At 33.4% G+C, this 72,089-nt stretch overlaps 2 protein-coding genes across 2 annotated transcripts in view; both read right to left on the bottom strand.

Annotated features, from left to right (window-relative positions):
• LOC139862603 (long chain acyl-CoA synthetase 4-like) overlaps window positions 1–2,222 on the bottom strand; it is a 6,063-nt gene extending 3,841 nt beyond the window's left edge. The window contains exons 1-9 of the mRNA XM_071851220.1: window positions 2,071–2,222; window positions 1,510–1,573; window positions 1,277–1,366; window positions 818–874; window positions 700–748; window positions 465–541; window positions 339–378; window positions 175–269; window positions 1–78 (exon numbers count right to left, since the gene is read on the bottom strand). The exon at window positions 1–78 is cut by the window's left edge and continues 90 nt beyond it. Coding sequence (XP_071707321.1) covers window positions 1–78; window positions 175–269; window positions 339–378; window positions 465–541; window positions 700–748; window positions 818–874; window positions 1,277–1,366; window positions 1,510–1,573; window positions 2,071–2,222 — 702 coding nt within the window. The remainder of the gene's footprint in view (window positions 79–174; window positions 270–338; window positions 379–464; window positions 542–699; window positions 749–817; window positions 875–1,276; window positions 1,367–1,509; window positions 1,574–2,070) is intronic.
• Window positions 2,223–31,960: 29,738 nt separating this feature from the next.
• Window positions 31,961–35,876, bottom strand: LOC139862582 (putative RING-H2 finger protein ATL21A). Its single transcript, XM_071851202.1, has 3 exons — window positions 35,564–35,876; window positions 34,772–35,174; window positions 31,961–32,578 (listed from the first exon to the last, which is right to left on the bottom strand). Exons 1-3 carry the CDS (start codon window positions 35,831–35,833, stop codon window positions 32,118–32,120), a joined length of 1,134 nt encoding a protein of 377 aa, XP_071707303.1. The 5' UTR covers window positions 35,834–35,876; the 3' UTR covers window positions 31,961–32,117.
• Window positions 35,877–72,089: the final 36,213 nt, after the last annotated feature.

The raw sequence follows: 72,089 nt of genomic DNA, 5'->3' as shown, positions 1-72,089 counted from the left end.
TGTGGTCCCACTTGTGTACATGATAGTACAGATGTCGGTTTTCTTCTTCACTGGCAGATCAAATTGTTTGTCGTTGCTCTGAAGTTGATCGAAAGATACGGATTGTGAAAGTCAAAAGAGTCAAATGGAACATATCAAGAAGGTCAAAGATGACTTGACTAGGATGAAGCTTACCAATAGCAAAAAGTCGTCCCATGCGTATATAGCCGATCCAAAGCTCTTAACTTGTTCCTTTTGTTCAGGTGTAACTTGTCCAAAGCTAACAATTGCTACATAAAGTTTGGTTTTAAGTAAATGTGGTGATTATTTAATGAATATATAGTGATAAAGTAACTTACTTTTTAGATATTCTCCAGCTTTAGGAAATGTTTTTAGCAACTGAACACCAGAAACAAATCATTTATATAAATTCTAATGAATGAAAAATATAATAAAAAGATAGATAAATAAAAAGTACTAATTACCTCAGGGATCTTTTTCACTTCTACAAAAGCAATTGAAACCTCAGTATGGCCTATAATAAACTCTACTGCACCGGCACCTATAAAAAACAAATTATAATCAGTATAACACATATATGTAATAAACTCTACATAATGTATAGATAATAAAACCAAATATACAGCTAGAACTATTTTGAGATTAATTGTCCACAAGAATTAAGAAGAACCAATAAGCTTAAAACGACCAAGTACTTACCTAAGGTATCATACAATGGTATGCAGTACAAGCCATGGGCATTACATGCCTGCATCAAAATATATTAGTATTAGAAACTATTTGAAATATAAGAATCAAAAGTAATTATAGTTTATACCTCCATGCTCATTATCCATTCTGCGCAGTTGATACCATATATACCGCACTTTCCTCCCTAAAATCATCAGTAAAAGTTTGTTAATAATCATATTTAGCTAAGTAAATACAAAAAAAAAAAAAAAAAAAAAAAAAAAAATGACTAATTGTAATAAAAGGTAATCAACTTTGGACTAATTTCTGTTTTATGCAATCATCTTTTTGTGAGCAGAATATAAGGCACACATCAGAAGAAAAAAAACGTTACAACATCGTCAAAAAGTTGTTTGACACATCAGCTGCCACATCATCATTTTGAGCGCTATCGGTTCAGATTACTAAATAAAAAAAATTTGAAGGTTGGTTATCCTTAATGAAAATTGTGAAACTGCTATGTTTTTTTGCTGGCCGAATAAATATAAAATATAGTAAATAGGAAGAAAAAATTTCGGGGCATAATTTTAACATGAAGATCACTTACGGGCTCAACTCCACAAGCACGGATCGCATTCCCCAACTGTATGACTTTGTGGTATACTTCTTTATAAGTCATCCACACATACTTACCATGCTGCAACAAATAGAAATACATGTAAACAATAACATAAACATTAAACATACAATAGTAAAACAAAACACATAAACATATTTTCCAAACAAAGATAAAGCATATTAATTATCAAGCATATTGCATAGCAAGCATCATTATAATACCTTTCCGTCAACAAACTCACGAGTTCCAAGCATGTTGTTATCAGGATACTTCTCTGCTGATAAGCTGTAATTGCATGAACACGCATTTTAAAACACATACACAACATCATTATTTAATTAAGACATACAAAACAACAACCGCTGGTTTAGGATTGTAGTTATGCCGCTTGTTTGGCTAGGTTTAGATTTCCTTTTTTAACGATTGTACTTGTCGATCTTCGGATCCATATAAATGTTATTACGTTTTTTCGCAAAAAAAAAAAAAAAAAAAAAATGGCCCAAATTCATTAAAAAAGTGACTCAAACCATTGTACATTATATTCAAACATTTTGGAGCATATGATGACAACAGCTAGGTACGTAATATGATCCAAAATCGATCACTCAGATATACGAATATAAAACGACGATCATAAATACACTATCACATTGATCTGTTGAATACAAACGAAACGATAACTACTTATAACAGATAAATTTTTTGACAAATAAAGTACAAAATAATTAAAAAAAAAAAAAAAGTTAACACAAAAACAATTAAATGTAGAAGAAAAGGGTTACCGAAAAATGTCCCAGCATGAATCTAAACCATCAATGGGTGATGGAAAACCGTCTTTCGCAAAGACGCTACGATAAACGGGTCCCATTGAAGGTCGTCCATCTTTGGCTTCGATGGCCGGTTCAACTTCTACTATAAAATTCTTTTGATCCATTTATATTTATATTATTAATTCAGATTTTAATTAAAAGATATAGATATACATGTACATGTACGATGATTAGTGGTGGCGGATAAAGTTAATGCAGGGTGGTTGTAGGCGGCGCCTGGTGGTGATGGAGAAGGAGAAATTTTCTCATCATATTTAACTTTTTCCTCCGATAAAGTTTGATTATGTAACAAATTCATGACACTTGTTAAAATTTCCGATAATTTTTTTACGTAAATCAGTTCCTCGAAAACTAAATTTATTTATAAATTAATTATAATTATTAAGTATACTTAATATTTACTCCCTAATCCCAATTACATTGTTCCTATTCTTTTTTAAATCTTACAGAAGTAAAAAAATTACAACTTGAACCCATGACCTGTCAATGTCAAAGGGCATATGCATTATTAAATGAGTATGTTTTTGGTATCTTTGGTTTTGGATGTATGCATGCTTGCTTGGTTGTTTGTACGTATGCACGTAGGTTCTTGTATGTTTGTATGTATGTATGCATGCATGCTTGAATGCATGCATGTATGTAGGTTTTGTAATGAAGGTGTGATGCAGTTACACACATTTTTGTATGTTAGTTTGTTTTTTATGTATGTATATTTGTAGGTAGGTATGTATGTATGCTTGTTTTTACTTGTCTGTAGGTGTGGTATATTCACTCATGTATGTATGTTTTGCTAATAGGTTTATGTAGGACTTGGTGTTTATGCTATGTATGTATGGTTGTATGTGTGGCTTTATGCATGTATGTATGTACGTAGGTATGTTTCATGCTTGTACGTAGGTATGTCTCATGTATATACGTAGGTATGTCTGGTGTATGGTTGTATGTAGGTTTAGGTATGTGTGTATGTATGTACGTATGTATGCATGTATGTATGATCAGGTGATTCGCATCGCTCGGTGCATCTTGGGACCATTATGGCTGAGGACGACTTCCCTTGCTCTAGAGCTTGGTTGGTTCCTTTTAGTTGGGTGGTTTCGGGGGTGTCTACTGTAGTGACCCGAACTTTTCCATGTTTATATATATTAATTGAGATTGATATTTACATGATTAAATGTTTCCAACATGTTAAGCAATCAAACTTGTTAAGACTTGATTAATTGAAATATGTTTCATATAGACAATTGACCACCCAAGTTGACCGGTGATTCACGAACGTTAAAACTTGTAAAAACTATATGATGACATATATATGGATATATATATAGTTAACATGATACTATGATAAGTAAACATATCATTAAGTATATTAACAATGAACTACATATGTAAAAACAAGACTACTAACTTAATGATTTTTAAACGAGACATATATGTAACGATTATCGTTGTAAAGACATTTAATGTATATATATCATATTAAGAGATATTCATACATGATAATATCATGATAATATAATAATTTAAAATCTCATTTGATATTATAAACATTGGGTTAACAACATTTAACAAGATCGTTAACCTAAAGGTTTCAAAACAACACTTACATGTAACAACTAACGATGACTTAACGACTCAGTTAAAATGTATATACATGTAGTGTTTTAATATGTATTTATACACTTTAGAAAGACTTCAATACACTTATCAAAATACTTCTACTTAACAAAAATGCTTACAATTACATCCTCGTTCAGTTTCATCAACAATTCTACTCGTATGCACCCGTATTCGTACTCGTACAATACACAGCTTTTAGATGTATGTACTATTGGTATATACACTCCAATGATCAGCTCTTAGCAGCCCATGTGAGTCACCTAACACATGTGGGAACCATCATTTGGCAACTAGCATGAAATATCTCATAAAATTACAAAAATATGAGTAATCATTCATGACTTATTTACATGAAAACAAAATTACATATCCTTTATATCTAATCCATACACCAACGACCAAAAACACCTACAAACACTTTCATTCTTCAATTTTCTTCATCTAATTGATCTCTCTCAAGTTCTATCTTCAAGTTCTAAGTGTTCTTCATAAATTCCAAAAGTTCTAGTTTCATAAAATCAAGAATACTTTCAAGTTTGCTAGCTCACTTCCAATCTTGTAAGGTGATCATCCAACCTCAAGAAATCTTTGTTTCTTACAGTAGGTTATCATTCTAATACAAGGTAATAATCATATTCAAACTTTGGTTCAATTTCTATAACTATAACAATCTTATTTCAAGTGATGATCTTACTTGAACTTGTTTTCGTGTCATGATTCTGCTTCAAGAACTTCGAGCCATCCAAGGATCCATTGAAGCTAGATCCATTTTTCTCTTTTCCAGTAGGTTTATCCAAGGAACTTAAGGTAGTAATGATGTTCATAACATCATTCGATTCATACATATAAAGCTATCTTATTCGAAGGTTTAAACTTGTAATCACTAGAACATAGTTTAGTTAATTCTAAACTTGTTCGCAAACAAAAGTTAATCCTTCTAACTTGACTTTTAAAATCAACTAAACACATGTTCTATATCTATATGATATGCTAACTTAATGATTTAAAAACTGGAAACACGAAAAACACCGTAAAACCGGATTTACGCCGTCGTAGTAACACCGCGGGCTGTTTTGGGTTAGTTAATTAAAAACTATGATAAACTTTGATTTAAAAGTTGTTATTCTGAGAAAATGATTTTTATTATGAACATGAAACTATATCCAAAAATTATGGTTAAACTCAAAGTGGAAGTATGTTTTCTAAAATGGTCATCTAGACGTCGTTCTTTCGACTGAAATGACTACCTTTACAAAAACGACTTGTAACTTACTTTTCCGACTATAAACCTATACTTTTCTGTTTAGATTCATAAAATAGAGTTCAATATGAAACCATAGCAATTTGATTCACTCAAAACGGATTTAAAATGAAGAAGTTATGGGTAAAACAAGATTGGATAATTTTTCTCATTTTAGCTACGTGAAAATTGGTAACAAATCTATTCCAACCATAACTTAATCAACTTGTATTATATATTATGTAATCTTGAGATACCATAGACACGTATACAATGTTTCGACCTATCATGTCGACACATCTATATATATTTCGGAACAACCATAGACACTCTATATGTGAATGTTGGAGTTAGCTATACAGGGTTGAGGTTGATTCCAAAATATATATAGTTTGAGTTGTGATCAATACTGAGATACGTATACACTGGGTCGTGGATTGATTCAAGATAATATTTATCGATTTATTTCTGTACATCTAACTGTGGACAACTAGTTGTAGGTTACTAACGAGGACAACTGACTTAATAAACTTAAAACATCAAAATATATTAAAAGTGTTGTAAATATATTTTTGAACATACTTTGATATATATGTATATATTGTTATAGGTTCGTGAATCAACCAGTGGCCAAGTCTTACTTCCCGACGAAGTAAAAATCTGTGAAAGTGAGTTATAGTCCCACTTTTAAAATCTAATATTTTTGGGATGAGAATACATGCATGTTTTATAAATGATTTACAAAATAGACACAAGTACGTGAAACTACATTCTATGGTTGAATTATCGAAATTGAATATGCCCCTTTTTATTAAGTCTAGTAATCTAAGAATTAGGGAACAGACACCCTAATTGACGCGAATCCTAAAGATAGATCTATTGGGCCTAACAAACCCCATCCAAAGTACCGGATGCTTTAGTACTTCGAAATTTATATCATATCCGAAGGGTGTCCCGGAATGATGGGGATATTCTTATATATGCATCTTGTTATTGTCGGTTACCAGGTGTTCACCATATGAATGATTTTTATCTCTATGTATGGGATGTGTATTGAAATATGAAATCTTGTGGTCTATTGTTACGATTTGATATATATAGGTTAAACCTATAACTCACCAACATTTTTGTTGACGTTTAAAGCATGTTTATTCTCAGGTGAATATTAAGAGCTTCCGCTGTTGCATACTAAAATAAGGACAAGATTTGGAGTCCATGTTTGTATGATATTGTGTAAAAACTGCATTCAAGAAACTGAATTCGATGTAACATATTTGTATTGTAAACCATTATGTAATGGTCGTGTGTAAACAGGATATTTTAGATTATCATTATTTGATAATCTACGTAAAGCTTTTTAAACCTTTATTTATGAAATAAAGGTTATGGTTTGTTTTAAAAATGAATGCAGTCTTTGAAAAACGTCTCATATAGAGGTCAAAACCTCGCAACGAAATCAATTAATATGGAACGTTTTTAATCAATAAGAACGGGACATTTCAGTTGGTATCCGAGCGTTGGTCTTAGAGAACCAGAAAATTTGCATTAGTGTGTCTTATCGAGTTTGTTAGGATGCATTAGTAAGTCTGGACTTCGACCGTGTTTTCTTTAAAAATGATTGCTTAACATTTTTGTTGGAAACTATATATTTTTAACATATGAATATTATGTGATATATTAATCTCTTAACGTGTTTGATATTATGTGATAGATGTCTACCTCTAGAACAAGTCCCATTGACTCACCTAATAATAATGAAGAGTCAAATGTAAATTGGAATGATTTGTGGACTGATTCACAAGTTCCCGAAGAGGAACCGGAAGAAGAGTCGGAACCGGAAGAAGAATCGGAACCGGAAGAAGAATCGGAACCGGATGAAGAAATAGAACCGGTGGGGGAAATAATAAAACGGTTAAGTAAAAGAAAAATCCTCAACCAACCGACCAAAGTTAATTATGGTCAATGGTGTTTCCGCCAAGGAAGCAAAATATTGGGAGGATTACCAATTCTCCGATGAATCGGATTCCGACGAGAATTCCGATGATGTTATAGAAATTACCCCAACTGAATTTAAAAAGGCAAAAGAAAATAATAAGGGAAAGGGCATAAAAATAGAGAAATCTAATTCCAACCCCGATGAACTTTATATGTATCGTCAACCCCCGAAGTCCTTAAGTTGTAACAATGACCCGGGAACCTCTAAACCACCAGGTTTTTCTAAACCAATGTGGACAACGACGGCTCGTATTAGGGGAACATCATATATCCCTAGAAACTTGGCAAAACGAACCAAAACCGAAGAAGAAGAAACGAGCGAGTCGGAATAAGATAGTTGTATTCGTGTGGTGTAATATATGTAATATAGTGTTCTTATGCTTTATGATATATGTAAAAATTGCTTGTATTAATAAGTATTTTTTTTATGAAACTAACTCTTGTCTATTTTACAGTTTAAAAACACAAAATGGATAGACAACCCAATATTTTAAGTGACCTACCCGGAGACATGATTGATGAAATCTTGTCTAGAGTCGGCCAGAATTCTTCGGCACAACTATTTAAGGCGAGATCAGTTTGTAAGACATTCGAAGAACGTTCCAAGAATGTCTTGGTTTATAAGAGACTTTCGTTTGAAAGATGGGGGATATCACATTGGGAAACCCATAAGTTACGATGTGTTTACTTTGACGCATATATTGCGAGAAACCCAAATGCTATTTTACGCAACGGGTTAAGAAATTATTTTGACTCAATATATCCGAATATTGGACTTCGTGATTTAGAAAAAGCGGCTAACATGCAACATAAAGAAGCATGTTATGCTTACGGATTAGTAATGTTCGCTTCTCACCAAAGTGAGAACAAGAACATCGGGCTACAACTATTAAACAAAACGTTTCCACAAGTGACGGAGTCGGTAATTAGGGTAAGAAATGAGGTTTTTAGATTATTACGGGACTGTTGGACATTACGTAACCCTCGTCCCTTTGATGACATTACAACACGCTGTCTTATCAATGGCCATAACGGTTATGTTGCACAAGACCAAGGATGGGAAGTAGTCCTAGTAAAACCAGAATGCATGACTTGTTTCTGGACGTATGAATTACGTGTCTTTATTGCCTTTGCTGAACGACTTGTGTACTAGCTAGAATTGTCTTCACAACTATCTTGTATCAAAGTTATTGTGTGCTATATTTCATGCTTTATGTAAAATAAGCGGTATTGTAAGTTTGTAAAATATTGTATAAAAGTTTGAACGCGAAATATTATTACAATCAGTTTTTCATATAGAATTGTAGTAGTTGAATTGTATATTAGCTACTAAGTATGAACTTAACGGGTAGGTACTACCCGAATTTAAACTTATAAAACGCTAATATGAAGAAAGAGCTTTTATAAATGAGTTCATATTATGCTACGAAATACTATTAACTACTCTTAATATTCTGTATGATTAACTTGTTCCATTTAACTATTTTAAAGGAAATGGCACCGACTACTCGACACACCGTGAATATGAATGAAGAGGAATTCCGTACTTTTCTAGCTTCAAACATAGCCGCAGTACAGGCTGCGCTACATACCAACAATAACCTTGGATCTAGCAGTACAGGAAATCGTGTAGGATGCACCTACAAAGAATTCACTGCCTGCAAACCTTTGGAATTTGATGGAACCGAAGGACCGATCGGATTGAAACGGTGGACCGAGAAGGTTGAATCGGTGTTTGCCATAAGTAAGTGTACTGAAGAGGACAAAGTGAAGTACGCTACGCATACCTTCACAGGTTCTGCGTTAACATGGTGGAATACCTATCTAGAGCAAGTGGGACAAGATGATGCGTACGCACTACCGTGGTCAGCATTCAAGCACTTGATGAACGAGAAGTACCGTCCCAGAACCGAGGTCAATAAGCTCAAGACAGAACTTAGAGGGTTACGAACCCAAGGATTTGATATTACCACGTACGAAAGACGATTCACAGAATTGTGCCTATTGTGTCCGGGAGCATTCGAAGATGAGGAAGAGAAGATCGACGCGTTTGTGAAAGGATTACCGGAAAGAATCCAAGAAGATATAAGTTCACACGAGCCTGCCTCCATACAACAGGCATGTAGAATGGCTCACAAACTAGTGAACCAGATTGAAGAAAGAATTAAAGAACAGACTGCTGAAGAGGCCAATGTGAAGCAAGTCAAAAGAAAGTGGGAGGAAAACGGTGATAAGAATCACCAATACAACAACAACAGCAATTACAACAATAATCGCAACAATTATCCCAACAATCGCAACATCAATCGCAACTACAACAAACGGCCCAACAACAACAACAACAACAACAGCAACTACAAAAATCATCCCAACAACAATAATAACCGCAACAACAACAACAATCAGAAGCAGCTATGCCAAAGGTGTGAAAAGAATCACTCGGGGTTCTGCACCAAATTTTGCAACAAGTGTAAAAGAAATGGTCATAGCGCGGCGAAGTGTGAGGTCTACGGACCAGGGGTTAATAGAACGAAAGGAACAAATGGTGTCGGAACGAGTAATGGCGGAGCAAGTAGTGTCAGAGCAAGTTATGCCAATGTAGTTTGTTATAAATGTGGAAAACCAGGCCACATTATTAGAAATTGCCCGAACCAGGAGAACACGAATGGACAAGGCCGTGGAAGAGTTTTCAATATTAATGCGGTAGAGGCACAGGAAGACCCGGAGCTTGTTACGGGTACGTTTCTTATTGACAATAAATCTGCTTACGTTTTATTTGATTCGGGTGCGGATAGAAGCTATATGAGTAGAGATTTTTGTGCTAAATTAAGTTGTCCATTGACGCCTTTGGATAGTAAATTTTTACTCGAATTAGCAAATGGTAAATTAATTTCAGCAGATAATATATGTCGGAATCGAGAAATTAAACTGGTTAGCGAAACATTTAAGATTGATTTGATACCAGTAGAGTTAGGGAGTTTTGATGTGATAATCGGTATGGACTGGTTGAAAGAAGTGAAAGCGGAGATCGTTTGTTACAAAAATGCAATTCGCATTATACGAGAAAAAGGAAAACCCTTAATGGTGTACGGAGAAAAGGGCAACACGAAGCTACATCTTATTAGTAATTTGAAGGCACAAAAACTAATAAGAAAAGGTTGCTATGCTGTTCTAGCACACGTCGAGAAAGTACAAACTGAAGAAAAGAGCATCAATGATGTTCCCATTGCAAAAGAATTTCCCGATGTATTTCCGAAAGAATTACCGGGATTACCCCCACATCGATCCGTTGAATTTCAAATAGATCTTGTACCAGGAGCTGCACCAATAGCTCGTGCTCCTTACAGACTCGCACCCAGCGAGATGAAAGAACTGCAAAGCCAATTACAAGAACTTTTAGAGCGTGGTTTCATTCGACCAAGCACATCACCGTGGGGAGCTCCTGTTTTGTTTGTCAAGAAGAAAGATGGTACATTCAGGTTGTGTATCGACTACCGAGAGTTGAACAAACTTACCATCAAGAACCGCTACCCACTACCGAGAATCGACGACTTATTTGATCAACTACAAGGCTCGTCTGTTTATTCAAAGATTGACTTACGTTCCGGGTATCATCAAATGCGGGTGAAAGAAGATGATATTCCAAAGACTGCTTTCAGAACACGTTACGGTCATTACGAGTTTATGGTCATGCCGTTTGGTTTAACTAATGCACCAGCTGTGTTCATGGACCTTATGAACCGAGTGTGTGGACCATACCTTGACAAGTTTGTCATTGTTTTCATTGATGACATACTTATTTACTCAAAGAATGACCAAGAACACGGTGAACATTTGAGAAAGGTGTTAGAAGTATTGAGGAAGGAAGAATTGTACGCTAAGTTTTCAAAGTGTGCATTTTGGTTGGAAGAAGTTCAATTCCTCGGTCACATAGTGAACAAATAAGGTATTAAGGTGGATCCGGCAAAGATAGAAACTGTTGAAAAGTGGGAAACCCCGAAAACTCCGAAACACATACGCCAGTTTTTAGGACTAGCTGGTTACTACAGAAGGTTCATCCAAGACTTTTCCAGAATAGCAAAACCCTTGACTGCATTAACGCATAAAGGGAAGAAATTTGAATGGAATGATGAACAAGAGAAAGCGTTTCAGTTATTGAAGAAAAAGCTAACTACGGCACCTATATTGTCATTGCCTGAAGGGAATGATGATTTTGTGATTTATTGTGATGCATCAAAGCAAGGTCTCGGTTGTGTATTAATGCAACGAACGAAGGTGATTGCTTATGCGTCTAGACAATTGAAGATTCACGAACAAAATTATACGACGCATGATTTGGAATTAGGCGCGGTTGTTTTTGCATTAAAGACTTGGAGGCACTACTTATATGGGGTCAAAAGTATTATATATACCGACCACAAAAGTCTTCAACACATATTTAATCAGAAACAACTGAATATGAGGCAGCGTAGGTGAATTGAATTATTGAATGATTACGACTTTGAGATTCGTTACCACCCGGGGAAGGCAAATGTGGTAGCCGATGCCTTGAGCAGGAAGGACAGAGAACCCATTCGAGTAAAATCTATGAATATAATGATTCATAATAACATTACTACTCAAATAAAGGAGGCGCAACAAGGAGTTTTAAAAGAGGGAAATTTAAAGGATGAAATACCCAAAGGATCGGAGAAGCATCTTAATATTCGGGAAGACGGAACCCGGTATAGGGCTGAAAGGATTTGGGTACCAAAATTTGGAGATATGAGAGAAATGGTACTTAGAGAAGCTCATAAAACCAGATACTCAATACATCCTGGAACGGGAAAGATGTACAAGGATCTCAAGAAACATTTTTGGTGGCCGGGTATGAAAGCCGATGTTGCTAAATACGTAGGAGAATGTTTGACGTGTTCTAAGGTCAAAGCTGAGCATCAGAAACCATCAGGTCTACTTCAACAACCCGAAATCCCTGAATGGAAATGGGAAAACATTACCATGGATTTCATCACTAAATTGCCAAGGACTGCAAGTGGTTTTGATACTATTTGGGTAATAGTTGATCGTCTCACCAAATCAGCACACTTCCTACCAATAAGAGAAGATGACAAGATGGAGAAGTTAGCACGACTGTATTTGAAGGAAGTCATCTCCAGACATGGAATACCAATCTCTATTATCTCTGATAGGGATGGCAGATTTATTTCAAGATTCTGGCAGACATTACAGCAAGCATTAGGAACTCGTCTAGACATGAGTACTGCCTATCATCCACAAACTGATGGGCAGAGCGAAAGGACGATACAAACGCTTGAAGACATGCTACGAGCATGTGTTATTGATTTCGGAAACAGTTGGGATCGACATCTACCGTTAGCAGAATTTTCCTACAACAACAGCTACCATTCAAGCATTGAGATGGCGCCGTTTGAAGCACTTTATGGTAGAAAGTGCAGGTCTCCGATTTGTTGGAGTGAAGTGGGGGATAGACAGATTACGGGTCCGGAGATTATACAAGAAACTACCGAGAAGATCATCCAAATTCAACAACGGTTGAAAACCGCCCAAAGTCGACAAAAGAGCTACGCTGACATTAAAAGAAAAGATATAGAATTTGAAATTGGAGAGATGGTCATGCTTAAAGTTGCACCTTGGAAAGGCGTTGTTCGATTTGGTAAACGAGGGAAATTAAATCCAAGGTATATTGGACCATTCAAGATTATTGATCGTGTCGGACCAGTAGCTTACCGACTAGAGTTACCTCAACAACTCGCGGCTGTACATAACACTTTCCACGTCTCGAATTTAAAGAAATGTTTTGCTAAAGAAGATCTCACTATTCCGTTAGATGAAATCCAAATCAACGAAAAACTTCAATTCATTGAAGAACCCGTCGAAATAATGGATCGTGAGGTTAAAAGACTTAAGCAAAACAAGATACCAATTGTTAAGGTTCGATGGAATGCTCGTAGAGGACCCGAGTTCACCTGGGAGCGTGAAGATCAGATGAAGAAGAAATACCCGCATCTATTTCCAGAAGATTCGTCAACACCTTCAACAGCTTAAAATTTCGGGACGAAATTTATTTAACGGGTAGGTACTGTAGTGACCCGAACTTTTCCATGTTTATATATATTAATTGAGATTGATATTTACATGATTAAATGTTTCCAACATGTTAAGCAATCAAACTTGTTAAGACTTGATTAATTGAAATATGTTTCATATAGACAATTGACCACCCAAGTTGACCGGTGATTCACGAACGTTAAAACTTGTAAAAACTATATGATGACATATATATGGATATATATATATATAGTTAACATGATACTATGATAAGTAAACATATCATTAAGTATATTAACTGTAACGACCCTGAAATTTCCGACCAAATTTAAACTCTAAACTTTATATGATTCCGACACGGTAAGCAAAATTCGTACGGTTGAGTCTTGAAAAGTTTGAAATCTATATTCATATAATTAATCACCTTTGACCATGCCCGACGATTCACGAACAGTTGCGTAATTATATAAATATATACAAATTCTATACACAAGTAATATTATATATATTGTAATTATTAGATATTAAAGATTCAATATATATTATAGTTAGTAAATACGATATAATCAAAAAAAAAAAAAAAAAATTATTATGGTAGTTATATTAAAATTAGTATCATTATTTTCATAATTTTTATTCGACTCTTATTATTTATTATTTACGTATCAAGTCTAATATAAGATATATATTTATAAATTTAATATGTATAAGATATTATATTACTAATATCATTAACAATATCAAAATTATTATCATAACTAATATTATTATTAATATCATTTGTAAGATTATTATTATCAATTTTATTATTTTTTTTTAAAAATCTATTAAAAACTATTATTATGATCAATATTAAAACTATCACATTATCGTTCATTATTAAACTCTTTATCAATAATATTATTGTTAAAAATAAAAATTACCATTATTGCTAATAATGATAATATAATTATACTAGTTAATTATAAAAGTTAAGAATTTGATATTTAAATAAAAATATATATATATATATATATATATATATATATATATATATATATATATATATATATATATATAATATATAAATTCAGTTATATAGATATAAATATGTATATATAATACCGTTATCAATATATATATACAAATACTGATTAATACACACGCATATATATATAAATACGTATTGATGTTTTTTTTTTTAAAAAAAAAAATCCAAAATCTGTTTCATTATGGAACTGTTTTAGATTGGCATCCACTGCTCCAAATTGTTGAATTTTGAGAATCAAAACAAACGAGTCTAGCTATCAATCAGATCAAAACTTTTGATTATTTGTTTTATATATTTATCTCTGTTATCTCAAGAATAAACCTGTAGAAGTCTTTATCGAGAATCTGATATAAATCAAACTGATACCGCATCACTCCCTCAGACACATATTAAATTTATTAAACACTGGAAGTCGAATAAAAAAAAAAAATATATAAAACGAAACCTATTAGGCTCTGTTCGTGTAACTTTTTAATCAAACCACAAATTTGTATAAATTTTTGAAATGTATAAATGTGGAAGTGTTAGAAATCCCGCATTTAATCTTTCTGCAAAGTTGTAAGTCTCAATTCTTTATATTGTATTCGAATTTAAGAGTTGAAGTTTAAAAATCAAAAAGTCATACTAAGTGTTCATCGCGAAATTCGATTTCCAGTGGATGTTTTAAGTTTAATTGTGGGTACAGACTGTTTTTAAAGGGGTTAATCTATCTAATTCGTGTTTTAATCATTGTCTAAAAATAACTGGAAATCAAAGTTTGGTATTGAGGTTCATACGTTCGTTTTTTTTTTTACAGTCTCTTTATTATTTTTTTTTTTTCGTTTATGATATATTTAATAAAAACCGACTATACATGTCAATTAAGTATAATTTACAAGACATAATTAGAATATGAGATACACTGGAAAAACGTATTACTTGATTCTGGGCCAAATACCCTGCGAGGAAGAAGAAGGCTAAGAGGGAAAAACAGAAAATACGGTTTACATATATTATAAGTGGGTTTAAAAACAGAAAAGTGAAACTGGTGGAATGGTTAGGGGATTGTTTGGTGTTCGAGAGGTCACGGGTTCGAGTCCCGGCAGTGGCATTCTTTTTATGACTAACTTTACAAGGTAGCTATTCTAATTATTTTTTTTAGTTATTAGTAAGATTAAAACTATTATAATCATAAATATAATAAATATTATTATTATTAATATTAAGAAAATAATAAAACTCATTAATAAAATTATTAGTATTAATAATATTGACGTAAGTATTATTAATATTAGCACTTACGTTAAAATCATTATCAAGTACTATTATTGCTAAAAATTTATATAATTATTAATAAAAGTATCATTTCTTTAAATCTATATAAAAACTATTATTAATACTATTATTAATACCATAAAAATCATTATTATTATCAGTATAATTAATTTAATGTTATTATAACTACTAATTTGTAAACAAAATTGTAATTATATAAAAATATATTTAATACATATATTTTAACTATATTAATATGTTAAATAATGATATATATATATATATATAAGTTGTTAATATAAAATTTTATCACTAATAATAATAATATATTTACTTGATTACAATTATATATATTAATGAATATACAAATGATATAGGTTCGTGAATCCGAGGCCAACCCTACACTTGTTCAATGATGTTATATGTATTTTTACTACAAAATACAGTATGGTGAGTATATAGTCCCTTTTAAACTCTAAATATTTCGGGATGAGAATACATGTATTTTATGTTTTACGTTATGGACACAAGTAACTGAAAAATATATTCTACGTTGAGTTGTACCACTGGCATACTTCCCTGTAGCTTGGTAACTAATATTTACAGCAGTATTGTAAACGCGAATCCTGTTGATAGATCTATCGGGCCTGACAACCCCAACCGGACTGGACGACCAGTATTCAACGGTTGCACAGTACTTCGTTTCGTGACTACACTTGGTACGGTGTAGTAAGATTTCATAATAAAGGGAATATGCGACGTGATTAAATGTTAAGTATGGTTACCAAGTGCTCAACCACTTAGAACATTTTTATTAAAATGTTTACATATGAAATCTTGTGGTCCATAGTTATAACGCTGCTAGCATCAAACCTATATATCTCACCAACTTTATGTTGACGTTTTAAAACATGTTTATTCTCAGGTACGAATTAAGTCTTCCGCTGTGCATAAACACATGTTAAGAACATTACTTGGAGTCGATCAACGCGATGGGATCAACTGTTAAAGATTCCGTCCGGGAGGATTAGGTCGAGGTCTTTACAGGTGGTATCAGAGCGGTGGTCTTAGTGAACCAGGCCTTGCAATAGTGTGTCTGACTAGTAGTTGTTAGGATACATTAGTGAGTCTGGACTTTGACCGTGCCTACATGTCAAAATGTTTTGCTTATCATTCCTAGTCGGAAACGATCTGCTTATCATCTTTAGGGAATTGCCTGCTTATAAGTCTAGACACGTCTTACTGCAGTTACTGCATCGATAGTGTATAGACAAAATTCATATCTTAGCGCATCTGTAGACTTGCCTGACATATGCTGTAGGTACCTTTGTAGTCTACGAAACCTTTAGTATTATATATATAGATATTCTATATAGCTAGAATATCATCCGATATCCGAAAATCATTTCACGTCGAAGATCTCTTCCATCCACCTAATTGCCCTTTTCAACCTGAAGCGCTTACTGGCGAACTTGTTCGAGAAACCATTTTCTCTCCCCTTTTTCCGAATATCCCATCACGATTACATATTATCCCATAGTTCGAATTCATTCACTCGCTTCAACCGTCAATCATTCCGTAGTACTAGAAGAAGTTAACGAACTACGCGCTCGTGTGACGACTTTGGAGAACCTGGTGCGAAGGTTACGAATACCAGCAGCAGTACCAGCAGCATAATCAGTACCACCATCATCGACGTCGACAATACCCTTATCATCCCTAAACCATAACCGCGCCGTAACCCTCAACATCATAATCTGTGCCTCGGATATCAACATCACACGTTTCAATATCACCATCTATATCTCAAGTATGATCTTCGTTCTACCTATCGTTCTACATCGATTAATTTTGTTCTACGTATTGTTCTATCTCATTTACCTTCGTCCGGCATGGCAATTATGTAATCTCTAAAGTTTTAGAGACCATGTAATCCAGTATTAACGATAAAACAAATGAGTTTAATATCTTATTGACTCATTAAATCCATGATTTCATCCGATGAAAATATATATGCAAGTATATTTTCATAAAGATTGTAATTAAAAATTCTATTGTACAAACTGTTAATGATGAAAATATTTTAACGGGTGGGTAGTACCCGAGGAATATTTAGAATTCACATTAATAGGTTACACTGTACATTCTCTGAATCTGAATCACGGTCATTTGTTATCCTACTTACAATCACCGATATACGTATCCGTTCACCCCAGATTAACCATTTTCATCTGAATTTCATATTTGGATTTTGACCTATCAGAATCCAACAAGTGGCATAATGAAGAAAACATTGGACGAAAATAAAAAGTGTTAGAAACAAACGAATTAATTAATTGAAATTGTGATAGGAATCCACGCTAACTGTTCCGGCTAACTGTTCCCAGCTAACTGATTAACATTTAATTTATCGCAATTTACATTCTCGCAATTTTATTTATCGTCATTTAAATTCTGTTATTTACTTTTATGCATTTTAAGTCGGGACACATGTACGCAATACGTCGGATTAATTCTGAGACAACACGGTGCATGGGTCATGATATATATTTATTTATTTTACGCACTTTAATTAACGGGACACGTATACAAGGTTTCGATTTATCATATCGACCCATCTATATATATATTTCGGAACAACCATAGACACTCTATATGTGAAGGTGGGAGTTGACTATACAGGGTCGGAGTTGATTCCAAAATATAGATATAGTTTGAGTTGTGATCGACACTGAGACCGGTACACGGGTAACGATACGTATTAATTAATTCGAATATTATATATATAATTTATATATGAAATTATTGGACCATTGGACAATCGGAATATTGGACTGCTAACTTTAGACAATTAAAATGAATTAAAAATGTTGATTATAACATATGAAACTAAACAATTCTTCAAGTTTGCCACTTCATTTTATCTTGAACCTCATTTGTACCTCCACAAATTATATTTTGCGTTCAAACTTTTCATGATTCTTGAAAACACCGCGATCGAGAAGTTGAACCAGCCGCACCTCGTCTACGGAAGAAAGATTTATGCATACAGTTATGCACCTGAAAAATTTTCGAAACCGAAGTTATAGTTAAAACATATCCGCATCGAATTCCTTTTCAAAGTAGCCAAATCTTGTCACAACTCCACTTCAATTTCTCAGTAATATTACCCTTATAATCTCGATATATACATTATTCGTTCGTCGTTGTTACCGGAGAACCTTTTATATTCCACGATATTATCATCAGATTTACCAGCAGTTCGTTATCTCTTTGGCAAAATCCGCAATAAGTATTTTGAAAATCTCGCCGAACTTCTTCGGTTATACCTATGACATCTATCCCTAAAAATTTCATACTTCGAATGTGAAGTTTCTGAAAAACACTCTGAACTATGAAGTAGTTCTTGAAATGCTGATGAAGCAGCAAAAACTGTAAATGACCTTAAAAAGTCAAAAGTTTGACAAAAAAAAAAGTGCAGTGTGTTGGAAAAACTCAGAAAATAGAAGGGGTTGGAATTAGAATACGGATTGAACAAAGTATGAAAGAGGTTGTAGATAAATCTCAAGAACTGAACCTGCTTTCAAAGAATCCTAATGATTCAGTGCTTGCTGGAATCGTTAGTATGAACCTTACTCCTTATCCTAAACCTTTCCAGATGATATTCATCATCATTTTATCTTAGATATTATAAGATATCTCCATATCTTCCGTTATACATATTCTCCATATTTCTGAAGATATTTTCACAACTATTCTTATCTGGGATCATTTATCTCTCAGTAACATCTGCGTTACAACATAAAAGAAACTGTGCTAGTTCTAAAACCTTCGAGTTTAAAATAGGAATGTTCTGAAGCAGTGTTGGGAACTGATGCATGAATTAGTATAATATAATGAAACTTGATCAACTTCATTATATTACAGTAAGTCATGTTAAGTTTCTAATGAAACGTGATGATTCACAGTACCATCATCATGTGCCATGTTACACGGCTCTTACATTCTAACCAATCTCCAAACATATTAGAACGTGTTACCCTGATAGTTCTATTTTTCGGAATATTTTAGTAATTTGACAAATCAAAATCGTACCATAATCATTTCTTTCTAAGAGCATGAGCTATGTTCATTCTGAATTTCATACCTACGAATTTCAGACCATTGTTCGCTTGACTTAAGGACGGGAAGAGGAAACGAAAGAATGAAGACTCCAAACCAGAAATTGGAGTATAAATCGCAGTAAATCGAAGAGAGCATTAACTATAGATGACAATAATTATAGAAGACAAAAGTAGGAACATCGAGATATAAGAAAAAAAAAATATAAAACTCAATAACAACCCTGACACTAGAAACCGTGCATATCAATACGTATTGCCACATAAAGGCATGGGAGGATTAAAAACACTATAACCCCAAGATAATAGTAGAAGTAAATAAAATCTTCCGGTGGTAGATGGAAGAGAAGAATGACGGATGTGAAAATTAGGAGTATATCAAGAATCAGAATTGGATGGAGCATATCGACGAATGTTTTGAAGTAGGAATTAAGGAGTAGAAGATGTGAGTTATGAAAAATAAGGAAACGAATGAGTAGATTTATAGTAAAATATCCGACAGAGAAAATCGAAACAGATGACCGCATTAAGTCAAAGAAGATCCTGATAGCCGAAGAACCGAATCTTATTACGTAAGATTTTCCTTAAATCCCTTAAAATCCGGAAATCAATCATAACCACGTCATCGGTCAAAAACAAGTATATTTTTACTCATCTCACCCTTTTGTGATAGCTTCACTTGTGCGCTTCACATGATCGAATCGTTTTATCTACATTACTCAATGATGATAAAACTCCATTATCACCTCATATTCGTCATGAAAACATTCTTATTATTATCCATGACAACCTCTATCAAATTTCGGGGACGAAATTTCTTTAACGGGTGGGTACTGTAACGACCCTGAAATTTCCGACCAAATTTAAACTCTAAACTTTATATGATTCCGACACGGTAAGCAAAATTCGTACGGTTGAGTCTTGAAAAGTTTGAAATCTATATTCATATAATTAATCACCTTTGACCATGCCCGACGATTCACGAACAGTTGCGTAATTATATAAATATATACAAATTCTATACACAAGTAATATTATATATATTGTAATTATTAGATATTAAAGATTCAATATATATTATAGTTAGTAAATACGATATAATCAAAAAAAAAAAAAAAAAAAAAATTATTATGGTAGTTATATTAAAATTAGTATCATTATTTTCATAATTTTTATTCGACTCTTATTATTTATTATTTACGTATCAAGTCTAATATAAGATATATATTTATAAATTTAATATGTATAAGATATTATATTACTAATATCATTAACAATATCAAAATTATTATCATAACTAATATTATTATTAATATCATTTGTAAGATTATTATTATCAATTTTATTATTATTTTTTTAAAATCTATTAAAAACTATTATTATGATCAATATTAAAACTATCACATTATCGTTCATTATTAAACTCTTTATCAATAATATTATTGTTAAAAATAAAAATTACCATTATTGCTAATAATGATAATATAATTATACTAGTTAATTATAAAAGTTAAGAATTTGATATTTAAATAAAAATATATATATATATATATATATATATATATATATAATATATAAATTCAGTTATATAGATATAAATATGTATATATAATACCGTTATCAATATATATATACAAATACTGATTAATACACACGCATATATATATAAATACGTATTGATGTTTTTTTTTTAAAAAAAAAAAATCCAAAATCTGTTTCATTATGGAACTGTTTTAGATTGGCATCCACTGCTCCAAATTGTTGAATTTTGAGAATCAAAACAAACGAGTCTAGCTATCAATCAGATCAAAACTTTTGATTATTTGTTTTATATATTTATCTCTGTTATCTCAAGAATAAACCTGTAGAAGTCTTTATCTAGAATCTGATATAAATCAAACTGATACCGCATCACTCCCTCAGACACATATTAAATTTATTAAACACTGGAAGTCGAATAAAAAAAAAAAATATATAAAACGAAACCTATTAGGCTCTGTTCGTGTAACTTTTTAATCAAACCACAAATTTGTATAAATTTTTGAAATGTATAAATGTGGAAGTGTTAGAAATCCCGCATTTAATCTTTCTGCAAAGTTGTAAGTCTCAATTCTTTATATTGTATTCGAATTTAAGAGTTGAAGTTTAAAAATCAAAAAGTCATACTAAGTGTTCATCGCGAAATTCGATTTCCAGTGGATGTTTTAAGTTTAATTATGGGTACAGACTGTTTTTAAAGGGGTTAATCTATCTAATTCGTGTTTTAATCATTGTCTAAAAATAACTGGAAATCAAAGTTTGGTATTGAGGTTCATACGTTCGTTTTTTTTTTTACAGTCTCTTTATTATTTTTTTTTTTTCGTTTATGATATATTTAATAAAAACCGACTATACATGTCAATTAAGTATAATTTACAAGACATAATTAGAATATGAGATACACTGGAAAAACGTATTACTTGATTCTGGGCCAAATACCCTGCGAGGAAGAAGAAGGCTAAGAGGGAAAAACAGAAAATACGGTTTACATATATTATAAGTGGGTTTAAAAACAGAAAAGTGAAACTGGTGGAATGGTTAGGGGATTGTTTGGTGTTCGAGAGGTCACGGGTTCGAGTCCCGGCAGTGGCATTCTTTTTATGACTAACTTTACAAGGTAGCTATTCTAATTATTTTTTTTAGTTATTAGTAAGATTAAAACTATTATAATCATAAATATAATAAATATTATTATTATTAATATTAAGAAAATAATAAAACTCATTAATAAAATTATTAGTATTAATAATATTGACGTAAGTATTATTAATATTAGCACTTACGTTAAAATCATTATCAAGTACTATTATTGCTAAAAATTTATATAATTATTAATAAAAGTATCATTTCTTTAAATCTATATAAAAACTATTATTAATACTATTATTAATACCATAAAAATCATTATTATTATCAGTATAATTAATTTAATGTTATTATAACTACTAATTTGTAAACAAAATTGTAATTATATAAAAATATATTTAATACATATATTTTAACTATATTAATATGTTAAATAATGATATATATATATATATATATATAAGTTGTTAATATAAAATTTTATCACTAATAATAATAATATATTTACTTGATTACAATTATATATATTAATGAATATACAAATGATATAGGTTCGTGAATCCGAGGCCAACCCTACACTTGTTCAATGATGTTATATGTATTTTTACTACAAAATACAGTATGGTGAGTATATAGTCCCTTTTAAACTCTAAATATTTCGGGATGAGAATACATGTATTTTATGTTTTACGTTATGGACACAAGTAACTGAAAAATATATTCTACGTTGAGTTGTACCACTGGCATACTTCCCTGTAGCTTGGTAACTAATATTTACAGCAGTATTGTAAACGCGAATCCTGTTGATAGATCTATCGGGCCTGACAACCCCAACCGGACTGGACGACCAGTATTCAACGGTTGCACAGTACTTCGTTTCGTGACTACACTTGGTACGGTGTAGTAAGATTTCATAATAAAGGGAATATGCGACGTGATTAAATGTTAAGTATGGTTACCAAGTGCTCAACCACTTAGAACATTTTTATTAAAATGTTTACATATGAAATCTTGTGGTCCATAGTTATAACGCTGCTAGCATCAAACCTATATATCTCACCAACTTTATGTTGACGTTTTAAAACATGTTTATTCTCAGGTACGAATTAAGTCTTCCGCTGTGCATAAACACATGTTAAGAACATTACTTGGAGTCGATCAACGCGATGGGATCAACTGTTAAAGATTCCGTCCGGGAGGATTAGGTCGAGGTCTTTACATTAACAATGAACTACATATGTAAAAACAAGACTACTAACTTAATGATTTTTAAACGAGACATATATGTAACGATTATCGTTGTAAAGACATTTAATGTATATATATCATATTAAGAGATATTCATACATGATAATATCATGATAATATAATAATTTAAAATCTCATTTGATATTATAAACATTGGGTTAACAACATTTAACAAGATCGTTAACCTAAAGGTTTCAAAACAACACTTACATGTAACAACTAACGATGACTTAACGACTCAGTTAAAATGTATATACATGTAGTGTTTTAATATGTATTTATACACTTTAGAAAGACTTCAATACACTTATCAAAATACTTCTACTTAACAAAAATGCTTACAATTACATCCTCGTTCAGTTTCATCAACAATTCTACTCGTATGCACCCGTATTCGTACTCGTACAATACACAGCTTTTAGATGTATGTACTATTGGTATATACACTCCAATGATCAGCTCTTAGCAGCCCATGTGAGTCACCTAACACATGTGGGAACCATCATTTGGCAACTAGCATGAAATATCTCATAAAATTACAAAAATATGAGTAATCATTCATGACTTATTTACATGAAAACAAAATTACATATCCTTTATATCTAATCCATACACCAACGACCAAAAACACCTACAAACACTTTCATTCTTCAATTTTCTTCATCTAATTGATCTCTCTCAAGTTCTATCTTCAAGTTCTAAGTGTTCTTCATAAATTCCAAAAGTTCTAGTTTCATAAAATCAAGAATACTTTCAAGTTTGCTAGCTCACTTCCAATCTTGTAAGGTGATCATCCAACCTCAAGAAATCTTTGTTTCTTACAGTAGGTTATCATTCTAATACAAGGTAATAATCATATTCAAACTTTGGTTCAATTTCTATAACTATAACAATCTTATTTCAAGTGATGATCTTACTTGAACTTGTTTTCGTGTCATGATTCTGCTTCAAGAACTTCGAGCCATCCAAGGATCCATTGAAGCTAGATCCATTTTTCTCTTTTCCAGTAGGTTTATCCAAGGAACTTAAGGTAGTAATGATGTTCATAACATCATTCGATTCATACATATAAAGCTATCTTATTCGAAGGTTTAAACTTGTAATCACTAGAACATAGTTTAGTTAATTCTAAACTTGTTCGCAAACAAAAGTTAATCCTTCTAACTTGACTTTTAAAATCAACTAAACACATGTTCTATATCTATATGATATGCTAACTTAATGATTTAAAAACTGGAAACACGAAAAACACCGTAAAACCGGATTTACGCCGTCGTAGTAACACCGCGGGCTGTTTTGGGTTAGTTAATTAAAAACTATGATAAACTTTGATTTAAAAGTTGTTATTCTGAGAAAATGATTTTTATTATGAACATGAAACTATATCCAAAAATTATGGTTATACTCAAAGTGGAAGTATGTTTTCTAAAATGGTCATCTAGACGTCGTTCTTTCGACTGAAATGACTACCTTTACAAAAACGACTTGTAACTTACTTTTCCGACTATAAACCTATACTTTTCTGTTTAGATTCATAAAATAGAGTTCAATATGAAACCATAGCAATTTAATTCACTCAAAACGGATTTAAAATGAAGAAGTTATGGGTAAAACAAGATTGGATAATTTTTCTCATTTTAGCTACGTGAAAATTGGTAACAAATCTATTCCAACCATAACTTAATCAACTTGTATTATATATTATGTAATCTTGAGATACCATAGACACGTATACAATGTTTCGACCTATCATGTCGACACATCTATATATATTTCGGAACAACCATAGACACTCTATATGTGAATGTTGGAGTTAGCTATACAGGGTTGAGGTTGATTCCCAAAATATATATAGTTTGAGTTGTGATCAATACTGAGATACGTATACACTGGGTCGTGGATTGATTCAAGATAATATTTATCGATTTATTTCTGTACATCTAACTGTGGACAACTAGTTGTAGGTTACTAACGAGGACAGCTGACTTAATAAACTTAAAACATCAAAATATATTAAAAGTGTTGTAAATATATTTTTGAACATACTTTGATATATATGTATATATTGTTATAGGTTCGTGAATCAACCAGTGGCCAAGTCTTACTTCCCGACGAAGTAAAAATCTGTGAAAGTGAGTTATAGTCCCACTTTTAAAATCTAATATTTTTGGGATGAGAATACATGCATGTTTTATAAATGATTTACAAAATAGACACAAGTACGTGAAACTACATTCTATGGTTGAATTATCGAAATTGAATATGCCCCTTTTTATTAAGTCTGGTAATCTAAGAATTAGGGAACAGACACCCTAATTGACGCGAATCCTAAAGATAGATCTATTGGGCCTAACAAACCCCATCCAAAGTACCGGATGCTTTAGTACTTCGAAATTTATATCATATCCGAAGGGTGTCCCGGAATGATGGGGATATTCTTATATATGCATCTTGTTATTGTCGGTTACCAGGTGTTCACCATATGAATGATTTTTATCTCTATGTATGGGATGTGTATTGAAATATGAAATCTTGTGGTCTATTGTTACGATTTGATATATATAGGTTAAACCTATAACTCACCAACATTTTTGTTGACGTTTAAAGCATGTTTATTCTCAGGTGAATATTAAGAGCTTCCGCTGTTGCATACTAAAATAAGGACAAGATTTGGAGTCCATGTTTGTATGATATTGTGTAAAAACTGCATTCAAGAAACTGAATTCGATGTAACATATTTGTATTGTAAACCATTATGTAATGGTCGTGTGTAAACAGGATATTTTAGATTATCATTATTTGATAATCTACGTAAAGCTTTTTAAACCTTTATTTATGAAATAAAGGTTATGGTTTGTTTTAAAAATGAATGCAGTCTTTGAAAAACGTCTCATATAGAGGTCAAAACCTCGCAACGAAATCAATTAATATGGAACGTTTTTAATCAATAAGAACGGGACATTTCATCTACCGTAAAGGTGCATGAGTGGTTTTTGGTTTGCTAAGGGTGGTTGGCTCTTTGCTTGCGCAACAACTTCCACCCGGCATGCCCTCGAGTTGCTGTCCACAAGGTCTTTTGGCTCTATTTATTGAGGCAACGACAAGCGTCGTTTTAGTGGCGTCTTGACTGCCGCTCAGAGCCTAAATTGATTCTCAGGCATGCTTTAAACCCATGAAAATCTGATTCTACCATTTTCATGGCGTCTCCCCTTTTTTTTTATTTTTTTTATTTTTTTATATATCTATATATTTATCTATTTATTTTATTTTATTTTATTTATCTTTGTATTTTTTAATTTATTTTTTAATTTCTATTTTTTAGTTTTATATTAAAAAAAAGTCTTTTTTTTAGCCGGAGGTCCTCACGGAAGCAATCTCTCTACCCTAGAGTAGAGAGGGTGATGAATTTCCTTTCCTGTGGGTGGAGAATTCTCTCGACTCGTGGTAAAAGAAACGACTTCTCTTATAGTTTAAGGTAGAGGAAGGATTGTCTACATCTTACCTCCCCTATACCTCGCAGGCGCGGGATTGGGTAATGTTGTTGTTGTTGTTGTTGTTGTAATAGCATTACACTAACATCAATATTTTGATCCTTTGTTATCCACGACCTTGTTCAGAAATACGGTAATGAAATCACAATACCGTTAGATCAATGACTATTTGGTTTTTAAATGTAACAAATTAATTGTACATTTTCATAAATAAATTAAATAAACATAAAAAATTTCTAATATGAGGTTCTTCAAAAAAGGCTTTCGATACATGATTATAGACCAATTAGCTTAATTGGTAGTTTTTACAAGATTATTGCCAAGTTACTTTCGTGTCGAATTAGAAAGGTGATTCCAAACTTGGTGGGGTTCGAAAAAAGTGCGTTCATTAAAGGGAGAAATATTATCGATGGGGTTCTTGTTGCTAATGAATCGCTTGAATTTTTAAAGAAAAGTCAAAGGAAAAGTTTGGTTTTTGAAGTGGATTTTGAAAAGGCTTTCGATAGCCTTAATTGAGATTTTTTAGAGGAAATGATGACCATAATGGGGTCTGGGGTGAAATGGAGAACATGGATTGCATCGTGTCTAAAATCGGCTTCTATTTCGGTATTAGTGAATGGTTTCCCAACAAAGGAATTCAAACTTAGGCGTGGAGTAAGGCAGGGTGATCCTTTATCGCCTTTCCTTTTTATTATTGCAGCGGAAGGACTTAATTGGCTAGCTAAATCGGCGGTTGCGAACAATCTTTTTAGTGGGGTAGATATTGGGGATGACAAGATACCTATCTCGCATTTACAGTATGCGGATGATGCTACGTTCTTTGGTACTTGGAGCCTTGATAACATCGATAATCTCATGAAGCTTCTGAAATGTTTTGAACTTAGCTCCGGTCTAAAAGTCAACTACAACAAAAGCAATCTTTTCGGGATAGGGGTGGATCAAAAAGAGGTTGAGGATATGGCTAATATTTTTGGATGCAAGGCAGGTTCCTTCCCAATCACGTATCTTGGTTTACCAATTGGTGCGAATATGAGAAAATCTTCAAGTTGGAAACCGGTGATAGAAAAATTTGAAAAAAGACTTTCGGATTGGAAAGCGCGTGCGATGTCTTTCGGGGGACGTTTAACTCTCGTTAATTCGGTTTTGAATAGTCTACCGTTGTATTACTTTTCGCTCTTCCGTGCTCCACCTGCCGTGCTTAAAAAACTTGAGTGTGCGAGACGAAATTTTTTTTGGGGTGGGTCGGGTGACGAGAAAAAAATCTCGTGGGTCAAATGGGAGGATGCCATTCGTCCATGGGCGGATGGTGGTCTTAACATGGGTTCTCTTAATTGCAAAAACTTAGCACTAATCGACAAGTGGTGGTGGAGGTTCTTATCCGAAACCACTTTCTTGTGGGTTAATGTTATAAAAAGCATTTATGGGGGTTCGGGGCTTCTTGGCTTGGGTGGGAACAATACTAATTATGTTGCTAACTCTACGTGGAGTAACATTGTCAAAGCAGGTATCGAGATCGACAACACTGGCACGGAGTTTACCAAGTCTTTTGCAAAGATAATCGGGAATGGAACCAACCCAAAATTTTGGGAAGACATTTGGATCTCGGATGGGCCGTTAAAGGAGACTTTCAAAAGATTGGTGCGAATTGAACCGAACATTCATTCGACGGTTTCGGATCGAGTAGCTTGGGTTGGGAATAAGCTGACATTTAAGTGGGATTGGACACGTTTGGTTACGGGAAGAACAAAAGATGAATTGGAAGGTTTAGAGTATTTATTATCTTCGCTAAAAATGTAAAGAAGATTCTTGGCATTGGAAACTAAGTGGATGCGGTAAATTCTCTACAAAAAAGTTAACAAAAAAACTTATGACAAATGTGTATCCTTCAAGTGGGAATTCCTTGGCGACTATGCAAAACAATCTTGTTCCAAAAAAAGTGGGTGTATTTGTATGGAGGGCAAAGAGGGAAAGACTACCCGTTTTTGTTGAATTGGACAAAAGGGGGATTGACCTTAATTCCGTTCTTTGCCCTCTTTGCAATGATTATGTGGAAACGGTTAAACATTCTATAATTGTGACGATCGCTCCAAATCCATATGGACGAACACGTCATTCATCGATTTCATTGCGAGGTATTTGACCTCTATATGATACGTTTTATAAACATTGCATTCTTTTGAAAAGGCAAACCATATATGAATATTTAAATCAAAGGTTTTCGACATCTGATGATTTCTACATATAGACAATCACCGTAAATAATAGTTTACAACAGTACTTCCGTTGACAATGCAGTCAAAATAAGATACATGGTGATGATTTGGTGAATGCAACGTTTTCTTGAAAAATATGTCATGTAAGACTCCATGCACATAGCTTGTCTATCATATAAGCAAACAGCGGAAGACTTCTAGGAAACCTGAGAATAAACATGCTAACAAGTGTCAACACAAAGGTTGGTGAGTTCATAGTTTTAGTGTTTCGTATAATCTGTATATAAAAGTGGATCACAAGATTTCAGTTGTTTCATCCAGAAACGTTTATCAAAATATTCTACAAGATTGAGCACCCTGGTAACTAAACTTAACGTATATATAATTTATACCCTTTGTATAATCATCTTAATAGTACACGCAAACCAACGTGTACGCTTCTCAAATAGCATACGTCCGTTAAAAGGCTAGTGCTCTAGCTCGAACGGGGATATCAAGCCCTATGGATCCATATACTACTACTCGCGCCCACCAGTTCTTATAACTGGCAGTTACTATTTACCAAAGCTAAGGAATTTTCGGTTCAAACTCAGTGTAGAATTTAGTATGTACTTGTATCCATTGCGTTTAAAATAAAGTGCATGTATTCTCAGCCCAAAAATATATATTGCAAAAGCAATTAAAAAGGGAGCAAATGAAACTCACGCATATAAATATTGTATATCGATTAATAAAGCATTTGCATGTATTCTCAGCCCAAAAATGTAGAGAGTAAAAGGGATCTTATGAAACTCACGCATATAAATATTGTATATCGATTAATAAAGCATTTGCATGTATTCTCAGCCCAAAAATGTAGAGAGTAAAAGGGATCTTATGAAACTCACGCATATAAATATTGTATATCGATTAATAAAGCATTTGCATGTATTCTCAGCCCAAAAATGTAGAGAGTAAAAGGGATCTTATGAAACTCACCTTAGCAGCATATAAAGTCGTTCACTAAAATGTGATCGAAACACGGATTACCAAATAACCGTAAATCTCAACGTATCAATATTGTGATTTAATATTGTAGGAAGGTACGTAGACGCAACGGAGATGATAAACACTGGGTTTGTCTTGCGAATAATACCCATGAATATTACCCATAACCTTCATAGTTATAACCCATATTTTTCTTAGTTCTATCCCGTTCGAAAACCATTTTGAAAGTGACATGCTCATGACCTCGTCGTAGTATTTTATGTATAATACTACTAATAATAATAAGATTAATAATAATATTAATCTTAATAATACTTTAAATAATAATAATAATAAGATTAATAATAAATATTAATCTTAATAATAATAATAATATTAATTATAATAATAAAAATATAAATAATAATACGGAGTAAAAAAGAGAGTGAAATAGATTCAGGATATAAACTGGCCAAATGATCGAGCTTTATAATGTCTCCTGGAAATCCCTGCCATGCGATCGCATGGCATATGTGAGGGGAACCCATGCGATCGCATGGCCCCTGGTGACAGCTCAAAGTTGCTTGTTTTCTTGCTTGTCGACATAATATTATATAATATATATAATATATTTAATTTAAATAATTAATTATATATTATATTAAATTCACATGCATATTTGACTTGTAATTTTCGTTCTGATAAGTCGTACGTTGTCACTCGACTTATGTCCCGGTTCCGGTTTTTCGAATGTCCCTTCGTACGCTGAGAAAACTTGTATATTACATTTTGGGACACGTACCTTAGTCAAAATATAGCCTTAAATTATCCCTAAATTATATCACTCAAAATATAACTCATACATTTGAGTGTTTTGGTCATTTACTTCTATAAATCATCGCCTCGCTATTTGTTAAAATACATTTTAAAATAGTGGTTACTGTAGCAAATAGTGATTTTCAAAAACACTGTAGCATTTTGGGTACTGTAGAAATTTGAAAATGTTATTATCGTTTACTAAATAACTTGAAATTATATATATGTATATATCTTTTTAATATACATAAATCAGTTTTTAAATACACATTGGAAGTTATTTATAAATAAATTTTAATAATAAATATTTCAACTTATCATATATATTCAAATAGATATTTAAACCAATAAGTTTAATGTACGGTATCAAATAATTAATACATTGTTACATTTTCAAGTTATTGTATATATGTATCTATTTACATATAATTGTTCGCGAATCGTCGAAAACAACCGAAGGGTATTTAAATATATAAAAGTAGTTCAAAAATTTTGAGATTCAGTTTTATAGACTTTGCTTATCGTGTCGGAAATGTTAATCATACAAAGATTAAGTTTAAATTTGGTCAGAAATTTCCGGGTCATCACAATAATCGAGTGCGAGCATGCTTTGAGTATTTGGCGGAAGGTCCTTGCTTGGTGGGGGTTCGGTTCGGTCAACCTTTCTTTCCGGAATCTCCTTTGCGGTTCTTGTCCTATCCAATGTTCCGATGTGGGAAGCAAAATTTGGCAAGCGGTGGAATGGACATGTTGCTATCTAATTTGGAAAAATAGGAATCAAATGGTCTTCAAAAAGGCTAGTTGGTCACCGCCGATCGCGCTTAGTGAGATACAAGTTAAGAGCTACGAATGGATTGCGAAGCGATGCAAAGAAAGGAAAATCGAATGGCATGATTGGCTTCATAGTCCACAAAATGTGTTGATGTAATGTCTTTGTGCGTTTTTGTTCTAGTGTGTATAGCTTCGTGATGTTGTAGGATAGCTTCGTGATGTTGTAGGATGCTATCTCGGTATCTCTACAGCTTGTAAAATCCTTGTATCATTGCGAACTTTTGAGTAATAATAATAATAATATTTTGCTTTTCAAAAAAAAAAAAAAAAAAAAAAAAATTTCTAATAAGATAGTTATACTCATGAGGAAAATTATTGTCATCTCCGTAACTCTATAATTTCATAAATCATGTCATTTGCATTTTCTTTTCACTATAAAGTACATCAATTTGGTGTTGTCACGGTGTATTGATACATACAAACAAACATACATACATACAAATGTTACAAATATACAAGTAAAGGGTATCAAAATTCTAGATTCTACGATGAATTCATTGATGATGATGATGATGTCGATGAACACGGTGTAACCAATGATGAATTTTCAGGTGAATTTCTACATACAGGGCAAGTTGCATTCAATTTAAGCCACTCGTCAATACATTCCGCATGGAAGTAGTGATTACATTCTGGTATTGTCCTTAACGACTCCTTAGGTTTGTAATCTGAAAGACAAATAGAACAAATACCGTCGTCTTTAGGCAATCTACAACTCTCTCCAAGCACGGTTTTTGGGTACGATTCGATTGTGGCCCCACTTAAGCCTGTTGTGGAGCGTGGTTGTGGGATGATTGGTATAGAGAAACGGTCAATACGTTGTTGTTGAGTTTCACTATTATCTCGCACTCTAGAGGCCCCAAAGCATATTAGTCCGACTATACATACTAATGCAGGTATACCGATGCCTATGCTTAATCCGTACTTAGCGCCCTTTGGAAGTCCTGTAAGCAAATAATTCAAGGAGTAATAAGTACAAAACTAAAGTCAAAATTGTCTATTTTGACTTTCATGGATGAAGAATTCAGTTACTCTCTAGAAAGGTGATCATTTTCACTGTAAGTTCCAAGTGTTCAACAAGAAGCATGTTAAAGAAGTTAGATAAAATGGATGATGATACTTTCACCATTGGAATTTTGCATTAGTTGCTTATATTATATAAGTACTTAATGCACAATGGTGGATTTACCTGAAATTCTTATGTAGAATACTGTGAGAAAACAAATATTGAGCGACAAAAGTATATAATCTTTTTCTATCTTATCTTAGCAAAATAAAGAGAAGAGGAGGTGTGCAATATACTATAGGATTATAGGTATGTTTTGTTTGGGACCTATTGTTTTCTTGTGATTATTAACTGGATTATATAATTACTATTATTACTATTACTATAGAAGAAAATAATAAATTTAATATAAAAAACCTCCATGCTGATTTTAATTACCATAGAAAAAATATTAAATTCATATATAAACCTACAAGCTGATTTTAATTTGTAATCTTATCGCTTCACCTAACATGTCACATCTTTTATATCAAAACAATAGAAGATTGTGTTCAGATACTAATTTTCTGGCTTGCCACTTGTAATGACAATAATAAGATGATACAAAGTAGTATATATGTGTATAAGAATATCACTCCGTAGAGTATTTATGAATATTCTCCTTTTCAATAACTTATACTTTACTCAGTTAAGTATAGATAAATAAAAATAACACAGGGAAAAGAAACAAAGTAGCTATAAGTCATTGTTCAAGCTTATTATTCAATTTCAGTCAAATACACGCATCGTTTACTTATCAAACTTGGAAGAATCACGTAATTGTGTAAGTTTAGTTACTACGTACTTGTCACCTTGACCGACACAAATAATAATCAAACATATTTTAATACATGCTCGACATTTAGGAAAAAAAAACAAGTGTCACTTGTCTATTACTCATTTTATAGACAAAAATTAATGATTCTGACATCGCGTTTAGACTCTGTCAGTGACTCTAACCGCCATTAAAAAAATAGACAAGCAGTAGCGCGTAAAAAGAGAAGTATAGAATAGCATTTTGGACAATGTTCTAGAGCTTTTTTTTTTAAAGCGGACAATGTTAGTAAAATTGATCTACATATATTATATAGTTTTCAATAATCTATAAAAAAAATAAAGAAAAATCGAAGAACATGGCCGAATTTTAAAATGTACAAGTTGTGCAATTGTATATGCTCAAAATCTAAAGGAGCCCAAAAATAAACTCCTTACAACTCCATAATATATCCTATGGCACGGCTTAAAAAATAATACATTTTTTGCAATACTATTAACCTTATTCTTATATATATAAAAACTATTCGTATGTAAATTGTCTTTTTTTTTTTTTTTTTGCTTATTGAAAAGCGCCCTTAAGATTTATAAGACAACCCTGCCGAAGAAAATACTATCTTACGCACTCAAGATAATGCTACAACACACGTCAGAGAGTAAGAGGACGCTGATTACATTGTGATTAAGAATTTTAATACCATTCCGCATACTTTTGAGAATAAAGTTTGTGTTATACTTTCCTACACATATTAAACTAGGTATCTTAGAAGTCCTAATCACAAGAATTAACAATTTCTTTCTCATTTAATCATCGAATATATAAGAGTGTTCCTAACCAAGCGTCAGATGAGATCCGTCAGGTGGAGGCATGAAAGATTGATCCAACCAATCATGGATTACTATTATTATATTTTTGTTATTGTTATTGCATTATTTTTTCCCCTCAATTCCCAATCAGATTTTACCACATTACAAAATATTACCTTTTGGATTAATGAAGGTCAAATATAGTCACGGTCAAAAACTCAATTTTTCACCAAAAAGTACACAATTTAACTACACCTCACAATCGGGGTTATGAATAGTCTAACAATTACATAATTATTAAGTTACTTAAGACTAACACGATCACTTAGCAGCAGTTATATAGTTATAGTTACATAGTTATAGTACGGAGTAATATGTAGTATATGTATGTATTACAACTAACTTAACGTACCAGAATACTCCAGCTGCACCACCAGTACATCATGCACAAAAATATATACTCTAAATATCACGGAATTTTATTTAAAATTAATTAATAAATAAAACTAACCGCGAGTAGAACCCAGGCACACCGTCTGTCCACCATCATCAGTTTTCAATCCACAAGCTCTACCTTCCATTTCACAAGATCTACAATACGGTGTAAACCACATCAACTCCAATTGCGCTCGTATATCACCGTTCCACCTCACCGGCACCGCAATCGTCTTCATTACTTCACAACTCGCCGGCATATTTACCGGCGAATAAAGTCCCGTCCGTACCGCAATCACCGAGTAATTAACACTACTTAAACACGGAAACGGCACTGCCGGATACATAAAACCAAAGCTCTGTAACGAACAATTGTAAAATGTGTAGCTCCGTACACTACTGAAATCGAACGGCGTGTTTGTTAAATTGAAATCGGTTATTCGATTTGGCTGGCAAAATTCTGGATCTATATATAGCACCTGTCAATCAATTAGCAGCAGTTATAAACTTCTGATTAATTGATTTTCACTACTTTTTGTATTTAAATTAACTGATTCATTATTTTTGTATTTAAATTGATTCATTAGGAATGCATTACTTTGTTTATTTTGAATAATTCATTTTTTTCGCAACATCGATTAACATTATTTTGTAAATTTTTACTTAAATACGGTATAGATAATTGATTGATTACATATGCAAATATAACGATATATTAACGATATATATTAATATACTAATAAAGAAATATTGAGTTACTACTTCAACTAATGGCCGACAGGAGTAAGTTAAATTATATTGAAAATATTTAATAGTTTCATTGAAATTTACTAGCGGCTATATTTATATATAAAAAAATAAAACTAACCTGTGAAACGTATAATATTTTGGTGACGGTGAACGACTGAGATGACGGAAGTTGGATAACTGTTCGATTTTGTTTGTTACATGAGAGGTCAAAACCGGGGAATCCGCACTGAGACGGTTGACGGCCGGTGATACGGAACGGAAAACGTATTTCAGGTTCGCCGGGACCGCATGATGCCGGTAAACAGTCATCGTCGGCGCCGGTAACAAGTCTAGGTGTCAGTAATAAAACGGAGGAGAAGATTAGGTGGAGAATATGTTTTGTCTCCATTGTAGTGTTTTAAATGAAAAGAAAAGGGGTAGGAAAGTGTATTTTGTGGTGGCTATTGGTGAGTTGTTTTTTTCAAAATATTCTTACATAAAAGCAATTATTTTATGAATATTTATATTTATATTTATATTTTTATTGACTTTCTAGTGCGATTTGTTTATTAGGCGAAAATGATTATATTGTTTGAACTTTGAATAGAGTAGTTTCAATTGCGAAGGTACGATGTGTTAAATCGATGCAATGAAAGACACTAGTTACCAAAGCTTGAAAATGTGTTTGTGGTGGGAAAGCAGCGGTTGAATTTTTTTTTTTTTTAAGGAATTAAAGTGGGAAACGATAAAATTATTGTGTTACATATTCAATATGCGGACGACACCACCTTCTTTAGTGAATGGAACTTTGAAAACTTAAGGAGTCTCATGAACCTTCTCAAGTGTTTTGAACTTACTACAGGTCTTAAGATTAATATAGGTAAGAGTTTTATTTATGGAATTGGAGCAATTGATGATGAAATTGCAACTCTTGCTAATTGCTTTGGATGTACTATTGGATCATTTCCGTTTAATTATTTTGATTTGCCTATTGGATCAAATATGAGGAAATTATATGATTGGAAATGGGTGGTTGATAAAGTTAAAAATATGTTATCGGATCGAAAATTACGTTTGATATCTTTTGGCGGTCATGTACCTCTCATAAAGTCGGTCCTTTTGAGTCTACCATTTCATTATGTGATAAATGAACTTGAGAGAGTGGGGTGAGAGGGGGGGGGTTGTTCTTGGATTAAACGGGAATATTTTTTTACTACCTTACTCGGATGGTGGTTTAAAATTTGGTTCTTTAAAATGTAAAAACCTGGCTCTTCTATGCAAATGGTGGTGGCGACTTCATACCAAGGCTTCCTCCTTATGAGCCAAAATCATCATTAGCATTTATGGCCCATTCGGTGGGCTTTTTAATAACAGCCCAAAGCAGTAATTGTGCGAAAACAGGAACTTGGCCAAATATTTTGCATGCTAGTAAATACATAGCAGGTCTTGGTATACCTTTTCTGAATTCCTTCCAGCGAGTTATTGGAGATGGCTCATCTACACTTTTTTTGAAAAGATGTGTGGCTTGGCAATGAAAAGTTTTAAGAAAAATTTGCTAGATTGTATCGCATGGAAATATATAAAGATGCAAAGGTTAGCGATCGAGTAAATTGGGCACAAAAGCTGTGAAACAACGTGGCAATGGAGCAAGAACTTAACAGGCCGCACAAATGATTAATTGCAGGTACTCTCGGGCATGGTTAATTCGTTTAGTTGTACAGGTGATGTCGTAGGGGGTGTATACAAAATAGTATTATTTTTAGTGCGAAAATACTATTAAATACGATACAATTTTACACAAGATATTTATTTATTTATAGAATGGATATACTTAAACCTTGCTACAACACTTATAGGCAGTGTACCTAATCGTACAGTAGTGTAGTTTTTAGTAAGTCCGGTTCGTTCCACAGGGAATCTTTTTTAAACAAAGCTCAACGCTATATTAGTTTACTTTTATAAAAATACAAATATATATATAAGTAATATTATTATTATAAAGGGGGGTTTTTACCGTTTAATGACCGGTTTGTCGATTTTAAAACTTTAGTCGCAGTTAAAACCAAATGTAAAATATTAAAAATAAATACAAGACTTAAATTAAAGCATGAAGTAAATAACGATAAATGAAATTACGAATAATAAAAGTGCGATAAAATAAACTTGCGATAATTAAAGAGTACGATAATTAAAAGTGCAATTAAATAAAATAACAATAAAAATGCGATAATTAGAAGTGCAATTAAATATAAAATAAAGGAAATTAAATATGAAATAAAAGAATTATGCTTATTTAAACTTCCGTAATCATGATGTTTGACGTGTTGATTTTAGTTTTATGCCCATGGGTTAATTGTCCTTTGTCCTGGATTATTTAATATGTCCGTCTGGTTTTTGTCCATAACAGTCCATCAGTCATAAATATAAAGTGCGAGTGTCCTCGTCAAATTATCCTTATACCCGAAGTTAAATATTTCAACTAACTGGGGATTCGAATTGTAACAAGGTTTTAATACTTTGTTTAATGAATACACCAGGTTATCAACTGCGTGTAAACCAAGGTTTTACTACTTTGTTAGCAATTACACCAATTACCCTTGAATGTAATTTCACCCCTGTTTTAATTATTCTAGTGGCTATTAATCCATTCCCGTGTCCGGTTAAATGAACGATTATTCGTACATATAAATACCCCGCCCATCGTGTCCGATCGAGTGTATATGTGTAAGACCCGAATATTTATTTTGTATACTTGTTTATAAAAGACATATGAGATCGGGCTTCGTTTAATATTTATATGGAATTAATATGCAAAGGAATCTGGTTCAGCTGTGTTGCGCGCCGCGCAGGGTTGGGGCGCGCCGCGCCGATTGCTGCTGACAGAACCCTCTTTATTTTTAATTGCTTTAATGAGGGGTAAAAGGGTAAAATCACATGGGGCCGGATTTGTGAGGCTTATGAGCTAGTTTGGATCAGTTTTGGATCCCATTCACATCCACTCATCATCTTCATCCATTCTTAGAGAGAGAGAGAGAGAGAGGCTTAGAGAGAGATTGAAGGTTTTGGTGAGGAAGAAGCTCGAATCGTTCAAAGTCTCGGGTTTTAAAGTTGTTCTCCTCGTTCCTAGCTACGTTGTGGTGGTATTGGTAAGCTCAAACTCCGAATTTCATTTGTTTAACTTGATATTCAATTTAGGGTTTTGAGTTAATTTGTTGAGTAACCCATTTAGGTGATGAAATGGGTTTATGGTGACTAGTTATTCTTGTCACTTGGCGGGTTTTGAGTTGGATGACGTTTTGGCCTTGATTAGGCTTTGGTTTGGAGTTTAATCACTTGGATTAGTGATTATGGAAGTATTGGAACCCATTTAGGGTAATTTGGGTGACTAATTGTGACTTTGGGTCAAATTAGGTTTTGGTGGTAATTATGACCCGATTGGCGAATTAATGAGGTTTATAAACTTAAAATGGATTAAGTTGAAGTATTAAACCGAGTTAAATGTGTTTTGGTGTCAAACTTGTAAAGGATGAGATTTTGACCTTTATGGGTCAAAATTAGGGTTTAAGTGTCAAAATGGGTATGACACGTGTTTAACACTTGAGTTCGGGTTTATTTAGCATATTATGACCATTCTCACTTGTGTTAGTGATTATTGGTTAGTTCGGATACGGTTTGTGCTTGGAAGTGCATTTGGGTCGAAATTGCACTAAGGGTCGAATTGGGTGGTTTGTAAATCCATCCTAATTGTGTTGTGATATTTGTGATAATGGAATAGGTATTTTCCATTGACGAGTTGCGGATTACTTGGAAGCTTTCTTCAAGACTTCAAGGTGAGTGATAATATCCTATGTGCATATGTATGTGTAGGATGGGTGCGGGTCGGGTGAAGTGATTCTCGGTTATAGAGCTCACTTCACATATAGGTGGACTTGATGGACTTGTGTATAAGTCCAATTGGCACGGTTGTGCGTTTTGGTTGACCATCTTTGGCGAGGTGCACATTTTGTGTGCACATTATCACACATGGTTGTGATTTGGTTGTTATAACCCTAATGGCGAAGGGTTGATATGGTTGTGTTGTGGATGACCCCGATGTGGTGGATTTTATAATCCCGTGACCGTGGGCTTTAGTAATGAGAAATGAATCTCGGGTAGTGCGGATTCATGGTGACTCGGGTTGTTCGGTCACCTTATTGAGGTAGTGGATCTCGGGTAGTGCGGATTCACGATGACTCGGGTTGTTCGGTCATCTTATGGTTGAGAAGTGAATTTCGGGTTGTGCGAATTCACAAGGCTCGGGTTGTTCGGCCAATGTTCGTGTGATTGAGGTTAAGGGGTTAACCTTGTGTATTATTATTATTGTATTATATTAATGTGTTGTTGTGTTGTAGCTAACCCTCCGGGTGTAGCTATTTGGCGATGTTTACTTTGTCGTTGGTGGACTATCTTTTGTGTTGTATCTTTAGCTCGTTGCTTAGATCGTACGGTATGCTTAGTGTAGATGCTTTATACTTGGATGCTTCGGTATGCGGTATTTGTTTTGTGTGGCGTATTCATTTTATACATATATATGTATGTAGTATATTATCATTCACTAAGCGTTAGCTTACCCTCTCGTTGTTGACTCTTTTTATAGATTGCATGCTGATGGTGGCTCGAGTAAGCGCGAGGATTAGAGGACTTGCATAGTTTGCGTAGAAGGCTTGCTTTTGGATTTATTAGGATTGGGTAGCGTATCCCCAATCGCCATGCTCGGCTTTGTTTTGTATTAGAAGTCGTATGGTCGAAAATTGTATTTTGGTACTTAAAGGGTAATTTGGGTCAATGTGGGCCCCGCTTCGTAAACTAAATTTTATTAATGGAACGCGCTAGTTTTTATATATTGAACATGCGGTTAAAAGCGTTTTGTCTAAATACGTCGGGAACAAGTCAAACATTTTCGCATTTAAAGACTTTCCGGACAGTCAGGTTTGGCGCGCCGCGCGGCCTATATGGCGCGCCGCGCCAGGTGGCAGTTCAGCAAATTTTTTTTATTTTGTAATTTTACACGGTTAAATCGCGGGTTGGTTTGGGTTGTTACAAGTGGTATCAGAGCATGGTCTAAGGGATTTAGGTGACTTGAGATAGGTGCCTAGACTTAGACTTTTGTGTGCGCGTAATTTGTTGCGAGACTTGTAGGATTACGGGTCAGGAACGGGTTTAGTTAGTGCCTTGTTTATAGGTCGACTAACGTTTATATTAGTAATGCGGATATTATTAATATATTATTTGTGTTGTGGTGTAATTCTCGCGTGTGCTTCTATCGCGTAGAATTTTATTTGTGTTTGTTTATAGCATCGAGCGAGGCGGTCGTTGTACTAACGAGTCGATGCGGCGTGCGTGCGTAATAAGAACTTGCAGACCTTATTACGGGTGCAAATCGTGTCTAACAAGTGATGTACGACGAGTGTTTAGCAAGATGGGAGGGTGTTGTGCGTGTCGTTTTATACGTGCGTGGACTAATCGTTTTGCATTCTTTAGAATGACGACGCGAAACGAGACCGAGACGAACGACACGGAATTTAACGCTAGAGTTACGGCCGCCGTTGCGGAGCAAATGAGGGCGTTTCGAGAAGAAATGGATGGGAAGTATTCCGAATTCCAAAATAGGGGTGAAATGGAGCGTTGTCTTAAGAGCTTCATGAGGACTAAACCCCCTATGTATGATGGGAAACCGGATCCTTTGGTGAGTACGACTTGGGTTTCGGATGTCGAAGGGTGTTTTCGTACTATGGAATGCCCACCCGAGAAAAAGACGAGACTCGCTACTAGTTTGTTGCGAGGTAGGGCGATGGATTGGTTGGATGGCAAGATTGATCTTGTCGGTGGTGAGACGTTTATGGCATTATCATGGGATGAATTTAAGGAGGAATTCTTCGAGGAGTTCCGAACTTCAGCCGATTTATCGGAATTGCGTTGTGAGTTGCGAAATTTGCAACAGGGTTCTATGGACTTGAATACTTTAAAGACGACTTTTATGTCGAAGGCTCGTTTTTGCCCGGAATATTTGGGGAACGATCGTTTGTTGATGGAGGATTTCTATCGAACTTTGAGCGATGACTTGAAAAGCAAAATTAGCCGGGGTTACGCGAAGTCGTTTGCGGAGTTATTTGCGGTGGCTAGAGGTTTCGAGTCTTATACGCGATCGAAAAAGGCCGAACCTTCAAGTGAGAGAAGGGTTATTTCTTATGGTGCTCCGAGTAAGAGGACTAAGGGTCCGAGTGCGAGTACGAGTAATGTGGTAAAGGGCGCGGTGGATTCTCGTGCGCCTAGGTGTTTCAATTGTGGCGTTAGGGGTCACAAGTTGTAGGAATGCACAATGCCGAGAAGTGATGACGGAATGTGCTACTATTGTCATAAAGAGGGACATCGCAAGCCGGATTGTCCCGAGTTGGCGGCGGCGAATGCCGCAAGGAGACGTTGAGGTACGTTTCGTTTTAATAAATATGTCTTTTGAATATTTATTTATGTGGCGTTTAGGTTCGGATTTGTTAGATGCATTGTGTTGTGCATGTTATTGTTAAGGGTGACGTTCCTAATGGAAGTACCCTGTGACGATGTTTGATTTTTGGGACGAAGGGCGTAAGACTTGGTGCAACCAAGCATTCCTTAGTATTTGGGAAATGTTACTACCAAGCCACGGAAATGGATTTGGTGTTCGATTGTTAAGCGCGTGTTCGCTTCTGTGTTGAAGTGATGAACCATGGGGTTCGTCGGGTGATTGGAACCTTTGAGATCGAGTGTTTAAAATCTTGACGTATGTTGGTAATGGAGTCTTTATGACGCGACATTAGGTGCCTCTTTTATACCTACTAGCGTGGTGTCGACTCCGATTGTGTTGTGGTTACATTGTACTTAGGGTCCCGGGAGAAACCCTTAGGTACATGAGTGACTAAGTGAAACTTGACAAACTAAAGCAATTGGATAATTGCGAGGGTATGGTTTGTGTAATCGTGCTACACTTTTCGTTCGAAGTGTTTAAGGATTGATTGAAATCCTTTGTATGCTCAAGGTTGGAGCAAGGTGTAGTGATGGGTCGTGTGTACCCAATCGTCGGTAAAGTCTACCTTTGGTAGCATTGTACGGTTGTACGAGTTGTGAGATAGGAACGTGGTTCCAAGTGGGGGAGTCGCACTCCCGCACGAGGAAGTTTTAGTGTGATATTTCGGATGATGCTTTTGGTAGATCCGGAAATTTTTGTCGAGACCTAGTTTTGGTCGATTTGTGGTAGGGTACGATTTCGGATAAATTGTACTTATGGTTTGGATTGGAATTACCACCGAGGTGGTAAGGTGGTAAATCTCGTTGAGAGATAATGGACGTGTTTGGTGAGCAAGGTGAAATCCTTCGGTTAAGGAAGGTGTGTGTCGGGTTCTCTTTTGGAGAATTCTTGTTCGGTACCTATGCTTGATATAGGTGGTTCTTGCTCGATTATGGTATGTGATTGATGAAGCATGACTTTCGGAGTCCGCTGACTTCATCATGGGATTGACGATTAATGAAGCATGATCTTCGGGTCCGCTGACTTCATTATGGTATGGTTGATTGATGGAGCATGATCTTTAGGGTCCGCTGACTTCATCATGGGAGTACGTGATTGATGGAGCATGATCTTTAGGGTCCGCTGACTTCGTCATGAGCGTGGTGTTGAGATCGGTGAAGCATGATCTTCGGGTCCGCTGACTTCATCCGGTATTGAGATTGGTGGAGCATGACCTTCGGGGTCCGCTGACTTCATCAAGAGAGTTGTGTTGTGGGACGTGAATATCGGGTTGTTCGTATTCACAATATTTCGGGTAGTACGATTGTCCCTGTTGGTTGGGCTCATAGTTTGAGGTAGTGAATGTCGGGTAGTTCGGATTCACTAAGGCTCGGGTTGTACGGCCATCCTCGGTTACACTATGTGGCAGTGGTAGTGAATATCGGTTTGCGCGTATTCACGATGACTCGGGTTGTGCGGTCATTCTGTTGTGAGATATATGGATTGGGTTGGTGGATTTCGGTTTGTGCGAATTCACTAAGGTTCGGGTTGTTTCGACCATCCTCCATATGTGTTTTGGCTCGGGTTGTTTCGGCCATGTTGAGTTGTGATCTATCGGTTGTTTTATACACCGATGGTGGGGTCATGAGGACCGTGTGGTTTGATCTATTGGTTGTTTTATACGCCGGTAGTGGGGTCGTGAGGACCATCTTGTGTGATTAGTGATGCGATAGCCGTGTTTCGCTCAAATGTTGTCACGGGTGTGACGAGAGTTGATTTTGTACACCTTCGGGTTTAGCGTTGCCATAGTCGTTTTGGACGCTATCGGTTTCTAACCGTTGGATTATGATGTTACAGTAGTGGCGTATTGGTCGTATAGCGCACTACAAAGGATGTCTAGTGATTGGTGTTATCCGCAAGGATTCGTTTGGTTCGGTCTTCATCGTTTCGGATTGTTGACTTTAGGTTGAGACTTGGTTGCTTTTAGCGTTGTACTCGGTAATAGTACACTAAGGAATTAATATCTCGGTATGAGATTGGTTGGGTTTTTTCCCAGTGTTAGGGAATGAGCATGGTGTTAGTGCTCGGATTGTGGATTTGATAAATCGCGGGTGACGATTTAGTTGTGGAAGGCGATTCGTTGGGAAAAATTGCTTAGGAAAGTCGGATTGGACTTATGTTGAGGACCGTAAAGTGGAGTCCGTTTGGTCAAGTGATGAGGATCACGAGGACGTGATCGAGTTTAAGTGGGGGAGAGTTGTAAGACCCGAATATTTATTTTGTATACTTGTTTATAAAAGACATATGAGATCGGGCTTCGTTTAATATTTATATGGAATTAATATGCAAAGGAATCTGGTTCAGCTGTGTTGCGCGCCGCGCAGGGTTGGGGCGCGCCGCGCCGATTGCTGCTGACAGAACCCTCTTTATTTTTAATTGCTTTAATGAGGGGTAAAAGGGTAAAATCACATGGGGCCGGATTTGTGAGGCTTATGAGCTAGTTTGGATCAGTTTTGGATCCCATTCACATCCACTCATCATCTTCATCCATTCTTAGAGAGAGAGAGAGAGAGAGAGAGGCTTAGAGAGAGATTGAAGGTTTTGGTGAGGAAGAAGCTCGAATCGTTCAAAGTCTCGGGTTTTAAAGTTGTTCTCCTCGTTCCTAGCTACGTTGTGGTGGTATTGGTAAGCTCAAACTCCGAATTTCATTTGTTTAACTTGATATTCAATTTAGGGTTTTGAGTTAATTTGTTGAGTAACCCACTTAGGTGATGAAATGGGTTTATGGTGACTAGTTATTCTTGTCACTTGGCGGGTTTTGGGTTGGATGACGTTTTGGCCTTGATTAGGCTTTGGTTTGGAGTTTAATCACTTGGATTAGTGATTATGGAAGTATTGGAACCCATTTAGGGTAATTTGGGTGACTAATTGTGACTTTGGGTCAAATTAGGTTTTGGTGGTAATTATGACCCGATTGGCGAATTAATGAGGTTTATAAACTTAAAATGGATTAAGTTGAAGTATTAAACCGAGTTAAATGTGTTTTGGTGTCAAACTTGTAAAGGATGAGATTTTGACCTTTATGGGTCAAAATTAGGGTTTAAGTGTCAAAATGGGTATGACACGTGTTTAACACTTGAGTTCGGGTTTATTTAGCATATTATGACCATTCTCACTTGTGTTAGTGATTATTGGTTAGTTCGGATACGGTTTGTGCTTGGAAGTGCATTTGGGTCGAAATTGCACTAAGGGTCGAATTGGGTGGTTTGTAAATCCATCCTAATTGTGTTGTGATATTTGTGATAATGGAATATGTACTTTCCATTGACGAGTTGCGGATTACTTGGAAGCTTTCTTCAAGACTTCAAGGTGAGTGATAATATCCTATGTGCATATGTATGTGTAGGATGGGTGCGGGTCGGGTGAAGTGATTCTCGGTTATAGAGCTCACTTCACATATAGGTGGACTTGATGGACTTGTGTATAAGTCCAATTGGCACGGTTGTGCGTTTTGGTTGACCATCTTTGGCGAGGTGCACATTTTGTGTGCACATTATCACACATGGTTGTGATTTGGTTGTTATAACCCTAATGGCGAAGGGTTGATATGGTTGTGTTGTGGATGACCCCGATGTGGTGGATTTTATAATCCCGTGACCGTGGGCTTTAGTAATGAGAAATGAATCTCGGGTAGTGCGGATTCATGGTGACTCGGGTTGTTCGGTCACCTTATTGAGGTAGTGGATCTCGGGTAGTGCGGATTCACGATGACTCGGGTTGTTCGGTCATCTTATGGTTGAGAAGTGAATTTCGGGTTGTGCGAATTCACAAGGCTCGGGTTGTTCGGCCAATGTTCGTGTGATTGAGGTTAAGGGGTTAACCTTGTGTATTATTATTATTGTATTATATTAATGTGTTGTTGTGTTGTAGCTAACCCTCCGGGTGTAGCTATTTGGCGATGTTTACTTTGTCGTTGGTGGACTATCTTTTGTGTTGTATCTTTAGCTCGTTGCTTAGATCGTACGGTATGCTTAGTGTAGATGCTTTATACTTGGATGCTTCGGTATGCGGTATTTGTTTTGTGTGGCGTATTCATTTTATACATATATATGTATGTAGTATATTATCATTCACTAAGCGTTAGCTTACCCTCTCGTTGTTGACTCTTTTTATAGATTGCATGCTGATGGTGGCTCGGGTAAGCGCGAGGATTAGAGGACTTGCATAGTTTGCGTAGAAGGCTTGCTTTTGGATTTATTAGGATTGGGTAGCGTATCCCCAATCGCCATGCTCGGCTTTGTTTTGTATTAGAGGTCGTATGGTCGAAAATTGTATTTTGGTACTTAAAGGGTAATTTGGGTCAATGTGGGCCCCGCTTCGTAAACTAAATTTTATTAATGGAACGCGCTAGTTTTTATATATTGAACATGCGGTTAAAAGCGTTTTGTCTAAATACGTCGGGAACAAGTCAAACATTTTCGCATTTAAAGACTTTCCGGACAGTCAGGTTTGGCGCGCCGCGCGGCCTATATGGCGCGCCGCGCCAGGTGGCAGTTCAGCAAATTTTTTTTATTTTGTAATTTTACACGGTTAAATCGCGGGTTGGTTTGGGTTGTTACAATATGGTAATTTATAGGGACGCCCAATTGTAAATCTTTATATTAACATTAACAAACTTTCATTTAGTTAAACAAATATAAAACCCATTAATAGCCCATAGCCTAATTTCCACAAGTGTCGTTCTTTTGTCCAAACCTCAATTATGGTACAAAGCCCAATTACCCAATTTTAGTAATTAGCCCAACATCATGATTACTTCGTTTTAAATAAGCATAATAATAACTTAGCTACGAGACATTAATGTAAAAAGGTTGAACATAACTTACAATGATTAAAAATAGCGTAGCGTTACACGGACAGAATTTCGACTTACACCCTTACAACATTCGCTAACATACCCTTATTATTAGAATTATAATTAAAATTAAAATTAAAATATAAATTATATATATATATATCGTATGAATGAGGAGAAAAAAGATGATTTTTGCGATCAGAATTCGGTTGGCTTTATAGGCAGTTTTTCATTTTGGGGCTCCGCGACTCGCGGCCAATTTTGCCTTCAAACTCCGCGAGTCGCGGAGGTTACTTTTACAGCTCAGAGGAGTTTGGCTCTTTGTTTACCGACGGTTTATAATATATATATAATATATATATAATTAATATAATTAATTATATATTATATTATATTTATATACATAGTTAACTTGTAATTTTTAGTCCGTTGCGTCGAGCGTTAAGAGTTGACTCTGGTCCCGGTTCCGGATTTTCGAACGTCCTTGCGTACAATTTTATATTTTGTACTTTGCGTTTTGAATCTTGTACTCTTGTAATTTCGAGACGTTTCTTATCAATAATTGGAACCTCTTTGATTGTCTTTTGTTCTTTTGAGCTTTTTGGTCGTTTGCGTCTTCAATTCGTCGAATCTGTCTTTTGTCTTCACCTTTTATTATTTAAACGAATATCACTTGTAAATAGAACAATTGCAACTAAAAGCTTGTCTTTCTTGAGGAATAATGCTATGAAATATATGTTCGTTTTTAGCATTATCAAATATTCCCACACTTGAGCGTTGCTTGTCCTCAAGCTATATCGTCTTGAAATACTAGAATCACTTCTTTATTCTTCACACTTTGTACATCAGTGATTTTTATACGACGGTATAAACAATAGTAGTAACGATATGGTTTACAGTCCCACATGACTATAAAAATTTAGATCCATTAAGGAAATTGGATCTTTATGAAAACATTTGATCTTTTGAAAATTAAATCTAGTTATTACCCTAGATAAGTTTTCCGGAATAACCCTTTACCGGTGTTTGCAAAATATTTTTGTGGGTTTGGTGGGTTTCAGATTTGAAAATTTTAGCTCAAAACTTGCGGTTTTGTGTCACCCACTTGCTAACCTTGTATTTGGAAAGCAACACGTCCAGTTCACTTGTCCCGTATATTACCTTTCGGTAAACTGCCGTCCGGTTGTAAAGGAAAGCGTTGAACAAGCAACTGTTAAGGCAATGTCCCCTGACATGCTTTTAGTTATGGTCTATAACGTGTCGGACGCAATTACTATCCTTGGTAGGAGCAATAGTAAAGCTCACCCTTATAATTTTTCGGTATGGCACAAGGTCCTGTCTTTGACCACTATGCAACCACCGTTTTTACGGTTGACACCCGATTTAGTTCAGGTGACCTAATGAATTCCAGGTGAATTCCTAGGATTTTACGTTCAATGGTAATGAACGCATTGAAAATAGGGTTTTCAGAAAACAAATCGGTTTATAATTTTGATCAAAATATTTTCTCGTTCAAGCTCGAGTTTAGATATCATTGAATTCCATGAGTTTGAATTCTCAATCTTTAAGGTCAATCTCTAGGATTGAGTAATATCAGGCTTAAAAGCTGATTTTTAATCTTTAAGGAGATTATCCTTTCTGGGGATCTGATTTATTAGTCTTATCCAGCTAATTTGCATGGTGCCCCCCCCATTGTATAAGATAAATCCTTCTCATGGTTAGGATAAATCTGACCACTTGGCGACCCTGTTTAATGCTGAGGTCCGTGGATTTCCTGCTGATTTTAGTGATGACTTTTCTAGATTTTTCGTCAACCTACAGCTGGTCTGGACGACAACTTCATGACCTAAATCAAGAGGCGCGTGTCTTTTTCGGAAGACTTTACTTCCTTTTAATGATGGAATTGATTCATCGTGTAGATCCATCTCTTCTTTTCTTTCATCGGGTAAAACAGTTTAGTTTAGTCCAAAGCAAAAGTATTTTCAGTTATTTGTTACAGATATATGTGACATATGTTTAAGATAACTTGGTAAATTTTCCCACACTTGGCTTTTATTTTCCTTTTTATCGTCCTCTATTCCATTTTAAATGAATTTTAACATTTTAGTTTGTTTCTCAATTTATGTCCTTTTTGAGGTAACAATAATTTCGGTGTTAAAACCTAGTTTTATCGTTCATAAATATGTATAAACATGATTTTGAGTTCATTTAATTGAAAATTTTTAAAAATTTTACTAGAATTGGGTAGTCAGTATATAAGACTAGGGCTGTTCTTTATTATCAGAGAGCACTAGATTCTAATACAACTACTGCTTTACTAGTATTTTTAATGGTAACCAAGTGTATAAAGTAAAAAATTTTAAAATCCGAAAGAATTTAACCCCTTCCCACACTTAAGATCTTGCAATGCCCTCATTTGCAAGAAATCAGGAATAATTTAAATTATTGAGGGTGATTTGTGTGAAAATGATTAAATTTTTACCAAAGTTTCCAAATATATTGGCGTTTGTTTGCTGAATGATAAATGGTGCACATCATTTGTTCATTCTGTCTTGTTGTTATTTCACATATATTTTGCATCTTGTCGTCAAAATTAGTTGCTTTTCCTGATCTTAATGCCAGTCTTTGAAAATGCGTTGTTTTACCCTGTTGTGTACATAAGATAAACTGCAAACATATATACATATTTTTGAAGTTTGGTATATTACCCCACATTCAAAAATTATTAAAATCTAAGAATAAAAGTTAGACAATTATAAAAATGATTACAATATTAACAAAAGTATTAAACGTATCAATCATTACAAATTACAAAAAAAAAAAAAAAAAATAGGTAAACTAAGGATGATATTGGTACCAATAGGGGTTCCAGGCATAACCATAGGTGCTATAGAATGCTTCGGCAGGGTTATACGTAGGATATGGTGGCTGCATCTCTATAGACCAGGGAGGGAAGATGGGTTTCGGTGTAGGAATATAGTTTCTACCTATATGTTGGCAATGAGCTATGATTTGGTTCTGATGAACTTGCCAATCTTCAAATGCTCTCTGTCTAGCATTTTCGTATTCCTGAGAAGCTATAAACCTTTGCATTTCTTGCATCTCATTCCCCCCTCCTACATTACCTTGCTGTTGGTTTCTCTCCACCTGTGGATGTCTACCATGGTATTGTACTGCGGCGTTATTTCGCCTCTTTAAAACTTTCGCACCATGGTATATATTTAAACCTATAGTATCGCGGGGTTCTGGTTCTTCTACTAATAATCCCCCCCGACTTATATCCACACCGAGATATTCACCAATCAAAGTAATAAAAATACCACCTCCTATTATGCTATGTGGTCGCATCCCCCGAACCATAGCTGATAAATAATAACCCACACAATATGGTATACTTACAGCGCTTTGTGGGTCTCGAATACACATATGGTAAAACAAATCCTGTTCATTTACTTTTTCCTTGTTTTTACCCCTTTGTGTAATCGAATTAGCTAAAAACCTATGAATTACTCTTATTCGGCTCTATCTATATCCAAATAAGAGTAATTTCCCCCTTTGAAACGGTGATGGCTTGTCATTTGACTCCACACACCGTGTGTATCAAAATTTTCATCTATCTTTCTACCGTTTAGTATCAATCCTCTACAATCGGCAGACGCTAACTCCTCAGGCGTATATATACGTAAAGCCTGAGCCATGTCTAGTAAAGACATGTGGCGCATCGAACCGCCTAACAAAAATCTAATAAAAGAACGATCAGTTAAACTAGCTACCCGATCATTCAACTCTATACTACATAATAATTCTTCACACCATACTTTATATACAGGTCTACGTATGGTGAATAAACGTACCCAGTCATTAAAAGAAGAATTACCATACCTCTGTACAAGTAATTCCCTAATTGGCCCGGCCAATTCTACAGCTTCTAAGGGTCCCCATTCTATGACCCTCGGTACCTCAACAACCTTAGAGTGAAGAGTATGCAAACCCCTTTGATATTTTGGATAATCTATCCAAAGTCTGTCAAATCTCAGGTTCGGGTGCAACTCTTCCAAGTGCATATCAGAAAAGGTCATGACTGGATGAGGTATATCCTGCTTGTAGTAGTTATCCACCTCCTGTTGTTCCAAATTCTCAGCAGGAGCATTGCGGGCTTGGGATGAAGATTCACCCCTTTCAGTCTGCAAAACACATCAAATACAAATTTTGTGCATCCAAATATGCATTAGTGTCAGCAAAATCATCAATCAAAATAATTACAATGACATTATCAATTTATATCAAACTTAAGCTCATTTTCATATTTTCATCAAATCTACACTTTTTCAAATAAGCATATACGAAAATGTTCGCCAAGTTCATAATCATTCAACTCAAATAACATGTCAAAATAATCATTACTAGCAATTAAACAAGTTTCAAATGGCATTATCTTTCAAAAATCAAGTTCATGAATTTTAGACTTGAAAAAGTCCACTTTAATTCTCAAAATCATGTTTAGGCTCAAAGTTTGGATCATTTAACTACCTAGACATGTTACACTACTCAATTTAGCAACAATTCATGACAAAAATCGGCCATAACCTGTTTATATCAAAAAGCCCCAAATTTGCTCAAGAACACAAACCCTAGATTACTCAAAATTTGAAGTTTAAGGCTTCTAATCATGTTAAACAGCATCAATCTAGGTTATACAAGCATAATACATAAACAATTTAAGCCTAATTACACTAAAAAGCATCAAAATCAAATTGGAAAAAAAATTGCTCAAGAACATCAAATTTCGAATTAAATGGTGTTTAGGTGTAGAAATTTACCGTTTTTCTTGAGTAATTCTTAGATAGCATCCTTCTCAACATGATTTTAGCAAAAGATTTGGTGATTAACGGTTAAAAATTGTGATTTTGGGGGTGTTTTTGGGTGTATTTTCGGCAGTATGTTCGCAGTTTTTCTGTGGGTTTTGTGTGGAATGAGCTGGTTCAGCTCTTATTTTTTTTTTCTGTAATCCGGTCCTCCCGCGAGTCGCGGGGATTAACCCTCCAAACTCCGCGAGTCGCGGAGTTTTTTTTTTTTTTTTTTTTTTTTTTTTAACCAATAACTTATAAAACAATTAAGTACTTAATTTTAAAATTTTGTTTCCTTTGTTATTTAGGACGAGGTCGTTTCGGATCGATGTCCTAGTCCGTCCTTCGACAAAATTTTAAAATTTGTCTTTTTGTAGCGATTGTTTTAAAAGCTAAGATTTTTGGGTTTTTTTTTTTAATGTTTTTGGCATACTTTAAATCAATAAGATTAAAAATAATGATAATAAAAGTTCTCGTCTCTCCCTCGGGTAAAGCAATTTCGGTTCAAAGACCTAGTCTTCAACTTATGACGAATTTTAAAATTTCATATTCTTAACTTAATGAGATAAAGTAAATTTTTGTTTTTAAATTCACACAACTTAAATATAAAATTCAAAATTAATATTAAAAATTCACACCAAACTTAATTTAAAATTTATAAATTCATACCAAACTTATATTAATTTTTCAAATATTTACAATTTTAAATATATATATATATATATATTTTTTTTTTACAAAGTTTACAATATTAATTTAAGATTTAAATATTAATTTTAAAAACATGGTAAAAATAAAATTAAAAATCTTTTTGTCTTTTTATCCCACTTTAATCAATCAAATATTATCAAAAATATGCGCCCCTCTTTTCGGTAAAGTAATTTCGGTTCCAAGACCTAATTTAACTCATGACGAATTTTTGAAATATTTTGGGTTGATTGTTTAAAGATATTTATACCTTAAGAATAAACGTTAAATTTCGCAGTGATGTAATAAATTTTTGAATGATATCAATAATTTCGGTCGCCAAACCTAATTTTATTCAATACCAATTTAATACTTTTTAGCGAACAAATTAGCGTTTATTATCAAAAGGTTAAAAATAAAAATAAAATAAAAACTGTACAGACATACCTGTGAAATAGATTTCTTAGTTATATGATCTATCCCATTCATAAGATAGTCGGTTTAATTGGTTTTTCATGGCTACATAGGCGTAACCTCGAGCATTCAGTGTCTTTTCTTCTAAACATATGAACGGTCCGTCTCTGCATAAAGTAACAAATTCGGTATTTGAATAGGTTTGATTATTTGAACATTTACCTCCATGTGACCATTTTCCGCATTTGTGACATCTTTCTAGGTGTCGTGCTCTTCTCTTCGCTGCGGATTTTGATTTTCCTTTACCAAATTGTAACTTATTATCTTCGCATCTGGATTCTTTTCTAACTTCGTCCATTCTTTCTCTGATTACTGATACTAGTTCACTCGGTAGTATGTCATTATTTCTTTTAGTGATCAAAGCGTGTAGCATTAGACCATGGTTTAGTTCACAGGCAGTCTTCATTTTGTAAAAACCTAAAAAAAATAAAAATTCAGAATGGGGGGAGAAGACTAGTTCTTTAGGGTCTGCTAGGGAAAGACCATTCGGGTTCCATTTTCGAGAACTACACGAAAACAGACAATCTAACTCTATCAGAAATACATATTATCCTTTAAAGACTTGATTCTCCCCACACTTAGTTAGCTGTGGTGTCGAAATTGTGATTAACTTCGTTGTCGACTTCCATCGGACCATGTATGTAATGTTTAACTCTGTGACCATTAACTTTAAATTCAATCCCATGTGAATTTATTAATTCTATCGTTCCGTATGGGAAAACTCTTTTGACTATGAATGGTCCAGACCATCTTGATTTCAATTTTCCAGGAAATAGCTTGAATCTTGAATTGAAAAGAAGAACTCTGTCTCCTTCTTTAAATTCTTTTGAACTTCTGATTCTTTTATCATGCCATTTCTTCGTTCTTTCTTTATAGATTAACGAATTTTCGTATGCTTCATGTCTTAATTCTTCTAATTCGTTTAGTTGACTTAATCGTAGACGTCCGGCTTCATGTAAATCAAGATTACATGTTTTCAAAGCCCAAAATGCTTTGTGTTCAATTTCTACTGGAAGATGACATGCTTTTCCATAAACAAGTCTAAAAGGTGTGGTTCCAATTGGAGTTTTGTAGGCTGTTCTAAAAGCCCAGAGTGCATCCTCCAATTTAATGGACCATTCCTTTGGATTTGATCCTACGGTTTTCTCTAGAATACGTTTTAAAGCTCGGTTGGTATTTTCAACTTGTCCACTTATTTGTGGATGATATGCGGTGGAGATTTTATGAGTTACTCCATATCTTTTAAGAACTTTCTCAAGTTGATTATTACAGAAATGAGTACCCCGATCACTTATTAAAGCTTTCGGTGTTCCAAACCTTGCAAAAAGACGTTTTAAAAAGTTGACTACAACTCGTGCATCGTTAGTTGGGAGAGCTTGTGCTTCCGCCCATTTAGATACATAATCAATGGCTACTAGTATATATAGATTATTATGAGATTTTGGAAATGGACCTATAAAGTCAATACCCCAAATGTCAAATACTTCACATACTTGGATGACATTTTGTGGCATTTCATCACGTTGACTTATTTTTCCGGCCCTTTGACATGCATTACAGGATTTGTAAAGAAGGTGTGCGTCTTTGTAAATTGTAGGCCAATAGAATCCAGCTTCATAAACTTTTCTTGCTGTTAGTTGAGGCCCATAATGCCCTCCTGTTGGTCCTGTGTGACAATGGTTTAATATTTTACTAGCTTCATCTCCAAATACACATCGGCGTATTATTCCATCGGGACAACTTTTAAACAGATGTGGATCTTCCCAGAAATAGTGTTTTATATCACTGAAGAATTTCTTTCGTTTTTGGTACGATAATCTCTTTTCAAGGAATCCACATACTAAGTAGTTTGCATAGTCTGCAAACCATGGGATTTCATTATAATCTATCTTCAATAGATATTCATCAGGAAAGTTGTCTTGTATGGCTGATTCATTTAGAACTTCTAATTCGGGATTTTCAAGACGAGAAAGATGATCAGCGGCGAGATTTTCTGCTCCTCTTTTATCTCGGATTTCAATATCAAACTCTTGTAAGAGTAAGATCCAACGGATTAATCTTGGTTTAGCATCTTGTTTTGAAAATAGGTATCTAAGAGCAGAATGGTCGGTATAGACCACCGTTTTTGCTAGAACGAGATATGATCGAAATTTGTCAAAAGCAAAGACAATAGCAAGGAGTTCTTTTTCAGTAGTTGTATAGTTCGTTTGTGCTCCTTGTAATGTCTTACTAGCATAATATATAGGTTGAAATCGTTTTTCAATCCTTTGTCCTAAAACGGCTCCCATTGCAAAATCACTTGCATCGCACATTAGTTCAAATGGTAGATTCCAATTTGGCGTTATCATGATCGGCGCATTAGTGAGTTTCTCTTTAAGAATATTAAAAGATTTGATACACTTATCTGAAAAGATGAATGGCGCATCCTTTTCTAGGAGTTTATTCATAGGAGTGGCAATCTTAGAAAAATCTTTTATGAAACGTCGGTAAAAACCGGCATGCCCTAGAAAACTCCTAACTCCTCTAACATTGGTGGGATGTGGAAGTTTAGCAATTACATCTACTTTAGCTCTATCCACTTCAATTCCTTCTTTTGAAATTTTATGTCCAAGAACGATGCCTTCTTTAACCATGAAATGGCATTTCTCCCAATTAAGTACTAGATTTGATTTTTCGCATCTAATTAGCATTCGTTCCAGATTAACTAGACATGATTTAAATGTATCACCGAAGACTGAAAAGTCATCCATGAAAACTTCCATGCATTCTTCTATCATGTCGTGAAAAATCGCCATCATACACCTTTGAAAGGTTGCAGGGGCGTTACAAAGTCCAAATGGCATGCGTTTGTAAGCAAAAGTACCATAAGGGCACGTGAATGTGGTTTTCTCTTGGTCCTCGGGTGCTATTGGAATTTGAAAATATCCGGAAAATCCATCTAGAAAACAATAGTAGCTATTTCCGGCTAATCTTTCCAACATTTGATCAATGAAAGGTAAGGGGAAGTGATCTTTTCTGGTGGCGTCATTTAATTTTCTATAATCAATACATACACGCCATCATGTTACAGTCCTAGTAGGAATAAGCTCATTTTTCTCATTTGTAATGACAGTCATGCCACCCTTCTTAGGCATGCATTGAACTGGGCTTACCCATGGACTATCAGAGATTGGATAAATTAAACCTGCATCTAGCAGTTTAATAATCTCTTTCTTAACTACATCTTGCATATTAGGATTTAGTCTTCGTTGGCGTTGCACATACGTTTTATGACCTTCTTCCATAAGGATTTTATGTGTGCAATACGAAGGACTTATTCCTTTAATATCATGAATCTTCCATGCAATGGCTGGTTTATGAGCTTTCAACACGGAAATGAGTTGTGATTTCTCATTTTCAGTAAGAGAAGACGATATTATTACAGGTAATTCAGATTCACCATGTAAATAAGCGTATTCCAAATGGTTTGGAAGTGACTTTAACTCTAATTTCGGGGGTTCTTCTATCGATGATTTATATCGATATCTGTCTTCTTCTTTTAGCATTTGAATTTCTTCTGTTGTTGGTTCATATCCATTAGCTATAAGTGTAGCTAACATTTCAGCTTCATCAATTGGTTCATTACCTTCTCCTAAAGAGCATTCTCCTGTTCCTTGTAATTCTGGAAATTCTTCTAATAATTCTGCATGTGCATCTATAGTTTGAATATAATAACATGTATCATCTGCAGATTGTGGTTGTTGCATTGCTCTATCAACTGAAAAGGTAACACTCTCATCCTCTATACTTAAGGTCAGTTTCTTACCGAACACGTCTATCATTGCTTTAGCCGTGTTTAAGAATGGTCTTCCTAATATGAGAGGAACTTGAGAATCTTCTTCCATGTCCAAAATAACAAAATCTACTGGAAATACTAAAGTACCAACTTTAACTAGCATGTTCTCCATTATCCCTCTAGGATATTTTATTGATCTATCGGCTAGTTGTATGCTTATTCTGGTTGGTTTCAATTCTCCAAGGTCTAGTTTAGTGTATAGTGAATATGGCATTAGATTTATACTAGCACCTAAGTCTGCCAATGCTTCTATTGAAATAAGACTACCCAGAAAACATGGAATTGTGAAACTTCCTGGATCAGATAGTTTTTCTGGTATCTTATTCAACAGCACTGCTGAACAATTAGCATTCATAGTAACAGCCGAGAGTTCTTCCATTTTCTTTCTATTTGAGATTAGATCTTTCAAGAATTTAGCATATCTAGGCATTCCTGAAATCACATCAATGAAAGGAAGATTTACATTTATCTGTTTAAACATATCCAAAAATTTGGATTGCTCGGCTTCAAGTTTCTCTTTCTTCATTTTACTCGGGTAAGGAAGTGGTGGTTGGTATGGTTTAACATAAGGTTTATCCTTAACTGTGTTATCTTCATTAACCTTTTCAACTACCGGTTCTTTTTCCTTATCTTGATCAGGTTGTGGTTCTTGTGGAGTAGGAATGGCTTCATCAGAAGTTACAGGTATTTCAGGTGGTTTAAGTGTTGTACCACTTCTTGTGGTAATGGCTTTAGCTGTTTCATTTCGGGGGTTAGCATTTGTATCACTAGGTAGACTTCCCGGTTTTCTTTCACCTATTAACCTTGCTAGGTTACTTACTTCTTGTTCCAGATTTTGAATAGAAGCTTGTTGATTTCTAAATGCTTGAGCATTTTGTTCATTGGTTTGTTTCTGAGATGTGAAAAACTGTGTTTGAGTTTCAACTAGCTTTGTCATCATATCTTCTAAATTCGGCTTTTTATCATCGGTTTGTTGTGGTGGTTTGTTTTGAAAATTAGGTCTTTGCTGATTATAAGTATTATTGGATACTTGTTGATTGCTAGGACCTTGTTGGTTGTTGTATGGAATATTTCGGTTATAATTCTGGTTTTGATTGTAAATCGGTCTTGGCGGTTGATAATTATTCTGATAATTATTTCCAGGCCTTTGGTTTATGTATGAAATATTCTCTCTTTGTTCCATTGTTAATTCAATACTGAGACAATCTTTTGTCAAATGTGGTCCTCCACACTGCTCACAACTAATTCGTATTGAGTGAATATCTTTAGTCATCTTTTCCATTCGTCTCTCCACAGCATCTATCTTTGCGGAAATGGAATCTAAGTCATGGCTAGAATCGGCTCTAGCTGCTTTAGATGATCTAATGATATCTTTTTCTTGGTGCCACTCATGTGAGTGGGAAGCAGTGTTATCAATAATTTTGTAAGCATCAGTTTCGGTTTTCTTCATAATAGAACCACCAGCTGCTATATCTATGTCTTTCCTTGTAGTGATGTCGCATCCTTGGTAGAATATTTGTACTATTTGACAGGTGTCTAAACCATGTTGCGGACATCCTCTTAACAACTTTCCATATCTTGTCCATGCCTCATATAGAGTTTCATTTGGCTTCTGTGTAAACGTAACAATTTCTGCTTGAAGTCTTACGGCTTTAGATGCAGGAAAGAATTGTTTAAGAAATTTGTCAACTAAAATATCCCATGTATCAATCGCCCCTTCAGGTAACGATTCCAACCAATCTTTGGCTTCTCCCTTTAAAGTCCAGGGAAATAACATGAGATATATCTGTTCATCCTCCACTTCTCGGATTTTAAATAGTGTGCAGATCCTATTAAAGGTACGTAGATGTTCATTTGGATCTTCCTTCGGCGCACCACTAAATTGGCATTGATTAGTCACCATGTGTAGAATTTTTCCTTTGATTTCATAATCTGGCGCATTAATGTCTGGATGAGTAATTGCGTGACCTTGGCCAGTGCGTTTAGCTCTCATTCGATCTTCCATACTTAAAGGTTCCAGATTCTCCATAATTGAATTTGTTGAATCGGTATCACTAGATGATTCTGATTTAATGGTTCGTTCCTCAACAATCTCTGTTTGAATGATTGGTGGTTCCGGAGGAAAGTTTAATGGTTCAGGATCTACGAACCGTTCCTGAATATTCTCCGGATTCTCAATTGTGAGGTTGGGTTCAAAAAATGGATTATCGGAAATTTGAACTGAAGTACTTGGTCTACTGGATGACGATTCTAAAGAAAAATCAACGGCAGTTATATTAGCTAAATGTCTTGATCTAGTTACAGGTGGTGAACGTACAAAAGGTGGTGAACGTCTTGCTCGGTGCATTCACTGAATATCCTATTAGTTTTAAAAAGGAAGAAAAATTATAATAAGTTATCCAATCAATAGACTTTTCTGATTTTGCCCACGTTTCGAATAGCCAAAAGATGCAGCAGAGGGGCAGGATTCGTTTGGTCTCAATATAATTGAGGACTGTTTGGCTCCAATAACCCGGTCCACGTACAAATCCAACTATTACTACGAACCAGAAAATTTTGATGTCTATCAATTTAACCACTTAAAATAAATTTTCGTAATTTTAAGAAATTTAGATAAGAAGTAGAATAAAAATCTATGTCCTAAAACTAGAATAGCGAGAAATAAGAAAGAAAAAGAGTTCGTCGAAAAAAAAAAAATTTGAAAAATAAAAGGTGACGGAAAAATAAAAGAAACTTATAAAACTTAAAAATACTTGACTAACCTAATCTTATTACTACAACTAACTTAAAATTATAATCGCAAATTGAAATTACTAACTGGAATGATAATTGGTACATAGTAAAAGGTCGTCTAAAAATATTAAAGCTTACAAGAAAAACTAAATCCCAAATGGAAATAACTTAAAAAGAAACTAAAACTTAAAAAGGCGTCGCAAAATTCTAAAGCACCTAAATCTTAGTCTAAAGAAAAAGCACTTAAGGAATTCTACGGCAAAGCTTAAAAATCTAGGAGTAAAAATGACTATGGCAAAAACTAAGTTTAAAATTAAATATGAGCTAAAAATACAAATATTACGCTAAAACGATTAAAAAGGGACAAAATATAAAAATATACAAAAAGTTGTAAAAATTACAATTTTTATAAAAATATCAATTTTATATTATTTATTTATTAAAACTACTAATTTTACAAATTAATTAAACTAATTTAAACAAAATATAAATTAAATAAAACTTAAATTAAAAATAAACTTAATTATAATAATAATAATAATAATTAGGGTTAATAATAATAATAATTAATAATAATCCGTAATAAATGCAGGATTAGGGCTTCCTGTTCACGTGTCAGAGCAGCTCCGCGAGTCGCGGTAATTAATGCAAAAAACCCCGCGAGTCGCGGGGTTCAGAAATTCAGATGACAGCTTATTAAATTCGACGCGTTTTTTCTTTATTTATTTTTTATTATTTTCTGTTTTCTGTTTTTAAATAAATAAAAGATATTTAAATAAAACTTATATTTTTATAAACTAAAATAAAAATAAAGAAACTTATAAAACTTAAATATTTAACAAAATCTTTAAAATACTTATATTTTTGTTTTTCTTTTTATATTTTTGAATAATTAAAACGTATTTTTACAAAAACGAATTTTAATAAAAGTTAACTAAAAATCTCTTTTTTTTTATATATATTAGCGTTACGCTTCCGGCGTTTAAGAGGTTCCCCGGCAGCGGCGCCAAAAATACTTGATGTCGTAGGGGGTGTATACAAAATAGTATTATTTTTAGTGCGAAAATACTATTAAATACGATACAATTTTACACAAGATATTTATTTATTTATAGAATGGATATACTTAAACCTTGCTACAACACTTATAGGCAGTGTACCTAATCGTACAGTAGTGTAGTTTTTAGTAAGTCCGGTTCGTTCCACAGGGAATCTTTTTTAAACAAAGCTCAACGCTATATTAGTTTACTTTTATAAAAATACAAATATATATATAAGTAATATTATTATTATAAAGGGGGGTTTTTACCGTTTAATGACCGGTTTGTCGATTTTAAAACTTTAGTCGCAGTTAAAACCAAATGTAAAATATTAAAAATAAATACAAGACTTAAATTAAAGCATGAAGTAAATAACGATAAATGAAATTACGAATAATAAAAGTGCGATAAAATAAACTTGCGATAATTAAAGAGTACGATAATTAAAAGTGCAATTAAATAAAATAACAATAAAAATGCGATAATTAGAAGTGCAATTAAATATAAAATAAAGGAAATTAAATATGAAATAAAAGAATTATGCTTATTTAAACTTCCGTAATCATGATGTTTGACGTGTTGATTTTAGTTTTATGCCCATGGGTTAATTGTCCTTTGTCCTGGATTATTTAATATGTCCGTCTGGTTTTTGTCCATAACAGTCCATCAGTCATAAATATAAAGTGCGAGTGTCCTCGTCAAATTATCCTTATACCCGAAGTTAAATATTTCAACTAATTGGGGATTCGAATTGTAACAAGGTTTTAATACTTTGTTTAATGAATACACCAGGTTATCAACTGCGTGTAAACCAAGGTTTTACTACTTTGTTAGCAATTACACCAATTACCCTTGAATGTAATTTCACCCCTGTTTTAATTATTCTAGTGGCTATTAATCCATTCCCGTGTCCGGTTAAATGAACGATTATTCGTACATATAAATACCCCGCCCATCGTGTCCGATCGAGTGTATATGGTAATTTATAGGGACGCCCAATTGTAAATCTTTATATTAACATTAACAAACTTTCATTTAGTTAAACAAATATAAAGCCCATTAATAGCCCATAGCCTAATTTCCACAAGTGTCGTTCTTTTGTCCAAACCCCAATTATGGTACAAAGCCCAATTACCCAATTTTAGTAATTAGCCCAACATCATGATTACTTCGTTTTAAATAAGCATAATAATAACTTAGCTACGAGACATTAATGTAAAAAAGTTGAACATAACTTACAATGATTAAAAATAGCGTAGCGTTACACGGACAGAATTTCGACTTACACCCTTACAACATTCGCTAACATACCCTTATTATTAGAATTATAATTAAAATTAAATTTAAAATATAAATTATATATATATATATATATATATCGTATGAATGAGGAGAAAAAAGATGATTTTTGCGATCAGAATTCGGTTGGCTTTATAGGCAGTTTTTCATTTTGGGGCTCCGCGACTCGCGGCCAATTTTGCCTTCAAACTCCGCGAGTCGCGGAGGTTACTTTTACAGCTCAGAGGAGTTTGGCTCTTTGTTTACCGACGGTTTATAATATATATATAATATATATATAATTAATATAATTAATTATATATTATATTATATTTATATACATAGTTAACTTGTAATTTTTAGTCCGTTGCGTCGAGCGTTAAGAGTTGACTCTGGTCCCGGTTCCGGATTTTCGAACGTCCTTGCGTACAATTTTATATTTTGTACTTTGCGTTTTGAATCTTGTACTCTTGTAATTTCGAGACGTTTCTTATCAATAATTGGAACCTCTTTGATTGTCTTTTGTTCTTTTGAGCTTTTTGGTCGTTTGCGTCTTCAATTCGTCGAATCTGTCTTTTGTCTTCACCTTTTATTATTTAAACGAATATCACTTGTAAATAGAACAATTGCAACTAAAAGCTTGTCTTTCTTGAGGAATAATGCTATGAAATATATGTTCGTTTTTAGCATTATCAACAGGTGTGTCACACCCCCAAATAGGGCCTGGGGTATTTGTGACTAATTATATCAAATCACAGTTGTATAAACGATAACGACTCTATATGAGACGTTTTATTGAGTTTTGCAGCGGAAGATAAATAGATTACATTGTATTTGGAGCATTAAATGTCTTTAATTGATATGATATGTAATGAAGACTCCAAGCATAGCAAGCAATCATCATCAAAGCAGCAGATATACAGCGAAAGCAATATTTAAGTACCTGAGAATAAACATGCTTTAAAAAGTCAACACGAGGTTGAGTGAGTTCATAGGTTTATCATAAATCAATAATTCAGTATACCATTAGACCACAAGATTTCAGTTTAAAGTTGATTAATACCAAATATATTAATCGAAAGAGTTGCTGTTTGTAATATCGCGACTAAACAAAAGTTACCCTGTGACACTTGTTATTCGTGTCGTTGAATCATTATTATGTATCCAAAGACAACGGTCAAATGGACAGAGACGTCACTCTCAGTAGCGCTACTCACAATAACTAAGCTTGCATCTTATACCTCAGCAATTAACTATATTACGGCAGAGATTTAGCATGAAAAATCACGTATATAGCATAAAAGTTTGAGTACTTGTGTCTAACGTGTAAAACAGTTATAAAAGTTGCGCATGTATTCTCAGCCCAAAAAATATATATAAAAAGGGAGCAGATGAACTCACGATACGATACGATATTGTAGTAAATATGCACATCACGGCATTGAACAAATGTAGAGTTGATCTCGGATTCACGAACCTATATCAGTTGTATATTTATTAATACATATAATTAATATGTAATAATAATCAAACTAGTTTATGTATATTACTTATTTAATTTAGTAATATATTTGTTACTTCAAATGTTATATATATATTTATTTTGTATATTAATATTTATACATATAGTTATTATACTAATACATATATATCTATATAATTAGTTTTATATTGTTAAATCAAAAATTTGTTATATGTAAATATTTATGTAAACATGTTATTAGGTTTAATATATAATGTATATGTAATATTAATATAGTTATAGTATATGTAATAAGTATATTTTTATATACAAAATATTTCTTTGTTAAAATGATAGTTTTGAAAATAATGGTTTACTAATAATAATAATAAGAATAATAATAATGATGATAATGATAATATTGGTTATGTTAATGATAATAATAATAATAATGATGATAATAATAATAATAATAAAATGTTAAATTAATAATACTAATAACATTGATAATACTTATAATAACATTAATAATAATAATGGTTTTAATACTTGTGACTATGTTAATAATAATTATTATAATACTAACACTAATAATAATTATAATACTAGTAAGGTTAACAATATCTAATAGCAATAATAATAATAATAATAATAATAATAATAATAATAATAATAATAATAATAATAATAATAACAATAAAAATTTTAAAATTGAAAACTACCTCAATTAAGGTTTTATTAAAAAAAATGTCCAAGACGGGGATCGAACCCGCGACCTCCCGCTCACCCATAAACACCCTCAACCATCCTTCTATTTCTGTCTTTCTGATTTAAAACCCGACTATATTTATATAACCAATATATATATATCTGTTTGTTTCATCTCCTTCCTCTAAAACTTAAATCGACCGTAGCAAAAAAAAAATCAATATAACTGTTAAATTAAATTGTTGGGTTTTAATAGAAACAGAAACTATCATTTTGATGATTTGAATCATCAGAAAAACAAACAAACAAATAAAGCAGCAGCAGTAGCTGTAAACACGAGAAAAAAAAATAAACTCAAGATTTGATTATGAATTTTAGATCGTTTTAGCTAAAGATTACAACACCAAATATGTTTCAAATCACTCCTATAATCTTTCTCAATCATCAATTTTACAGGAAACATCGAAACGATTACGAATTTTATGATGAACACAAATTTTGACTTATGACTTCAAAACTTTAACTCAAGAATTAGAATTCGTTATAAAGATTTGAAAGCTCATCTTTTGCATAAAAATTAAATAAAACATTCCTAACAACTCTACATTTACAGTTTTTGAAATTAAATACGAAATCGAGCTTTTGAATGTTGAGTTCAAGAATAGGGGATATCGAAAAGAAAAAAATATATATATTTCTGTTAAATTTCAATACAGAAAGTTTTGATAATGGAGATGTATAATCGACTGGTATCTCATAACATTGGTTTGGATTGATTTATAGGAAAAATTGTGTTGTGGGTGTCGACTCAGATTGATCAAACAGAAAAAGAAGGAAAAAAAAATATAAAACAGATTAAAACAAATAAAAAGCAGATAAAGAATATGGAATGCAGTTATGGAATCACGATGGCTAATAAAATACTGATAGTGTCATGACCTGAATTAGGTTTCAATCGTGTTCCATTTTAATATTACTGATTAAAAAAATTATATTAATAATAATTATATTAATAATAATAATCCTAATAATAATAATAATTATATTAATAATAACAAGTAATAATATTATCAATGATAATTATGTAAATAATAATAAAAATAATGATAATAATATTAATATGTCAATATTAATAAAAATGATAATTTTAATTATAATTAATAATAATGATAATAATAACTATAAAATGTTAATTTTATTATTATTAATGATAATAATAATAAATTGTATTATTTTTTATACAAGATAACTATAATAATAAAAATGATAATAATTTCTGTTGTTGTTGTATAATAATAATAATGATTTTTATGATAATGGTCATAATAATAATAATAACAAAAACAATTTACATGTATATATACAAATATAGGGTAGTTGATATATGTTTAGATTGATAATGTATCTTATTTACAAATAGTTGTTCGTGAATCGTTGGAATTTATTAAGGTTAGGTTTAAATTTAGTCGAAATTTTTTCGGGTTGTCATAGTACCTACCCGTTAAAAGAAATTTCGTTCCGAAATTTAGTTGTTGCCATCAATTGGCGTTGTTCATACATAGACGAGGATATTTACATTTTATTTGGTTTTCACGTTCCCAGGTATACTCGGGGCCTTGCGTGAATTTCAACGGATAGAATATTGTTTTGTTTATAGCGTTTAAATCTTACGATTCATAAATTCTACGAAGTGCATTTTATTATTAATGTGGAGGTTATCTAAAGGATTTAACAAGAGTGTCATTGATTAGGTTTTCTCAGAAAGAGATGATGACTCTATACAAGCATTTCAATACACATGAAATGTGTTATAAATAATAGTGAGCTTATTTAAACCTTGAGCCTTTATGCCACAATATTAGGGTAGACAAAATAGAGAGGAGTTCGTGAAAATCACGGTCATGAAATTTGATAGAGATCGTCATTGTTTACAAAATGGATATTGTAATGATGAATATGAGTTGGAAAATAGAGTTTTATCAACATTAAGTAATATGGATGAAACAATTCGATTACAGGAAGAGTATAAACGAAGCTATCACAAAAGAGTGAAATGAGAAAATTAAATATTCGCCTTAACTTTTGACGTAGTCACGATTGATTTCCGGAATTCAAGGAATTAAAGAAAATCTTTATAATCTTTATAATATTTGATTATCCGGTAATTAAGGAAATTAGGATTTTCTTTGATTAAATGCGGTGAATTGTCTTGATTGTCGTGTCTGGAATTGCGCTATAAATTAGCTTCTTCCGTTTCATTATCTTCACCACTTCTATACTTTCTTCCTCAATTCATACTTCCAAAAGATTTGTTAATATGCTTAATCCAGTTCTTGATCTTATATTGGTTATCGCCACAATCATCCTTCTTTTACAACTCCCACCAGAGGAGTCTGTTTACTTCTACTATGCTATAGGGATTATAGTGTTTATCATTCTCCCGTGTCTTTATATTGCTATACATATTGATATACACGGTTTGTAATTTATGTGTTGTTGTCGGGCTTTATATTTTCCCTTATATGTCGAAGCTTCATGCTTTTATAAAGCAAGTAATGGTCCAGAATTCGTAGGTATGAAGTTTCGAATGAACATGATGTTCTAAGTAGAAAGGAACATAATATCATGATTTGATTTGTTAAATTACCAGAATTACTAAAGATAGAACTATCAAGAATATATGTTCTTGATATGTTCAGAGATCAAGTAGAATGTAAGAGTCGTGTAACATGGCAAATGATGATTGTAAGGTCTATGAATCATCATCTTCCATTAAAAATTTAGCATGACTTACTGTAATATAATCACGTTGGCCTGACGTCATTATATTATACTAACTCATGCTTCAATTCCCAACACTACTTCAAATCATTCATAATTTAAACTTGAATTTTACAGAATATAGAAACTAAAACAGTTTTCTTTATTATGTAATACATATAGCACAAAGAGATAAGTAATCTCGGACAAGAATAGTCATGAAGATATCTTCAGAAATATCGAGGATATATATACTGAAAGATATGATGATATCTTAGAATTTCTAAGATCGAATGAGAAAAATTCTTCTGTAAGGATTTAGAATGCGTAAGGAGATTATATGTCTTCTGTAATTTCCATCAGAAATCGAATCATCTGGATTCCTTGAGTATAGGTTTAGTCCTTGTGATTTGTCCACAACCTCCTTCATAGTTTGCTCAATCCGTTTTCCAGTTCCAAATCTGAGCTTGTACCATTCTTTATTATCAAACTTTTGGCCCTTAAGACCTTCTACAATTTTGTTGTTTCCTCTGCATTTAATGCAGCCATATTTGAATCATCGGTTATCAATCCGAGATAGTTTCAAGAAATTTCGTTTTTAGATGATTAAACGCTGATTGTGATTATCAGGATACAAAGGATGTTTTCAAGAATTTTGAATTTGAAATGTTTAAGCGTAAGGTGTATCCATCAGTGGATCTAACGGTTATCGAAGAAATGTCGTAAATGATAATTTCGGTGGTTTTATGTGATAATTTATCACATAATGCGAATGAATATAATTCAGGAATGTAGTGATCTTTAGGAAGATAACACTTGCTAAAGCTTTGATTGGATTCTGATATGTCAAAATATGTTGTGGTTGTTCTTTAGTGAACAGATACATATATCTTGTGGATGTATAGTTACTGACTATTGAATAAGAATTTGTAGAATGTACGGTGTAACATATTAATGTGAAATCTAAATATTTCTTGGGTATTACCTACCAGTTAAAATATTTGCACAATTAACATTTCTGTGACAGCAGAAATATTATGAAATGGAGTTTATAGTGCTGAAGTAGTGATTAACGATTGTTAAGTCATTAACAAAGGATGTACATCATAGCATATTAGTGATATGAATTAACCAAGTAGTACATACTAGTTAAGATTCACACGTAATAGCTTAGTACGAAAAGATTTATTATTGTTCCAATTCATATATATATATATATATATATATATATATATATATATAATGTATACATATATAATTCTTCAGGAAGAATGAGTCAATACATCTTAACTCATTATTACTAATATTCCTTAGTATCTAGGGGGCGTATGATGTTGATGTTTGAGGTACTGAGTGTGATGCGGGATGCGGATGTTGTTGTTGGTGAAGCTGATGCTGTTGGTGGTGATGCTGATGGTGCTTACAATTCTTGTGGTGTTGGTGGTACTGATGGTACTAGTGGTGTTGGTTATGTTGCTGGTGTTGCTTGTGGTACTTGGGTAGTAGGTGTGAGCCTAGCTTCCAAATCGTGTACTGTTTTCTCCAGGGTTTCTACTTTACGCTCGAGTCTATGGATTTGTTCTACCCATTCCTCCGTAAGGTTTGTCAATTCTTGTTATTTAGTTCGAAGTCTTCTAACTTCTTGTAGTAATCCTATCTGATTAGAATTTGGGAGTAGAGGACGAATACTGTATTTGACTACGGTGAGACGACCTTCGAGGCGGAAAATCCTTGCGATAAGAGTGAAAACGGTATTGCGAACAGGTTCGCCGGTAAGTGAATCGAGTACTCCGACGTTTGGTGGTAAGTTTGGCTCGTGATAAGGAGTACCTTCTTCATTTCTCCATAAGGTGAGTGTTTCGCGAACCCATCCCCATTTTCTGAAGAAATCACGGTAATTGATCGGTGGGTGTGCTCCTGTCACGCTATCTTCGGAGCTAGAGGAACTTGAGGAATCAGGTGTGAAATCCATATTATGTGATTGGAATAAGGTTTTTGATATGAAATGGGTGTTGAATACTGAACGATGTCCTCGTCTCCTCGAATACGTATATATAGCAAAAAGATTTCCGTAATTTACGGAGGAAATTTAGGAAAAGTGTTTGAAAACGTCTATTGGGATAGATATGATAAGATATGATTTGTCTATACTCCATTTATGCAATAATTGCAGTATGACGTGTCGAGATAAAAATGATAAGTATGTATTCAGATAAACTTTCGATTAAAGATTTTTAATTCGTAATGGCCTATTCAGGTCTAGGGGCTTGAGCTATAGGATCCTTTAAATCGGTAATCCAAACCCTTCCATTCTAGAGTTTCGTAGACGCCATTCGTCAAGAAAATTCAATGATCAAAATAACGAGAAGGCAAAGATTTTGAAAGTAATGAATATGAATAGTAGAGATTTCAAGAATTATGGATAACATTTCATGTAATACATATGTAATACACAAAACCATGATAGATAACAAATGAATGTCGAGAATTTCAGAAATCATGGTGTCGCATTTAAATGTGGGGGCGGAATTGGATAGTACTTAGGAGAATGAGCAGAGTTCTTAGATTGGCTCGGCATTCTAAGATAAGTAAAGTTTCTAAAGTATAGTGTAGCATTTAACAGTTAAAGGCAACAATTAAAGGCACTATGGTCAAGGATAGTTGTAGTCCTACATTGCTAAGGTACCTAATTGTATAAGGCACACTTAAAATGCAATCCTGGTTCTCTACAACAATACTGCTCTGATACCATTTCTGTCACACCCCCAAATAGGGCCTGGGGTATTTGTGACTAATTATATCAAATCACAGTTGTATAAACGAGAACGACTCTATATGAGATGTTTTATTGAGTTTTGCAGCGGAAGATAAATAGATTACATTGTATTTAGAGCATTAAATGTCTTTAATTGATATGATATGTAATGAAGACTCCAAGCATAGCAAGTAATCATCATCAAAGTGAAATGCCCCGTTCATATCGATTATAAATGATTCATAATAGTTGATTACATCGCGAGGTACTTGACCTCTATATGATACATTTTACAAACATTGCATTCGTTTTTAAAAGACAAACTATCATTTACATCGAAAGTTGACGTCGTACATACAATTTCATAATATATCTAAATATAATCGACTTAATAATATTCTTGATGAACTCAACGACTCGAATGCAACGTCTTTTGAAATATGCCATGAATGACTCCAAGTAATATCTCTAAAATGAGCAAATGGACCGCGGAAGATTTCTTTAACACCTGAGAATAAACATGCTTAAGTGTCAACCAAAAGGTTGGTGAGTTCATTAGTTTATCATAATCCGTCAATTTCATATTTTTAATAGACACAAGATTTAAATTTCATCTTTCATAAACATAATCTCATATCAGGCATTTCGCAAACTGCATAGAGATAAAAATCATTCATATGGATTGAACACCTAGTAACCGACCTTAAAAAGATGCATATAGAATATCCCCCAGTATACAGCGCGCAGCTAATATACTAAATAATACCTCGAAGTACTAAAGCATCCATACCCTGGATGGGGCTCGTTGGGCCCGATAGATCTACCTTTAGGATTCGCGTCAATTAGAGGCCATTTCCCTAATTCTTAGGTTACCAGACTTAGGTTACCAGACTTGAAGGGGCGATATTCGGTTTAATAATCCAACCATATAATGTAATTTTGATACTTGTGTCTATTTCATAAAACATTTATAAAAGCAGCGCATGTATTCTCAGTCCCAAAAATATATATTGCAAAAGCATTTAAAAGGAGAGTAATGAAACTCACTATACTGTATTTCGTAGTAAAAATACATATGACGTCATTGAACAAGTGCAAGGTTGGCGTCAGATTCACGAACCTATATCAAGTATATATATTAACACCAAATAGTAATCGAACAAGTTTATATATATTTTTAGAAAAATGCTAACGACAGCCCTAAGGGTTGTTAACATGCTTTAAAGTGTTGTAAATTTTGATAACTGCCTCTATGAAAATGACTAATAACCATCATGTACAATTACTTAAAACATGTTAACGACATCCCTTAGGGCTGTCGTTAGCATTTTCCATATTTTTATTAATAATATACTTGTTATATTATTTGTTATATAGATAAATTTATATTTAATCTATATTTTTTATATAACTAATACTTATCATATTAAATTTTAATATAGTAATTACTCATTAAAATATTATTTAATATAATATAATATAATATGTAATATTGATATTAATGTAGTTATGTTTTATGTCATAAATATATTTTTATATAGAAAATGTTTATTTGATATATTAATAATACTAATAATAATGATAAAAATAATACTAGTTATGATAAAAATCATGATAATTCTAATAATAATAATAATGATAGTTTTAATGAAAATAAAGTGATAATTTTTGTAAAAATGATAATTTTAATAATAATGATACTTTTAATAATAAAATGATAATTTTAATAATAATAATAATAAATGATAAAATAATAATAATACTAATAAAAATAATAATTATTATTATAATGTTAATAATAATAATAATAATGATGATGATGATGATAATAAAAATAATACTTGAGTAAGTTTTATGATTATAACTTATAACATTCCTTTTTATCATGTCTATATAATAATAACATTGTTCTTAATACTTAATGTCTTAATTATATCATTAAGCGTAATCGTAATCATATTACTCTCATAAACGTTTTTCATGAGAGTATCAAGTTTATATCTATCTTTATCAATACCTTATAATTACATTACATATGTAACTATATATATATATATATATATATATATATATATATATGTATATATATATATATATATATGTATATATATATATATATATGTATATATATATATATATATATATATTCTATCATATTCTAATTAATCATAAACCTATCCCAACTTATATTATTCATATTCATTAAGTATGATTTATGGTCCTAACGATATCTACTTTCATCTTAATATTTCTTAATTTATATTTTCTTTTATATCATAATAATAATAATAATAATAATAATAATAATAATAATAATAATAATAATAATAATAATAATAATAATAATAATAATAATAATAATGATAATAACATAACTACTTCTCTAAAAGCCTTCCAAAAAGAAAAATGGCAGAGACTAGGCTTGAACCCGCGACCTCTCGCTCCTCACAAACACTCCTAACCAATCCGCTAACCCTTTATTTCTGTTTATATTCGGATTAAAATTTATAAAACTCTTTTATCAGTCTTCATTTCTTCCTAATCAATTAGGCCCATCAAAGATTAAACTAAATCTAGTATCTCGGCCCAACAGATAATACCTGGCCCAATAACATTTAACTCAAGCCCAATCATGGAATTTTGTGGTGTCGTCCAAGTTATAAACGGAGACAGAAAAAAAAAATATCGATGGCTGGACACTAGGTTTTTGG

This window comes from Rutidosis leptorrhynchoides, chromosome 1 (genome assembly GCF_046630445.1).
Source record: "Rutidosis leptorrhynchoides isolate AG116_Rl617_1_P2 chromosome 1, CSIRO_AGI_Rlap_v1, whole genome shotgun sequence".
Taxonomy (NCBI): domain Eukaryota; kingdom Viridiplantae; phylum Streptophyta; class Magnoliopsida; order Asterales; family Asteraceae; genus Rutidosis; species Rutidosis leptorrhynchoides.
The sequence above is the reverse complement of the archived record's forward strand: the minus strand, read 5'-3'. Positions and strand labels throughout refer to the sequence as shown.

Excerpts from the sequence above, each read along its gene's own strand:
- LOC139862582 (XM_071851202.1), bottom strand. The coding sequence starts at position 35,833 with ATGGAGACAAAACATATTCTCCACCTAATCTTCTCCTCCGTTTTATTA. Across the intron at positions 35,175-35,563 it reads AAATATTATACGTTTCACAG|GTGCTATATATAGATCCAGA; the intron begins GTTAGTTTTATT and ends ATTGATTGACAG. Across the intron at positions 32,579-34,771 it reads GTGCCTGGGTTCTACTCGCG|GACTTCCAAAGGGCGCTAAG; the intron begins GTTAGTTTTATT and ends ATTTGCTTACAG.